The 51874-nt window shown below is 32.4% G+C and overlaps 4 protein-coding genes and 1 pseudogene across 8 annotated transcripts; 2 read left to right on the forward strand and 3 right to left on the reverse strand.

Moving 5' to 3' along the window:
* Nucleotides 1-2308: 2308 nt before the first annotated feature.
* Nucleotides 2309-7894, forward strand: LOC107613597 (small G protein family protein / RhoGAP family protein). 4 transcript variants are annotated; one of them, XM_088496690.1, is made up of 10 exons: nt 2310-2409; nt 2896-3017; nt 3239-3501; nt 4912-4974; nt 5058-5076; nt 5340-5438; nt 5553-5630; nt 5722-5966; nt 6208-6373; nt 7369-7894. In XM_088496690.1, the coding sequence occupies exons 2-10, from the start codon at nt 2957-2959 to the stop codon at nt 7512-7514; spliced, it is 1140 nt and encodes a 379-aa protein (XP_088352816.1). In that variant the 5' UTR covers nt 2310-2409; nt 2896-2956; the 3' UTR covers nt 7515-7894. The 4 variants fall into 4 exon arrangements, with proteins under 4 accessions (XP_088352818.1, XP_088352816.1, XP_088352817.1 ...); XM_088496689.1 differs by having other exon boundaries at nt 2383-2552; XM_088496692.1 differs by lacking the exon at nt 5058-5076 and having other exon boundaries at nt 2309-2409; nt 5321-5438.
* A 399-nt stretch (nt 7895-8293) lies between these two features.
* On the reverse strand, nt 8294-10930 carry LOC107611479 (transcription factor DUO1 pseudogene; annotated as a pseudogene).
* A 13149-nt stretch (nt 10931-24079) lies between these two features.
* LOC107613807 (RING-H2 finger protein ATL7) lies at nt 24080-27071 on the forward strand. The gene is made up of 5 exons (XM_016315965.3): nt 24080-24616; nt 24699-24781; nt 25144-25330; nt 25700-25886; nt 26787-27071. The coding sequence occupies exons 1-4, from the start codon at nt 24350-24352 to the stop codon at nt 25856-25858; spliced, it is 696 nt and encodes a 231-aa protein (XP_016171451.1). The 5' UTR covers nt 24080-24349; the 3' UTR covers nt 25859-25886; nt 26787-27071.
* Nucleotides 27072-27148: 77 nt separating this feature from the next.
* On the reverse strand, nt 27149-32230 carry LOC107613806 (tropomyosin). Of its 2 annotated transcripts, XM_016315963.3 has the most exons (12): nt 32024-32230; nt 31826-31912; nt 31471-31604; nt 30797-30855; nt 30670-30724; nt 29923-29970; nt 29521-29560; nt 28862-28902; nt 28688-28792; nt 28134-28181; nt 27664-27783; nt 27149-27479 (listed from the first exon to the last, which is right to left on the reverse strand). In XM_016315963.3, the coding sequence occupies exons 1-12, from the start codon at nt 32070-32072 to the stop codon at nt 27417-27419; spliced, it is 849 nt and encodes a 282-aa protein (XP_016171449.1). In that variant the 5' UTR covers nt 32073-32230; the 3' UTR covers nt 27149-27416. The 2 variants fall into 2 exon arrangements, with proteins under 2 accessions (XP_016171449.1, XP_088353684.1); XM_088497558.1 differs by lacking the exon at nt 28134-28181 and having other exon boundaries at nt 32024-32216.
* Nucleotides 32231-37553: 5323 nt separating this feature from the next.
* LOC148549916 (uncharacterized) lies at nt 37554-38548 on the reverse strand. The gene is made up of 4 exons (XM_088496200.1): nt 38505-38548; nt 38326-38421; nt 38137-38202; nt 37554-38052 (listed from the first exon to the last, which is right to left on the reverse strand). The coding sequence occupies exons 1-4, from the start codon at nt 38546-38548 to the stop codon at nt 37554-37556; spliced, it is 705 nt and encodes a 234-aa protein (XP_088352326.1).
* Between the last annotated feature and the right edge of the window lie 13326 nt (nt 38549-51874).

The raw sequence follows: 51874 nt of genomic DNA on the forward strand, positions 1-51874 counted from the left end.
GAAACAACCAAAGGTGTCTCTCTCATGCAACATCATCACATCACAGCGACACCCTTGGAGGCAATACAGATGCAAGCGGGCAACAAAAACAATAACAGTTACAGTTCTACGAAGATCAAAAAAAAATTTCAAATCAATAAAGGGAGTATTTTTAATCCCAGTACCCTACGCCGGCCCCAGAAAGAAAACAAAAAGACTTTTTTAGCAAAAGCAACGCGATAACAGTTAAAGTAGAGAATCAACACAACAAAGTATAACAACATCAATACTATTACACGAAGCAGCTCCATAAGAAAAACAAAACCATCGATAAAGTCAGCAAAAAACACTAACCTTACGGTTGATTCAAACCAGAGGAGGGCACGCCAAGCAGCAGAAACAACAGACGGTCCTCTCCAAAGAATTCTTCAAAGATGAAACTTTAGAGAGGTTGAAAAAAGGAATCACAAGAGCAAAAATGAACAAAGAAAGGAGCTTCTGTTCGCAAACGATAACCAAAGCTTTTTCAGAAATGAAGAAAGAGGAAAGAAGAAAGGCCACGACGCTTTTATAAGAAACAAAGGGTAACAGGTCTAATAACTCCTCTTTAAAGTCATGCACACAAATCAAGAAAACAGACGCGCCAAATTTGCCCCTCATTTAAAAGGGAGGCAACGTCCAAATTTTCAAAACACGTCGAGTACCTGACCTCCGGGAAGGTGGGAGAACCCGACGTCTAAAACGGAAGCCTCGGAATGCTTGAGCCCGACCTCTGTAGAGCCTAGGACTCCAGCAAGAGCACTGTTCAATGTTCATACCCTGGCCCAACTATCAGAGCCAAGCACAGTAAACAAAAGGCCCACCCAGAAAGGTGGCCTGCCTAAGCATATCCGACCTCTTTTAAGAGGTTGGGCATCAACAAAAGAGCCCAACTATACTTGCCTAAACAGGTAAATCCCTCCGAAAATCTCCCCAACTATCTTTATCTTCGCTAAAAAATAGATCATAACAAAATTCCAAGATAAAGGGAATGGTTATCCATCAGAAAAGATAGAATAACTACAACAAAGGTGGTTATCAAATCTACTATAAATACATTGACACCCGTCAGGTATGAGACACGTTATAACCCACTAAAAACCTGCCTAAAACCCTTGCTAACTTAAGCATCAGAGTCCCTTTAAGGTACCACCCCCTACCTCCTCACGAGGAACCCGGACAGGCAGCACCTCGACACCAAACAAGTCGGACGCTGCCACTCAAAGGGACATGGACCTCACGTTCAGACCCAAATCAATGTTTCAGGTAACTCTTAGAACAATTGTAATAATTCAGGTGATTATTTGATTAGCATAATTTTTTAGTACAAAAAATCTACATCCATTCACAAATTCAATAATTTACAAATTCAATAATCTACGTGTAGGTATTTTATAACTAACAAGTCTCTCAAATATTAATTTATTTATTTTATTATACAATTTAACAAATATATATAATATCTTATAAATGACCGATCAATATGAAGAAGTAACGGAGATACAAGTCAAGATTATGCCAACACAAATTTTCAAAATAGAATGATAAAAAATCGAATACAAAATAATATAAAGCAGTTGGAGGTGTTCGCGATGCGTTTGAATCGGTTTTGAATAAAAAATTCATCCGATCTGAACACTAATTTTACTTGCAGTGCGGTTTGGATTGGATATTTTTTTTAAAAAAAAGTCTGATATGATCCAATCAAATTTCAAGCAGTTTTGATTAGATTAGATTTGTGATTTTGTAAATTAAAAAAATTAAATATATATAAGAAGTCTAAACATCAAATTTTAAATAATAAACAATAACATAACAAGTCTCAACAATATTTAAAAAAAAACCAACAATAACATAACAATAGAAATAAAATTATAGATTAGTTAAATAAATAAATAAATCTCATTTTGAATATAAAATATTTATTAAATAATATAAAATATATAATAATTGAATATATTATAAATAAAATTGTAAATATAATAATAAAATAATAATATTATAGTACATTGTGCTATTTAAATTAGATCGATTTTGAAAAATAAATTTAAAATATGATCTAATCCATACCATTTACAAAAAATAAAATTCAATCAAATCTAAATTAGTACGATTTTAATCGATTTTTAATTTAAATTGAATTAAATAAATAATTTAATTTAGATCCATTTAAATTTAAACATTTTTATAAAATATCAATAAAAACTAACATTAATTTACAAAAATTTTAATTAATTTTTAAATAATATACTTATTAAAATTTATCATATCCTATCATTAATTCAGGATCCGCGGAAGTCACTCTAGCTCATGAAGTAAAAGAAAAAGTTTGTGTTAAGTAATAAGAGATTAAGAGTTGAAGACAAAAGGAGGTACCGTTATAGAAGCCAGGTATTTGGTTGTACCAACGACTTCGTCACAGCAGTCCCTTTCTTCTGTTCTCTCTTCTCTGTTTCCGTCTACTTTGAATTTTCACGTTTCATTACTTTCCTCTTCTTCTGCTTCTTCCTCCTAACCCAAATCAATTTAATTAGGTAACCACTAATCACTAATCAATCTTCCTTACTCTCCTTAATTATTAATTTACGATCTCTTTCTCTCGCTAATTCATATAGGGTTCTTCTCAATTCCTTTCTCGTAACGTGCTTGCGCTATTTTCAGTTTCCTTTATAAATTAGATTCTTTACCTAGAATTTATGTTCTCATCGGTTTATGAGTGATGGAAAAATTTACTTTTTTTTTTTTCTTTTCTTTTTCTCAAAAAAGAAATTTTTTTTTAATTATTTTGTACTTATTGAGTTCATTCTGTTTTTTAAGAACTTATGATTTTATCAATTAATTTTGACTTGTGAGATGTTTTTCTTGACTTGCGTACAGGACTAAGCGATCAAGTATCATCCGATTATTCTTTGTTCGGTGGCTTCTGACTTCTGAGTCAATGCCTTCTATCATCTCACCTCAGTGGCAAGATAAGGCCTCTGGTTTCTTTTCTTCCTCAGGTATCGTTTCTCTAAAACTTCACATTTGTGTTCCCTTTTGAGACCCCATTAAGAATGATAAATTACAAAGTTCACACGATTTTCCCACTTTCAGACTTTGAGGACCACTATAAGGATGGAATTGTAGGGTTTATTTATTTAATTGTTTTTTGAAAAGGAAAAGGGGGTGGAGGGGGGGGGGGGTTCTTTTTGGCCTTGTTGTAACTTAGTTTAATGTGCAGGGGTCAAGCTCAAAGAAGCAAGGGAATCAGCTGGAACATTTGTTGGTGAGGTCACAAAGGATACAAAGAGTAATGTTGCTGAAGTGGCGGGGCGAGTTGGAACTATGGTCAAAAGCCGGTGGGCACTTCTTCAGCAGCCATCGACAAAACATGCTGTACAGGATCGATTGATATCGGCTGCAGCTACAACTGGTTCGTTTCTAAGGAGAAGCATATCGGGAACAAAAGATAAGGTGGCTGTGGGAAAAACAAAGGTTGAAGAGGTAATGGACTTGACTAAATGATATTAGGGACTGTAATACATAATTTTTTTACATGTGCAAACGCAATGGCTGGGTACCATTGAAAGATTAATCATTTAAGCATTTTGTGGCCAAAACTAACACAACAAAAACTTTGAAAAGATGTTTCTTCCCTTGCTTAAAGTTCATGTCGAGTCTATTGCCATATAGGATAGGCAATAAAAGAAAAAAATTACAGGACAATGTACTTAAAAATGATAAATTTGATTCCATGATCCTTTCTGATGCTGAATACTTGGTAGATGTTAAATACAAGCATTGGTTCATGCTTCAGAACAATTTTGTAATAAACTACATTTGATATAGGAATACAGCTAAAGCCTCGAGTGTTGTAGCCAAACATGTTATAAGATGTAATAGGTTTTAATCCTTGAACATCATAGGCAACTAAGTAAGTGTTAAACCTTTCCAATGTGTTTGTAATACCCACAGAATATAAGGTTTGCTTGTTGTGATTACACTTCTGGTTGTGATTACACTCAGCACTTTTGAATCAAGTGATCTTTGTAGTATCACTGCCAACTTTTAATGTTGATGTTGGATCTCTTAATAAATAGAAGAAAGGATCTTGCCTTCTTGGAATAATTAAATATGTAATCAATTCATGACATTCTACCACTAAGTGGTGTGAAGACTATATACTGTATTTAGCTGTGCTAGACTAATATAATATTTTTAAACATGGAAAATTACCGTAACAATGTCAGTATTGTTTACTTATGGTGGTGTGCTTGAGATATTGAGTTATTTGAAACTATAACAGTCTTAATGTTGGTTTTATTTTTTTCAATTCCACCAAAAAAAATGTTGGTTTTTTTAATTAAGTAATTTATTAAGGGAAAATTTAGATATTTTGAGAGGTATTGGCAAGATTCTATCAAATAAAAGTTAAAAAAGGTAAGAGAGGTCATTTGCATGGTGTGCTGATCTACATAGTATAGTTTATCAAAGGTGCAGGGAATATTGAGTAACGTTGATTTCACACAGATTACTTATTTCAGGATTTCATTTGGATAATACATACGATGCTTTCATCCATTAAAGTAATACTCTGATGTTATTCTTTTGGTTTAAGAGATAGACACACACACACACACACAAGAAAAAAAAAGGGGGCCAGGGGGTTAAGGAGTGTGTTATATAATTCTGTTTGTTGGACATGGATAACTTATGGTTTGGTTATTGATAGCGCAATTTATTGTTGGTATACTGGTATTGTTATTAACCTTTTAAGAATTAGAAAAGTTCTATCTATTTATATCTGCTAGTCATACACCAGGTCATCTTCAGAGTATATTTTTTCCTGCTCCAATTCAATGGTTAGAATCTTTACTTTCTTTGTTTGGTTTTGCATCATGGTAATTATTTCAGGTGGCCAAAAAAACAGCACAAAAAAGCAAGACTATCTTGACAGACATTGAAAGATGGCAGAAGGTAAATGACCTTAGGCTAAATGTGGCCTATGATTTCTAGTATACACCATTTTCAAGTTTTCTTACGTTAATTTTCTTTTGCAGGGAGTTGCAAGTACTGATGGTAAGTTTCTGTACCCAAATAGCATACCAAGTGAGCGACTCTTTTCATGTGTCAGTCTTTTGCTGAATGTGAAGAGCTAATTCCATTGTTTGCAGTTCCCACAAGGCACTTGAGTTGTATTCTAGTTTTACACTACACAATAGCATTTTTTTTAATGCTAGATTGCTAGTTAACTATTAACTGTTAATATATAAGCGGTATTGCATGCTCGGTTTCTATGGTAGTAGACTTCTGCTTTATTTAGAAATTGTTGCATTCCCCAGTGTTTGGAGTTCCTATTGAGGTTACTGTACAGAGACAAGATAGCAGCAGGCCTGTTCCTCAGATATTGGTCAAATGTGCAGATTATCTTATAGTTTCAGGTAGCTGTTTCTAGAGTAAGGCTCTACATCTGTGCATAAGTCTATGTTTCATGAGTTCTATAATTTATCTTAATTTTTGTTTAATAGTGGTTTTATTTTTTTAATCTGATGTAGGATTGAATTCACCATCTCTCTTCAAATCTGATGGAGATAAAAAGGTTATCCGGCAGTTGGTTTCTCTGTACAACCTAGGTAGTTGATGCATTCATTCATACTTTCAGTAATGAGGATAGATTATAGTAGTGTTTGGGTGATGTTAATACCACTATGATTGTACGTACAGATTCAAATTCTTCAATCCCAGAAGGCACAAATCCAATTGATGTGGCAGCTCTTGCAAAATGTTACCTTGCCAGCCTTCCTGAGCCTCTTACCACTTTTGAGCTTTACGATGAAATAAAAGCTGCTCTATCCAATATATATTCCATGAGAAACATCCTCAAGAAGCTTCCCAGTGTAAACTACATGACTCTGGAGTTTGTAACAGCACTTTTGCTCCGGGTTAGCCAGAAGTCACTTCTCAATAAGGTAAGAGGCTTCTAATATGTGCATATGTGTTTGTTTAGTATAAGCAAAGATGCACGGAAAAATCTGGGTCTTGTACATTTACACTTTTCATTTTTTTATTGTTTCACAAGCTATGTTTGATGGAGTCTTGTGGGACATTTCCCTGATTATCTTATATACTTTGTCTCTCCTGTAATTAAATCTATGCATTTCTATTATTTTGTCATCTGTAGTTTTTGCTCAATATTTTTAACTTCTGCAGATGGATACTCGGACCCTTGCAATGGAAATGGCACCCGTTGTCATGTGGCAAGATGGACAGAGACCTGATTTTTATAAACAATACTGGAACCAAGTGTCTAAAAGCCCTTCCAAAAAAGGCTTGGATGAACCAGCTGGTTCATATGGTGCTTGGGACTTACTTGCTGGTAAGGAAATCGATGCCAAAACATGCAATTTTTTAGAAGATAACCCACATTGGCTGAATGTGTTATTCTTTTTGTCACTGGTAATGGTGAAAAGTATGACCATACGAGAATTTTCATGAAAGCATCGCTGCATCGTTTCTCAGCTTCTACCTAGTCTTTAGCAATAGGGATTCTGGTAGAGAATCCTGCTTAACCTTGAGAACAAAATCTTCTCTATGCAAATAATTTTCACTGAAAAATACTTTTGTATTCTTTTGTATTCTCCATGTTGGAAGAAAACAGATAAAAGCCCAAATAAGAATATTTGATTAGGATGATAAAGCAATAAACAAAAGCTAGAAGAAGACCAAAGAAACCCCCAAGAAACGGTTAAAAAACTAGATTAATTTAACTGGCGTTGATTTTGTTTTCTTGATTCAAATGGCCTTTCCATTAGATGTTTCTATAGAATACATTTATTTAACTGACTCAACCTAGTGGTAAAACTTTTCTATACTATGGTTATTTTTGTTTTTATAATTGTGAACAGTGAACATGTTTATAATATCTAGTGCTTTAAAAGCAGAAACAAAATTTCAAGGGATTATGGTTTATCTAATGGGCTTTAAAGCAACCCTACTGATGTGGAATTGTTCAACGAATCAGCGTCTGTGTAACACCGGGCCTGAAAAAGTGAAAATGCATTAGGAGGGAGAAACTGTTTTCTTTGTATTTTCTTGAGTGTGTTTGAGAAAATATCCTTTGATAGAATAATTTTTTAATAGAAGGTTGAATTAATAATTTAGATGCATGTCTATTACCTAACCTAACTGCTTTCAGCCTCTAAACACCTTTCTTAGGGATATGCTTAAACATTTAAAAATATTGCATTTGAATTTTCACTTGCGAATTTTTTTGAAGGGTGCAAAAGTCTAATTTCATAATTCATTAGTATTACATATATTGAACTAAAGTTGGCGATTGCCGTTTCTTTTTCTTGTTTTTTTGTGATACAGATGATGATGAAGCCATAGATGCATCCTCTCCTATTCCATTGGATGATGGTGCACCAGTTGACTTTGGTGCAATTGAGGTTGTTCAGTTGCTTATAGAACATCATAATGCAATTTTCACAGATGCAAATGAGACAGTCTGGAGATGAATGGTCTTCATTCAATTTGTTGACTTTGATATCATGAACTGGGAACAATTTTCTCCAATCTTTGTCAAGAAAGTCACTATACAGAAGCTATATTCTAAGTTTTTATCAGGTTGTGTGTGCAGTGAGCGTTTTGCCTGATAAAGAGAAAGGAGAAACTTTTTGGGAAAAAAGGAACAGAAGGATTTGTACAGCTATATCCTTCCTTTAGAGAATCAAAACTTGTTATTTTGGTGTTTTGCTGGGATTGATGGTATTTGATCTTTGTCTATATAGTATAACCATATTTATTTATGTCATTTTTGTACTATGTAAATCTTGTCTTGTCCCTGGATGCAACAAGTTTTCATGTTCAGAATTTTAGTATAACTTTCATGGGAGAATGTTGTTGACTTGGAGGAACATTGAAATCTCCTTTGTTCAAGTTCCTATAAAACAGAACAAGATGAAGAAAAAAATAATCCGGAGATAAAAAAGAAGTAATATTCTTAAAAGCATTTTTTGTCCTGAGGAACACCAACACCTTTCAATTTGTTATCTGTTTAACAATGTTGCTTGTTGATGAAATGAAAGTATCTGTATAAAATGTAACTAAATGTGGGAAATGCTCTGAAATGTGAAGTAACAATATCATGCACTGACAAATTGTAATGTAAAGACAAAAGCTATAGAATTCATCATTGACTGTTTTCTAAGATGATTAGTAAGTTGGAAACAGAAGCTGAGTAGTTTACTTTGCATTACAGATGCAGAATAACTAAAAGTTAGAAATTAAAACAGTTTTATTGGTCTGATGAAGTTGGAGTATGGTCAAAGTATTCAAAGATCTCAGTTGGGATGTCCTCAAAGAAGCACTTAGCACTTTCATTTTGAGGCTTTCCATCCATTCCAACAGTTGTTCCAATCTTGTTCTGAACACTTTTTTGCTCAAGCATATCAAAGAAGTAAGGGTCATCAATTGGTTCTGGAAACACTGGAAATTCCAGTTGTGGTTCATTTGGGATTTGAGGAAATGTGTACTCTGTTGTTGAAGACTCAAAAGAAGGTACCACATGGAGTGGGGTGGCCTCAAAAGCCTGAGAAGAAGTGTTGATGTCACTTTCCAAATTTTGGTGGTTTGGTTTTGTCAAATCTGGTAGGTTGACCATTTTGAACTCTTCAGTGTTTCCCATGTAGGGAGCAGTGTAATAAGGAAGGTAGTTTCCACAGGGGATATTTTCCTCTGGCTTATTGGAGCTGCATGAAATATCCTGAAAGAAATCATATAAATATATTGTATTTGCTATTCTTCATGTTTTTATTAGTGATACTAGCTAATTAATAGAAACTTCCATACATGTTGATTTGCATCTTAAATATTATTAGCATAAATGATATAATATCTAAGTTTAATATAAAAGTGGAAATTTAGTTAGCTTTTGCTACTTTTATAATTAGAATTGTAAAAGAAGCTATTAAGGAAAAGATAGAAAGAGATACATTTTTTAATAGAAAAAATTGGACATCAAATTTTGCAATTCCATTTATTTATAGTAAGAGAATAGATCATAGATATTGTGATTATCAATGTATAAAATCAAGAATTTTAAAAGAGCTCTCTCTCTCTCTCTCTCTCTCTCTCTCTCTCTCTCTCTCTCTCTCTCTCTCTCTCTCTCTCTCTCTCTCTCTCTCTCTATATATATATATATATATATATATTTTGATGTTTAGACATGAAGAGGATTCATATCCAAACGGATACAATTATTATGGTTATTTTATGGTAGAGTTTAATTCCTATGTATATTGATGTTTAATTAGGTGTTATCACATAGAAAAAAAAAATTAAGTAACAAGACTGGATTATATGTTAATATAAAAGATTCTATATTAATAATGAATAGAAATTAAACTTTGTTATTTTTTGGTAACATTTAAATAGTCTTTAACTTATGTCATGTGCCAGAAAGTCGCTTCTAGAAAAATCTAAAACTAAAACTACTCACAAATTAAAAATCTCACTATTAATTGTATAATTAATAACTATATTTTATAATAAATTAAATATTAAATAATTTACTTTCATATTATAACTTAGATAATCTACTGGCCGAAAAGTTTTTTTTTTTTCTGAAAAAGAAGTTACTTATCATCATCATTAATTATAAATTAGTTTTAATAGTTTTAATACACTTATATTAAATAAATAATTATATCAATGTATAAATTTATAATGTTTACCTAATATTTATAAAATGCAACTAAAAAAATAAGTAAAAATATTTATATTTTATTATATGAAAGTAAATATATCATTTTATATGATGATTATTTTTTCTCTTCTATTTGATTATTTTTCTATATATTCTTCCTATTTTCTCTTCTCATCTAAACATAGCATAAATGCAAGGGATACTCATCTACCTTACCTCTTCAAATTGTACTTGACTAAGAGGGACTTTTCCTTTGTTTTTGTTTTGCATCTTTGACGAAGTTATTGATGGCTTCCGCAACATCCTCTCTATCCTCTTTCTTCTACTGCTCCAGAAATTCTTTACATCGTTGTCTGTTCTTCCTTCCAAATATGTAGCAATTTTTGCCCATTTGTTCCCAAATTGCCCTTGTAACTCTATTACCAACTTCTCCTCTTCTTCCGTAAACTTGCACCCTCTGCCAATTACAATAATCATACACAACATCCAAACAGAAAAAACACATTGCTACAAAAATGGCAAGAACATGAAATTAAATGCTAAAAAGATAATAACTCAAAGTTATCTTATTTAACCTACCATTCATAGTTTTGTATATATAGAATCTGTAATTGACTAATTACATACTTGTTACATCTAAAATCACTCATTTATTTCAACAATAATTGAAGACAGAGTACCAAATAAGAAAATTTTAAACTACTTTATGCGGATTTTATTGTCTTTGAAACAATTTTTATATACATGTACATAGAATGTAATAGGAACATGCATGACATGTTATTTTCTAGGTTTAACTAAAGAAAAATCAAATGATACATACATATAACCAGAAACATCGTAGTAGCAACATGCATGAAGTTGAAACCTTCATTTCTAATTAGTTGTGTCTAAAACTATCAAACACACACACGAAAAAACCGTAATAGCGACCACCAATGTGTATCTCGAACTATACTGTAAATCAATAATGCACATTAATTACACCAAAAGAAAATCAATTAATTAAAGGTGAACTAATTAATTAACTCACATCTTCAAGTTTGGTCTAAGCTTGTTAACCCATCGAAGGCGACAAGATTTTCCAGTTCGAGGCAACAAGCCTTTGGATCGAATGGAGCTCCAATCCCTTGCACCATACTTGTTAACATGCTCCTGGAGCACCTCATCTTCCTCTCTGCTCCATGGTCCTTTCTTTATGTACCTTCTATCAAACCCTCTTTCCATCTACTTGTACTACTGATTCAATTTGCATCGAAAATGTTTCAGTTCCTTTTCTGTGTTCTCAACATTCAGTGTTCTCTGTTCTTTATGGTGCTATGGAGTTTTTGAATTGATTTCGATCATGCGCATGATGGTTGTGCTATTGTGTGGTGAGGTTCATGGGATGCGTGATGGAGTCTGTGATTTGATTGGGTGGGGGAAACTAACTGTTTTCTGATGTGTGACGTGGTGCTTTATTATTGGTTGTTTCTTTGAGAGTCATGTGGATGGGAGAGTAGAGGATTCTTGCTGCGACTTCTACACGGACGGTTTCGACGGTTAGTGGCAACATCCACCCCGCCATGTTTTTTTATTTTTTTCGAATTTAAATATTTTTAAACGTGTTTAATTACTTAGTAATATATTACTAAGTTGGAAATGATATTATTACAATAATTTTACATGTGGCATCTTTATTGTAGTGGTATTATATCGACAAAAATAATTATATTTTATATTAATTACGTAAATATTTATCTAAAATAATAAATATAATTAAATGATTGTGTGAAACGTTTTACATTATTGGTATATCAAAATTTTTTATTGATATATTATTAAGTTGGAAATTATATTATTAATTTGTATTGGGATTACAATATTTATTTTTTAATTTATTATTTCTATGTTTTCCATAGTTAAATATTTGCTATGAAACACGAATATTTTGTTGAGTTGTCGTATCGGTATGTCGAACACGATTTGGATACGACATTCATCGACACTCGTTCAGCACACGTGTCTTAATAAAAAATAAAAAAAATTCTTTTTCAAACATGCTTGAACATACTTAAATATCATCACGTTTTAGCATATTGAACCTTATTCTTAACATATGTTTTTAAAATGAGTTTAAAAATAATATATATTATTATTTATTAAAATAAAAAATATTTTAAATGTCTTATATAATTAAAAAAATATAAAAAATAATACAAAAATTATATTTTAAAATTAATAAAATATCAAAATATTATTATAATTAATATAAAAAAAATTTATATTTTTTATATATAATGTGTTTTCGTATAGGAAAAGTATATGGAACCAAAATGTGACCAGCCAAAAAGTAAACAAAACCGTTTAATTAAAATCACTTTTTGAATAATATGTTTGAAAACCGCTCGTGAGATCACGGAGCACAAACCAAAACCCGATTTTTCATGGAACCCAAACACATTTTGGCTGATTTTTGGCTCGTATGCTTTTGGTTCCCTAATTATTCTCTTTCGTATATTACAAAAATTTAAAATTCTCTTTCGTATATTACAAAAATTTAAAATTTATGTGTTGATGTGTCTTGTATCATATCTTATCATATGTCTGTACTTCAAAAAATACTTATAATCTCAAATATAATAAACATTTAAATTACTCTTTAAAAAAGTTTAGATAGAATATTTTGAATATTAGCAAATTTTTATTCTCTAAATACTACTCCTCTCATACATATTACTCCTGCCTGAAAATCATAATATCCACTTGATACGAAAGATAAGGATATATTTATTTAAAAATTTATAGGGATAAATGTCTTTACTACAATTTAAATTTTTTTTAAGTATTATATAAAGATAATATTTATTTATTTCTTTTAATAATTAAATTTGACCCATTATCAATTATTATACAATTAGTTGAGATTTGAAGAATATTGTTTTATTCATTGGTATTTTTTTTTAGAAGTTAGCTTTAATTTTGTCCATAGCAACTGTATTAGTTGAAAAAAAATTTTTAGTTATAAATATCATAAAGAGTTGACTTTGTAATCATATGGAAGATAAATTTTTAAATGATTATTTAGTAACATATAGAAAGATTTATGTTTAATTGTATTGGTAATAAAAAGATTATTCAATCTTTTTAAAGATGAAATTTAGGTAGAGAATAGAATTTTAAATTATATATTTTTATAAAAAATACTAAAAAATTATCAATTAGCCATCAATGTTTAATAATATGAGCTAAAATATGTTGTTAGATTATTAGACTAAAAGATTGATAGCTAAAAGTAATAGTAAAAAATAATAAATTCTGATAAATTTTTAATATTTTTTATTATTATTTAATTATTTTAATTTATTAGTTAAATAATTTAAAGATTAATCATATTTTAGAATGAGAAAATATAATTATAAAGTTATTGTGATATGTTTGTAGTTTGGCAACCATGTTAAGTGTATATAATTTTATTTTTTGTTCCACCTAATTTATTTTATTATTTTTTCATTTTTTTTATTCTTTTAAGGATGATTAAAAGCTAAGTAGGGAGTTGGTTGAAAATATTTATATATATACTATAGAAAAATTTTCAAGTGTGCCGTCATATTGGTGTTTCAGTTATATTGGTGTTTCAGTGATTTTTAATCGTTGATCTTAATTATAAAATATATATATAATATATATAATTAAGATCAACGATTAAAAATCACTGATACACCGGTATGACAGTACACTTAAAAATCTTCCTATACAATATGAAATTAGTTGAATGAAATAGTAAAATATCTATAAAATAATGAAACCTTTAAAATTATTTAAAAATGTTAATTTTTTATCATTAAAAAATTTAAATATTTTCTAAAATTACTTTCCTTCTTTAATTACCTCCTCTAAACATACTTTTAGAGATTTTTATATACTTTAAATGACAAATTTCAAATTTTACAATCACACAAAATATCAAAAATTATTTATTCATTTCATTATATACTTTTAATTTACGTTTTTATTCTATATTTTAAGTTTTATATTTTCTATTTTAAAATTTTAAAAACAAAAGAAAAATAGTAAAATTTTATTTTTTATTTTCATTATTTTTTTTCACTTTTTTTCTTTATAAATCTTAAAAATAAAAAATACTAAAAAAAAATAAATATAAACACAAACCAAAATTCTCATAACTTGCATGATCTTCATACTGTCTCCCAAACATCACCAGCTGTAACCAGCCAACCGTCAACCGTCAATTGCAGCTTCATCGCCCATCAACCTCCTTGTCTGCTGATATCTTCCGGGACAACTCATTCTCAGTTTTAAAGTTTTTTTTTTTTTTCATATGACGAAAGAATCAATAAACGCTCCACAAATAGTTCAAAAATGATCATCTCAATCGGCTCAACCATTTTATAGAGTGCATTTATTTACAAAAATAAGACACTGAAACAGGAACAAAGATATAAAATTATGATAGAAAAGATATGAACAGAAATAATGTGTTTAGTAACACTAAATTAATATATTTTATGTCTATCCTGATAAAAAGGACATAGAGATTCTAACTTATTTTTTATTTTTTTATTATTCTTGTAAAATAATTTTTTATAATTATATTTTTTATTATTATATTTTTTGTCTCAAATTTTTTGAATGAAAAAAATAAAAATAAATTAAATTTTCATAATTTGTTCTAATTTATCACCAAACAAAATACAAAAATATAAAATTTTGTGTCTTTATCCTTTATGTCTTGTTCTCAGTATCTTATCTTGTCGTGTTCTCAAAAATAAATACAGCCATAGAAATGTTTGGATGCTAATACTTTTTATCAATATTATTTAATATTTTAAATTAATATTTTATTTTTATATTATTAAAATTTAAAATTTAATATTTAATATTTAAAATATTAATTAAATATTGACTAAAAAAATAAATTTTATTTATCATACAGTATTTTTTATTTCATTATAATTGTGCCTATCTATTAACTAATATCATCTCTGGTTAGATCAGTATATTTCTTGTCCCCTACCCCAATTAATATCCCCAAAATTCTTTCTTCTTTTATTTAATTATTTATTTATATTATTCTTAATTTCTCTTCATATTTATCCTGACTTGTTTTATATTGAATGGACAAATTTTTATCAAGACCAGGGTTTGTCAGATATACTTTCACAGCTATATATAAGATTAATTTGAGACATTATTGGTCCTTTGGTCGTCCAAATAGGTAGACAAAATCACACAAATAGTTTGCTCTATTAATTTTATGTTGTGTGATAAGTCTTAATTCACAGTTGTTCATTTTTTATTTATGTTTAGATCAATTGTATTTTATTTTTATCTTGATATAATAACAACAACTATACATCGTCATGATATTATGATTTAATCATCCATATAAATTAATAAAAAATAAATTATCATTTCTAATCATAAAAATTTTAAAATATTAACAAATTTAATTATAAATGAATAAAATTAATTTTATATTTACAAAAGATAATTTTTATATGACAAAAATATATTTTATTCATATATAAATTGATCAATATTCTTAATTTTTATGGAAAAAAATAATAATTTTTATTTTATGTGGTATAAAATTAATTTTATTTATTCATAAATAAATTTATCAATATTTTAAATTTTTATAGATAAAAATAATAGTTTATTTTATAAACATTACTAGATTAAATTACCAATCTATCACTCTTTCGCGATTTTGTTACCAAATTACCACGCTTTCTAAGTTATTCATCCATATGACACTTTTTTATACATTGGTATTTTTCCTGTGTTATAGGAGGCTCTAAACAAAAATATATTTTTAATCAAACATGCAAAAACATCTAGTGTTTTCATTGTAAAATTACTAAACCAAATCATCCATCCAATATTAAATCTTCAATTTTAAACTCTAAATCAATCATATGAAATTGTTTTTTATACATCGGTATTTTTTCCATTATAAGAGGCTTTAAACCAATATATATATATATAATTCCAAAGATGCCAAATGTCAAATCTTAAATCTTAAACCCTAATATTTGAGAATGAAAGCAGTACCCGTTTAAAATTTTAATTTACTTGTGTATATTCCTATTTTTGTATATCAATTTAAATTTACTTAAATTTTAATATATTTAATTTTTTCAATTAAAAATAATAAATACATTCTAATAAACTTTTTTATGTACTTAACATTAACTATTATTTTATGTGATTAGTTTACAAAATTTATAATTAGCAAGGTTCTACCTTTTTATGCCTTATTAACTCTTAAATTTTGACCTCCTAAAAGTTAAAATATTTTTGTCTTGTCAATAAATCTGGTCTAGAATCACGAATTATCTTTTTTTTTTTCTTTTCATTTTTTGTAATTTGAAACAACAATTCATATATAACTAAATAAGACACATTTAACCACTTTATTTTAGAAAAGTCCCATGATGCAACAACAACAATGAAGCATTGTCCCATTAGATAGAGTCAGTTACATGGATCAAACAACGTTATTAAATTTTATCATGTATTATGTTTATAAAGAGACTGTTTACATGTAGATTTCGTTTGATCACTTCATAAATGATTTTCTTAGGTCTTTCTCTATCTTTCACCCCTTGTCCATCTTCCATCTCATTAACTGATCTCCTGATTGAGTACTCTATCGGTCTTCTTCTCACATGTTCAAATCACTTGAAACACGATTCTACCATTCTTTTACAATAGGTGCTACTCTCTCTCTCTCTCTCTCTCTCTCTCTCTCTCTCTCTCATCTCTTCGTTCTTTATTCTATCCAATCGCGTATGACCACTCATCTATCTTAACATCTTCATCTCTGCCACACTTAATTTATGTTTGTGCTTTCCTTTGGCCACTCAACACTGTATACTATAAAGCCAATGACATACCCAGAAAATTTTAGAAGTTGGGGCAAAAATATATATACTAAAATAAATTTTGTTCAACATTATTAATTATATGAAGATATAAAAATTAAAAGGAATTAGTGAACACTTTCATTCTTAAAATACTATTCATTATATATAATTTATAAAAAAATAACTGTTTATTTCTAAAACTTGAACTTAAAATATTTTAATTAAATTATAGATAATTTGTTATCCTAACTAATTTTTTTATACACATTTAATAATAAAAGACTAAATCAATTAGCACATTAGCACCTAACGATACACTAGTATTTATAATTTGAAATTAGAATTATATATAAATATTAAAAAAATTAAATCTGTATATGAAAAGTATGTTTATATAAAATAATAGAAACTTAATTTATAATTTTTTCTCTTTCTTTTTTTTTAAATAATTAAATTTGTTATATAATTTTTAATTTAATTTTGATATAATGTTGATGAAAAATTTTATGCATTTGTTTAATTATGTATTGCAATTAAAATATTTTTTCATTACTATTTTAAAAAATAAAAAATCTATTTTAAATTATTAAATTAATAAATTTATTTTAAAATTTTATATACAACATAAGTATATATAATAGAACAAAAAAAAGTAATATAGATGAATAAATTTAGAATAAATAAAATATATAAAGTCACGAAGAGAATAAAACATTAGATTAATACCTAAACTATAATTGTTTGAATTAAAATTTTCAATTGAAAATATCAAAAAGAGAAACAATGAAATTGAAAAATACATACATAGAATCATGGAGAGCTATATAAAAAAATAGAGAATTTAAAATTTACCCTTTAATGAAGAGAGGATAACAAAAAAAAAGTTGAAAATATAAAAATAAGAGGAGGGTTTAATGAAATAAAAGCGTGACAACACAAGAACTAAATTTGATAGGTTAAATAATAGTCAAAATAATAGAAAAATAAAAAAGTAAATTTAAAACTTTGGCCAATTGAATTTAATTTATTTGTAGTGGGGTCATTTAAAATTTGAAGTGGAGTCACATTATGTATAACTATTTTTTTTAAAAAAATTGAAAACACATTGGGGGCAAGTGCCCCCTCACTGTTGTGCCTAGGTCCGTGCCTGCATAAAGCATAGCCGGTTTGATAGCAGTGCAATAGAATTTACCTTTAAGTTTTAAAGATACTTTTTTGTCATATATAAAATTAGACGCACTCTACCATTTTGACTAACCTGCTTGGATCCAATGATTTACATCCTGTTTAATCTCTCCACTATCTTGTATGATGCACCCAAAATACTTAAAACTTTTAACTTTTTGTAGGATGTTTTCCCCAATCTTCACCTCTATATTAGGGTTTTTCCTTTAGCTGCCGAACTTACGTTCCGTCTTGCTACGGCTTATGCGCAGACTATACACTTCTAGAGCTTCTCTCCATAAATTCAACTTCTTATTTAGGTCTTCCCTTAACTCTCCTACAAGGACGATATCATCGAAAAAAAGCATGCACCATGACACAAGCTCTTGGATATGTTTTGTGAGTACTTCCAAGACTAATGTAAACATGTATGAACTTAAGGATGATCCCTAGTGTAATGATATACCAATAGGAAATTCCTCTATTACACCACCTTGAATTTTTATACTAGTTGTAACCCCATCATACATATCTTTAATTGCACGAATATATGTGATCATTACTCTCTTTCTTTCCAAAATCTTCCATAAGATCTTCTTTCACTACCAAAAATACGGAAGTTACCAACGGGAAGATACCCACGAACTAAAAAGAGTGGCAAATTTATATGATCGTGGTAATCACTTGCAACGTCTTGTATTTTCGTGGCCAAACTTTGTGAAATTTTTCGACGATTTTATTTGTTCGTGACTAACTTGAGATGAGTTCTCTTAATGACCACAGATTCAATGATTATCGTGGCAAAATCGAACGATTTTGACTTTTAAATTTTATGTTTAATTTGGTTTTGTCCTCCATCCCTCTCAAAATATTTTTATGCAATTTATACTTTTTCAAAATTTAAACCGTAACTTAAGGTAAATTCAATTTATTAGGTGCAGACTTTTTCAATTCTTCAATTGTTGAATTCTTCTCCCTCCTTTTGAGTGCTGCCATGAAAAATTAATAAAGTATGCTAATGGTTTAATTTTAGATGTTGTTGATGATGTGCAGTTTTCTCACTTCGTATGATCCTTGAATTTGGCCATATCTCTGAATCATGTGTTTTTTGTACTTAGTATTAGCTATGCACTGATTTGATTAATTTTTCTTTTTTGATTTAACCGTAGTTTTTTAACGTGGTTGTATTATTCATTACTTGTTACTAAATCAGATTGTAATGTAACCAAAAAGACTAAATTATATACATACAATTTCAATATTTATATTTTTTAGTTGTTACATTTTTTTGTGCGTGTTCTTTTTGGTCAAATGCAGTTTCAGTGTCCAATTTTACGGTATGCATTATTTAGAGACTTTGGTGATAGAATAAAATGATTCAATTAAAAATAAATGTTAAAATTATAAAAAGAGTACTTATAAAAAGAGTACATATTTATCTTTGATAAAATAGTTCTAACTAATTTTAAAAAGTAAAAGATACTAAATATGATTGATTGAAATAATAACTAATTTAATTATTCATTATTTAATTACTCACTATTAATTTATGGCAACATTAATAAACAGAATTTTAACTTTTAAAATTTAGAATATTAGTTTTATACCTATATTTTATTAATTTAATTTAAAAAATAAATTAAAATTATTTTTATGGGAGTTCATTTTTTAATTATGTACAAATTTTTTTTCCATTTAAAGGTATCAAATTCTTAAGTTTTAAGTTTATTTATTTTAATTTTTACTGATGCCATTTTTTTTTTAAATTCAACGAGTAAAAATTCTAAATTCTAATTAGTATGTGAAATTTTTTAAATATAGTTTAAAGTTGTAAATTTTACAATTTGATATTTTTTATTAAAATTAAATTTTACTCTAAATTAAAAAGTTATAGTTACTTCGCTAAACAAAATTTAAATTAACATCTATAATAAGATGAATAAAATTTTGAGCGGCAATATTAAGTGCAACTTTTATTAAGTAGTCCACTCACCCGATCTTAACAATAACTCCCTCCCACTATTCCCAAAATCTCTGTTTGTTAGCTCCTGCAATTGATTCAAGTTTGATAACATGCAGCCAACCTCTTTCGCTAATAACATTTTCTTCCATTTCTCCAGATTCGTAATTTCTTAACTCCTGCACGCATATCAATTCAGCTAACCTTCAAAGCAATTCGCTCAAGACGTTTCTGTTTAGGTTCTAGGTACGATCACACCGGACGTTTTGTGAAAGAGCAGGACCATGATTTACAGTTCAAGTACCGTCAGTTTGAGTCGCCAAAGAAGCAAGCAAAATCGGTAAACCCGAATCGCGAAGAAGATTTTCATGACATCATTTTGTTTTTTATATTTCTTTTAGTCAACAATGAAAGTTAATTTTGGACTTTTTTTTTTTTTATTTCAACATGCATTCTTTCTTTTGTTACTGGTTGTAGATAGATTCTAAATCACCAATTGGCATTTTGAAAGATGTTATGCAACTGACAATTGAAGGCCGCAAAGCAGCTGCAAATTACATCCGAGAAGTAAGTATTGTACTTTAATTTTTTTTATCATCTTCGAAGGAGTCAAATCATGACCTATTAATTTTTTAGCCTAATTCTTGATCTCTATGTTGCTTAATAGATTTTATTGGAGTATACAAAGCAATTGGAGTATCGACAGGGTGTATAATTCAGTGGTGTATAATTTAGTGGCCGAAGTTATGTGTATTTTTTACTATTTACCTGAAAATATTTTTGCATGTGGATTGTCTGTGTAACAAGAAATGGAGAGCTTGATAAATTCATTATTTTGGTACTTTCAAGATTTGTATCATTCTAGCAAAGTTTGATATTTATTTTGTAATAGTTTTATTTGAATATTTTTTTAACATTAAATCCATTAATCTAGGATATTTGCTTTTCAATACTAAGTATTTGTTAATTTTATATTTTTATACTATGGATAATACGTATAGGAATGTGATTAATTTTTTTAATATTATATGATGTAATTTTATATTAAAGAGCATTTTTATTATGATATTTTTTTTTTAATTTAACTTCTATCGTTAGCCACGGAAAAAAGTGTGACAAAAAAGTCTGGCCTGGTCAATTTTGTCATAGGTAAAGTATGTTTTATTTTGCCACGGAAAAAAGTGTGTCTAAACGTGCTAAAGTTGTGGCTAACAAAATGTCTCCACGGATGTTAAAATCGTGGCTATTGGAGTAAAAAGCATGGCTAACTAAAAACGCGTCGCCCTCTTTAGCCACGGATGTTCATTTGTTGCAAAAACATAATTGCCATAGTTTTTTTGGAGTTTAGCCACGGATTTTTTCGTGGCTAAACCCCTTCTTTTTGGTAGTGTTTGGCACCCTATCGTATGCTTTTTTTAAATCAATAATTAAACACTATATGTAGATCCCTTTTATTACTATAATATCTTTCCATCATCCTTCTTAACAGGTATGTAGCTTCAGTGGTGGATCTGTCTGACGTAAAACCAAATTGGTTCTCTGTTACTTGTGTCTCTTATCTCAACTTCTGTTCTATCACTCTTTCTCATAACTTAATGATATGGCTCATGAATTTAATCCCTCTATAGTTTCCACAACTCTTTATATTCTCCTTATTCTTGTAGATAGGTACTAAGGTGCGCTTTTCCCTTATTCTTGTAGATAGGTACTAAGGTGTTCTTTCTCCACTCATCTGGAATCTTCTTTGACCTTAAAGTCTCATTAAAAAGCTTGGTTAACCAAGAGATGCCTTTCTCTCCAAGACCCTTCCAAACTTCAATCAAAATATTATCGGGTCTTATTGTCCTGACATTTTTCATCCGCTTTAGAGCCTCTTGTACCTCGAAGTCTCGAATCCTTTGACAGTAGTCGAAGTTTTGATCTTCTTCCCTCGTGCATAACCGACCAAGGTTCGGAAGAGTCTTCTGTCCTTCATTAAATAACTTGTAGAAAGTATATCTTTTTACATTTCATTGATCTTCTCATCTTGAGCGAAAACATCTCCATCATTATCCTTTATACACTTAACCTGATCCAAGTCTCTCGTTCTTCTTTCACGACTCTTTACAATTCTATATATACCTTTTTCTTCTTCCTTCGGTCCTAAGGACTGGTAGAGACCCTTGTATGCTCTTGTTCTTACTTCACTTACAGCCACTTTTGTCTCTTTCTTAGCCGCCTTATATTTTTCTCAATTATCTACATTACGGCACAAAGACCACTCTTTAAAACACTCCTTTTTGGACTTTATCTTTTCTTATACACGCGCATTCTACCACTAAGACTTCTTGTCTCTTGGTCCTATCCCTCTAGATTCACTAAAATTTTCTTTTGCTGTTCTTCTAATAATTTCTACCATCTCCCTCCACATCTCCTTTGTACTTCCATCCCCTTCCCACTTTATTTCTTCTCCTACCTGTCTTAGGAAGCTTCTTTGTTCCTCACTTTTCATCCGCCACCACTACGTCCTTGGGTTCTTCGTATTATATCTTTTTCTCAACACGAAAATTCATGACGAGCATCCTATGTTGTGTTGTTAAACTCTCTTCCAGAATAATTTTACAATTAATGCAATATTTTCGGTCGACTCTCCTTAACAAGAAGTTGATTTGAGAGCTTGTCATGCCACTCCTATAGGTTATAAGATGTTCGTCTCTCTTTTTGAAACATGTATTTACGATGAGAAGGTCAAAAATTGAGGAAAAGTCCAAAATAGTTTTACCCTCGGTATTGATCATCACGAAACCATGGCTTCCGTGAATACTTTTATATCCAATCACTTATCTTCTAACATGGCCATTTAAATCAACTCCTAAGAAAATTTTATCTCCCAAAGATATGTATTGGACCAAACTCTTTAAATCCTCCCAAAATCTTATCTTATGTTGCTTGTCCGAACCCACTTTGTGGTGCATAGGCGCTAATCATATGAAAAGTACCTCCTTCTACCATAAGTTTGATATAGATGATTTGATTACTCACCCTCTTGACATTCACTACGTCCTTTTTACACTACTTATCCACGATAATACCCACCACATTCCTATTATTCATCTTTTCTGTATACCAAAGTTTGAACCCAAAGGTATCCAACTCCCTAACTTTCGCGCCGACTCATTTTGTTTCTTGTAGCACATGATGTTAATCTTTCTCCTTGTCATAGTATTCACTACCTCCATGAATTTTTCTGTTAGAGTACCTATATTCCATGTTTCAAATCTCAACCTTCTGTCGCTCCGACCTTTACCTTTACATTTTTCTTTGTGAACTATCTTATTTATCCTCGTCCGTTCACGAAAATGCAGAAACACTTACTCATTTAACACTCTACCCAAGCACCGATGTAGCGATTCTTGTTCATTTGATACTGTACGCGAGCCATACAACACGTTGCTTCCGGGCAACGACTTAGCTTCAGCGTAATAACGTCTTTAATCCATGTCATGAAAATTCTTAATATATAAAAGTAGGTACATAGGTTTACCCACATTACATCTAAGTTATTTCTCTTCTTCTACTTACGCCATGTCAACACTATCGCTTACTTGGCAAAATTTTAAAATCCACCACTCAAATCTTGCCAAATTAACTTTTATTTTCAAATAAAAAAAACTATTATTATTCAATTGAAACATCAAGTACTAATTAAATGCAATAAACATACATTAAAAGTGTCATAATAATAATAATTGTAAAAAATTTTAGTTACAAATATTCAAATTCTACAACTTATACATATTAAGACTTTTACTACTCTTCATTTCTTAATCTCTTATACTAATTGTCAAAAATTTCTTAAATTTAATATAACATTTTTATATGTTTTTCATTCTCATTTATTTATTTTTTTTAATTATTTACAAACAAAAAAACCGCAAGAAAAGACAGTGTAGCCATTAATGTAAATCGAAAAATGAAAAAAAATAAAAATGCAGTTTTGTATAACTCTAATATAAATAATCTGTCTTTTTTTAAAATAAATAAATTCAAAATCTATTTATAATATGTTCTCTAAAATATTTTTAATATAACATTTATTAAAATATATTATATAATATAAATAATCTATCTCTCCGTATATTGCACGGGTATCACTCTAATGTCATGAAAATTCGAAAAAAATTTTATGTGACAATTAAAGGCCTAACACAATCCTCTTTTTTTATCGGACATGGGATCCACTATGTACCACAGTATAACATAAGTGGAGTTAGAAGAGTCCCATAATATATAAAAAAAAATATTTTATATATTTTATTGAAGAAAAAACCCGGGCTTAAATATGTGAAAAGTTACTGCACATGAATTTCCTTTGTAGACATGACATGAGGAACCATTATTACATCGGCCGTGTTATAAGTTGCACACATTAATGTACTTGTCAGTATCACCACCAAACGTATCCTTCTCCATTTTATTTATTTATTTATTTATTTTTTCTATTTACGGTTCATTTTGCTATCCAAAGTGAGTGAGCAGCATCAAGAATTCTTCATTTGATTGACCTAAGCTTCTGACTCAAATGCAAATTAAATGGATTCATTCATTGATTCCAGTTAGTTATTAACAGTTGAAGAAGCAGTTAACAGTTGTATCTACTATGGTTTGGTGATGTCTCAAGGCTATTACTCAGAGTCATACCCTTCTTCTTCTTCTTCTTCTTCTGATTCTGGATCTGATATTTCAGATGCTGCTGCTGCTTCAGCTGAACTGAAGCTCTATCGAGCATTCATTTTCTCGGCACCAATATTCTTCACTTTCATTCTTCTCTTCCTCTTTTATGTCTTCTATCTTCGACCCAGAAGGGTTGATTGGTCCTCCCTTAGGATGAGACCCTTTGCTTTTGCTCATGACTCCAACACCAGCACCATCTCCACGGTAATAATATCATACATTATTGTTGTATTTGGTACAAGTAAAATGGGTACTCACCTTTTGCATATATTGTTTTTTGAGGCAGTGGGATATTGGGTTGAAGAAAGAATTGAGAGAGATGCTGCCTATTATTGTGTACAAGGAAAGCTTCTCTGTCAAAGATACCCAGTGAGTAATTTTCTATGCAAATCATATCTTTATTTTTATTTTCTATTGTAAAAAAAAAAAAGCAATAAAGCAAGGGATCCTGCTTGAGGGTCACTAATTCCAAGTTATCTTACTTGTAGTAGAAACTAGAAAGTAGAAACAATACTTTAGTATAGGACAATGTTGCAAGGAAATCCTATATGATCCACCATTTTGGGTAATGTAACCAAGATACTTAAATCTCACAACTTGATTATATCTACTTTTAATACCAATTTCTTGTCTAAACATTAGGGCTTCATTCTGTTTTGTGTTTGCTTGAACTGAAACCGAATTTATCTTTAGCTTTTCTGATCAATGAGATGTTGTGTTTTCTGTTGCAGATGCTCAGTGTGCCTTTTGGACTACCAAGCAGAGGATAAGCTTCAACAGATACCTGCATGTGGCCATACATTTCACATGAGCTGCATTGATCTTTGGCTGTCCAGCCACAGCACCTGCCCTCTCTGCCGCTTGTCCCTATTAACATCGGCTAAATCTTCAACAGAGCCATCTCACAGACAGGTTGATGTAAGTGTTTCAGTAATCCTAAGAGGTCTTGGTCCAAAACTACTTTCTCACATGTATAATGATATTTTATTTTTTATATTACTTAGCTGATAATGATGTTTATATTTCTCTAATGGAATAAATGAGAAAGAAATATGGCACTTGGATGAAACTTTATAACATGTTCATGTGAGACCATATTAACTGAATTTTCATTCAAATCCACAGATTTATAACATGTTCAAGACATAACGTATCATTTGATTGTCAACATTTATGATTAGACTCCATTTAGATGTTGACAATTAAGACCTGGTGCTTCTTATTGTGAAAAAAAAAAAAGGAAAGTGAGTGTTGATATGGATACTGACAATGGAAACACTTGGACAGGGGCCACAGAGCAATGAGGAAACACAGACCATAGAATCATCAGAGTTGAGAGCTACTAGTCATGTAGAAACCACTGTTTCCCAGAATGTCTCAGGAGAGGTTGCAATTGCCGCTCACTGCATCGATGTTGAAGGACAACATGGACAAAACAATCAGTAGAAGGATGAAGATATCAGAGATTCCTAAGGTAATTTTTTGCCTTCTAGTTACTACATTTGAGGTCCAAGCTTCTAGGTTTGGTGGAGGATCAACGCATATACATACACATATACATCAACATCACTATCATGCTTTAGCTTTTGTCAGTCTCAGAATTTATGCATCAGTTATGAATCAGCATTTAAAAATAAAAATCAAAATCAAAATAATTCATGTTAATTGTGGTAAAATTTGATTATCATAATGCAGCATCGGAATCAATCATAGATGATCAATAAGATATATATCAAAGTATCAAATTGCTTAAATGGTTTGTTGTAGCAATTTAAAGTCATTCAACTGTAAGTTTAAAACTTTTGAGGAGTTGGTTATTAGAATGGTATCAGTATCACAACCTCTATAGTCAAACTAAAGGAGTTTGGTTCTTTCAACCCTCATGAAAAGTTTCTCCAAATAAAAGATTTTGTATAATCTATACATCGTAATATCGTATTCATATAACTCTTGCATAAGATGCTTAAAGAGATAGAAAACCAATCATGAAACTCCACTTAGCTTAAGCTTTGTAAAATGGTTTAGCTAACAAGTGCCTAAATTAAACGTAGCCACTTGCCACTCATGAAAAATTTTAAAACTTTCCACATAATAAATACATTGAAATCATATCCTTTTGATCTATTTCTACTTTGATAACCTTAACAAGTCTCCTTATGACACTGCTTGACAAAAAAAAAATTGTAGATATAAAAAAAGGCTGCAATTTGATTTCTCTACCATAATTCTTTCTTCTCTTTATATCAATATTATTTTTGTCTCTGTCTCATTTAGGTCAGTGATAGTTATTCATTATGATTTATCATTTAAACTTCATTCTATGCATCTATATCAAGTTGATTGTCACTTCTCTTATCAAATCCTTGGAATCCAGATCAATGGCCCTTCAAACTTAGCAATCTACATGCTAGTGACAGCGTATTGCCGTATTCCTTCCAACTTATCTATCGGCATGTGTACAGCATCCTCCGATAAGTAATGTATTCACACAGTGACACAGCTTTGAGAGCAAATTTGAATTGGCACAATTATTGTAACTTATTGAATACTGAATGAATATTGAAAATATTCTTTCGAAATGAGAATTGTATATCTTAAAAGATGAGCTTGGATTCGTTTATCTTGATTCAAGAAAACAGTCCTAAACTCATTTAGGGAATGTTTGGTCAAATATAACTTATGGTTAAGTGTATTATTAATCACCTAAGCAAACAAGAAGCTAAGCTGTGATCATAATTGTGGACAATCCAATGATGAAGCAGCTTAAGTTGAATGAAGTATGAGTAATAATATTACACCGGTTCTCACATCCATTACATGAAACACCAGTATATTTATTTACCTCTAGAATGATCATATTCTAAGATACTCGGTTCCAATTAACCAAACAACATCTACTGCAGAACTTAAATGTTTGCTCTTTTTTAATGGTATAATATTATTTGATCAAGATCAATATGAACGGAATATGCGGTGTCTTGATATCGGTGTTCTCTCTGGAAAATTACATGTTCACTGCCACAGTAAATTCCTCCCCGCAGGCACATTTTACCACATGATGGATCTCCTGTAAAATCAGAGGAATATATGAATGCAGGGGAAAGTATACTTAGGGAATTTTATTTTATGCAAGATAATGACAAGTTTAACTAAATATTGCTAAGGATAGGCTAGAACTATTTCATTGCGAATTGCAGGATTACAAATTGTTGAGGGGGTGAAAAAGGTTACATTGCATGTACATATTTTACCTTGACTTTGTCAACTTGTTTCCCCAGAGACTGCAAGTACTCAATTTCTCCAGCTTTGTCAGACATAAGTGCGTTATATTCTTCTTGAAGAACCGTTATATCTGCAGCTTTTAGCTCTAGCTAGTGGAGCTCAATCATTGTGAAGAAAACTTTGAATGAGAGATTTTACAAAATCACTGATTAAAAGCCGTGAAATTATTGACAATCCCACTAAAAAGGAGTAAAGAAAGAGACATTGCTATGATGCACAAGATAATTCAATGGGAGAGACTTTAATATACTTAACATCAACGATTTTTGCTAAATCACATCATTGGATTATCTTGATACATCATAAACTTGACGCATTTAAGACATACGACATTTCCTAAAAAGAATATACAATATGTAATTTTTTCCACCCTCAACCATCTGAAGAAGGGGGAAAAATAATTACAGGTCTCAATAACTCTAGCGGAATAACAGCCAACCTTAAAATCATTTGTCTTGCATTTCAGATCCTCAATAGCGAGTTTTATCTGAGGTGAAATAGAATATCAATCAAAAGCTCCCAATATGATTTTCTCAAGAGCATTAGGGTATGAAAGAAATCCCTATATACTATATAGCTAGCTATAGCTAAATGAGTTACATGTATGCAGCAGCCGCATATAAGACTTTGCACTCAATTTTGATGCTTGGGACCATTTTAGATGGCACTGTTTAAGATATATTGTTTTTCAAAACCATTCATGGCTATTTGAAGTAACTAGAAGGGGATGAATGGTAAACCCTATATATATATATATAGAGAGAGAGAGAGAGAGAGAGAGAGAGAGAGAGAGAGAGAGAGAGAAGTTATATAAGGAGAGGCTATTTTAGAACCGATTTTAAAACTTACAGGGAACAATGCAAAATTAAATCAGACTGATAACATGATATGAAAAACGAAAATGTTATAGAGCAAAAAATAAGTAGAGAACAGGACATAAACTTGAGTGACTAATATCTACTTCACAGCCTAAAAGGAAGCATAATCACTGACCTTGTTGTTCTCCATAAGCATCTTGGATTTTAGATTAAGAATTTCATCAAGCCTTCCTTTAGCTGAATCCAGTTTGATGATTATGCTCTTCCTTGCATCACTCCCCTGTCATACACAGATAAATTACCAAATTCCACCTCCGTGCAGCATTTATCAATGAAAAAAGTAGTCTACCGGGTTGTCCATGATACAGTTACCATCGGCTGCAGCCTTCCCTGCATGTTTATGAAAAGAAAGCTTGGATATCAAATTTATTTATCAATTAAAAAAAAAAAGAAAAAGGATGTTCATGGCCTGTAATCCAATGATATTTCCCCTTTTCTAAAACTAATATAAAATGAACAGATCGACTTTTAGTTCAGAGTTTCAGTCTAGACAAAATAAAGTTCCCTACTCAATACCAAAATACTGATTCTGTTAGGGCAGCAGATAGAGGTAGGTAGTTGTGTGCTGGTTTGAGTTTAAACTGAGCTAACCCCTACTTTTTCCTACTGAACCATAGCATCTTGTGGCACCAATCACAATGATCACACTAAGTGATAGACACAACAGATTCATATACTTTATCAACAAGGCAATTTTCATTAACAGCATGTTACAACTGGTATATCAGAGATTCACAGTAGCCATTCTCATGCAAAGCCAAAACAATAATACTGGTTAAATGATACTCTTGTTTTCCTTCTAATTATACGGGGCACAAATCTACAATGTCAAGTAATTCTTGTAATGACTTTTTATTATATCACCAAAGGTCAAATATCAAACTGGAATTGTAAATGACCAGTCCTTTTGTTCATGCTAGTTAAAATTGTCAGAAGCATGAGTCATGCCTTTGGTTTTACTTTTCTGTAAATCAACTTTTTCCTTGATCTGCATAAGACAAAAATGATTAGCAGAAACTAACAGGGAAAGTTAATAAACAGATAGCGCCTGACAATAAGAGGAAGTGTTATCCTCCTCCCCCCCTCAACAAATATATATATATATAGAGAGAGAGAGAGAGAGCGTTTAATTTTCATACACTGACAGTGTAAAATATTTTACACAGTCGTACAATCACAACCGTTCTCTTTGATGACCATTCACGCGGTCAATAGAAAAGGTAGTTATTTTTGCTAACGTGGCGTTATGTGATTGGATGCACGTGTAAAAGAGTTTTATACTGACAGTGCATCAAAATTAAATTCTATATATATATGTACGAGATAACATTAAATGAGAAATCATACTACCTCATGCTCTTTCAATTTTCTACTAGTCATCTTAGTTCTGTGCCACTCCTGCCAAAGATTTCTCTATTCAGTAATTTTTTTCAACAAACTAAAAGAAAGAACTAACATGAAGTATGACATGGAGAGTCTTCCATCACATGATAGGACCAATGGGACAAAGACGGAAAATAGATTCACCGAGTCCAATAAAAAGTTCGTTAAAGAAGTGGCTTCATTACACTCACACTCCACAATGCCTCCAATGGTAGTTTCCTCACTATGGTATGCACTTGACACACTACATGTTTTCAAAGAATCTTAGACGCATATGTTAAGAAGTATCTCTAAACTTTTCTTCAGCCCAGTAGCCAACCACTACCAACACCCAAATAGCACATTTATATACTAGCAGATTGGCTTCTAGTTCAAGTGTAAACATATTTATAAAACTTATTATTTCCCTACCCCTTTGATGCCAACAGCTGCTCTGGCAATCGTTCAAACATATTATTGAATGCATTGAGCCTGGTGCCCCAAAGGTCATGAGTCGTGTTGAAAGATAAAAGGACCACATAGCCACCCTAAGTTGTGTGAATAAATCACTCAAGATACACAGTCCTCTGATATCCTATTTATATTCCTAAGTACAAGGTGAAGTACAATATCACAGGAATTAAAGTGAATAAAAAATTAATTAAGTAAGCAATTATATGCTGACACATATTTGTAGGCATCATTTACGAATAAAGCAGACTAATCAGATCAAACCTGTTGCTTCTGCAATTTGGCACTCATGTCCTCCTCAACCTTGGTATAGTAGGCTCTGTTGGAGAAAAGAAATTTAGATGGATAACCATCATATGTATAAGAACATTCATTTAGCATCTTTAGTTACCTCTTCTCTGAAAGTTTGGCAGATAACCCAACTTTCTCTTGATGAATAAGTTCCAGGGTCTGTTGGTAGAGTGTCATGAACATGAGCAAAACAGCATAACATATCAGAACTTTATTTTATTTTTCATTTCTCTCTTTTATTTTTTCATTACTATTGAAGTACTAGCCAAAACAAGGGAGAAAAAAAAATGCTCCGAAGTATTAAAAACCACTACTATATCTCCATATAGTTTTGAGAGTTTTTCCACAAAAATTTTCTCTTTTTTAAAAAAGAAAAGAAAAGAAACATATCGCTACAGATACAAATCTCTAAGTATTACATTTGAGTTTCATATAACAACTTCACCTTTATGACTTTAAACATAGAGAGACACACATAAGTTTGTGCATAACTATGGATAGTATCACATTAATAAAAAGAAAACAAGTTTCAGTCCACTAGATCATGAATATAATTTACAACAAAGAACAATGACTAATTCAGTTAGTAAATTAATTGGTTAACGTACCAAACTTCTCATTTCACTCATTTTTGCAATGAAACCTTTCGAAAGAAAATTACTCTCCGAATTGCACATCAAATAGCTAGTGCGTTTAATACCACATGAAAAGCCTCCACCTCTACACACGAATTGGTAAGATAGCCAACAACACAGAAAAGGCCACATCCTTTACCTGTGTAAGCTTGGAGATATCAGATTCCGAAGAGGCAATCTTTTTCTGATTCTCCAATATCTTAGAGCATAGCTCACCCATCACTTTCTTCATTTGTTCAGTATCTTCCTTCGTTCTTTTAACTTCCGATTTCACTACATAAACATTTACATTATATGAAACTGCTTCACAGGAGCGTGTCACACAGTTCATATTTTATCAAGTTGAAGTAAATTTCTTGAAGCGAGAAATTCATAAACAGTCCTAAAGTTTCGGTTAAAAACTATATAGAATGTAATAATAACTTCTTGAAGCTTTGAATTTAGAGAAAAATTCGGTGAAACAATAACATTGAGAGAGTTTGAAGAAGAGAGACCTGATTCGATATCTTTTTCCATCGTGCGAACGTTGGTGAGTTGCGTTTCCTCTTCTACTGAGATCTTAGCCGCTTGATCCTCCACATCTGAAAATTCAACTTCGGATTTGATCTATGTTCCAATTCAAAATTTTGAAGAAAACTAAAAAGAAAAGCAGCAGCAGAAATTGTTGAAAATATGGATTAGTAATCAGATACCGTTCATTTGAGAGCGCAAAGTCTTCATGCACAGTAAGTACTCCTCCATCTCCTTCACAACCAGAGAGAATGATCGATTCGGAGAACGATTTTGGCGGTGAAATCAAGTTTTGAACGGTTATGGCAGTTGAACTGACTCATGCAAAGCGCAAAATTCAGGAATTTGTGGAGGGAAAGGGTTTCTAATACATAATATTTCTGATCTCTAAAATAAATCAAATAATAATAAATAATTAAATACAACTCTCCAAAAGTTTTCTCAAAATAAACATTTGTGTCATTTTTTATTTTTTTCCTATTACATTTTAAGATCTTTGAATTTAATTTCGATGTAATTTTTATATTTTTGTCTAATTAAATTTAGGGAAAAACTCTGCATACAAGCCATTAGGGCTTGTATGCTTTACAAGCTCATTAAACAATAAAATCAAAATACGCGCTGCTCCACGTACGTTGATTACACGCGCTATATAAGATCCCGTGTATATCTAACTACCAAATTTAAAATATTTGTTTCCTTCTTCGTTTTCGTTATTTTGAGATTTGGTTGATCTTCTTCTCGCGCGTCTTCCCTCGTTCTTCTCCATCGTTCTTTTCCTCTCGCTCTCTCACTGGTATGTTCTTCGTTTATGTTACTTTTCTCTCTCTGTAACTCGATCTTCGTTTTCTATTTTGATTTGTTGTTTTCTGAAATCAAAGTTTGAACTCGTTTTGAAGATAATGGATCATTCCACCTCAGATTCTCAGCTGAATCCAGGCGAAGTGGATTATGAATTTGGATCTAACGAAGTTCCTGAGGTTTGATTTACATAATGAATTTTCTTTCAGTAATTTGTATATCATTGTGTAGTTGAAAAATTGCTAAACATTGACTGTGAAACTAACACGTTAACATGAATCTGTCGATTCAATGTATTAGTTGTGATTAATTACCTGGAATTTATAGCAGACGTTCGGGTGTAGATCAAGTCTTTTTTTGGGTGTATTTTTGCTAGAAGTGTGGGTGTATTTACACTTTACTGGTTTTTTGTTATTTTAATTGAGTTGTTGTTGTTCAGGTGTATTATATCAGACATGATTGGGTGTGTTTTTAGTTTTTGACATGGTGTATTCTGCAGCTTGTGTATTTACAGCTTATGGCTTTAAAGGTCATTGTGTAGTTGAGTTGTTGTGGCTCGGGTGTATCATACTAGGCATGATTGGGTGTATTTGAATCATATCTATGGGTGTATTTACAGTTTCTGACACGGTGTATTGTGCAGCCTCTCTCGGTTGTTGATGACGAGCTTGTTCCGAAGGTTGGAATGACCTTTACCACCCTTGAAGATGCTGGAAAATTTTACAGGAACTATGCCAAGGCTGCAGGTTTCTCTACAAGAGTTCGGTGCACAAACAGGAAGGGAAACGAGATTAAGAATCAACTGATTACATGTAGCAGAGAGGGAAAATGGAAATCTAAAATACCTCCGACCGAGAAGACCAATCCTACAGCCGGTCTAAACTGTCCTGCAAGAATTTATATACACACATTGAAGGATGTCGGTGCTTGGATTATTTCAAAGGTTGTGCTCGATCATTCACACCCCTGCTGTCCAAGCAAAGCAGAGATGCTCAAACAGCACAGGGAACTAAGCATGTCCATTCGTCGTACAATAGAGAATAACGAGGAGGCCGGTATCAGACCAAGCAAAACCTACCAATCATTTGTTGTGGCTGCCGGGGGTCATCGCGAGTTAAATTTTATCGAAAAGGACGTGAAGAATTACATTACGAGGGAAGTGCGGAATGTTTCCGAACAAGAAGATGCAAAGGAATTCAGGAAATATTTGTTAAGAATGAAAGAGAAGAATCCAAATTTCTTTTTTGAGCTCCAACTCGAAGAGGATCAATCGATTAAGCTCGCTTTTTGGGCCGATGCAAGAAGCAGAGCCGCCTTTGAGTATTTCGGAGACGTCATTTCATTCGACACCACCTACAATACAAACAGGTAAACAAACTGCCCCTGTTTATGATGCTAAATTATTTTATTTTTATGAATCCGCATCAGAGGTGTATATTGGCTGTTTCATTGGGTGTATGCGAAGCATTTGTTAAGGTGTAACTAATGATTTTGCATTCTGGACCATGGTAATTTGTTTCAGGTATAACTTGGTCTGTGGTTCTTTTGTCGGGGTGAATCACCACGGTCAGTCAACACTTCTCGGATGCTCTTTGATGAAGAACGAAGAAATGGAATCATTCAAATGGTTATTTCAATGCTGGCTTCGTTGCATGGGAGGAAACGCTCCGAAAGGGTTTCTCACTAATCAGTGCGCATAAATGAAAAGGGCTTTAGAGGCCTGTATGCCAACGACAATTCACCGTTGGTGTATTTGGCACATCATGAAGAAGATTCCAAGCAAATTAAACGGGTACAAGGGACATGCCGATATCGAACAAGAAATGAGCCAAGTTGTTTGGAACTCTCACAGCAAAGACTCATTCGATAGGAATTGGAACGATTTTCTGCTGAATTTTGGTCTTGCGGACAACAAGTGGCTTTCAGGTAATGTCTTTTTAAAATCTGCAGCAGAGGTGTAAATTGCATGTTCCTTCGGGTGTATTTAGAGTCTGTGTTTGGGTGTATTATGCAGATCTGTACGAAGACTGTCACATATGGGTTCCTATCTAACTGGATCACCACTTCTGGGCAGGGATGAGAAGCACACAAAGGAGCAAGAGCATGCATTCATTTTTTAACAAGTATATCACCCGGAATAGCTCGCTTATTCAGTTCGTCAAACAATACGATAATTGCCTCGGAAGCAGGGAGCAAGCAGAGAGAGAATCAGATGCTGCAGATTTTCATATGCTCATACCGTGTGCAACCAAATCCTCCATTGAAGCTCAGTTTCAAGATGCGTACACTCACGCAAAGTTTAGGGAAGTCCAAGCGCAATTCAGAGGAAAGGCGAATTGCATCACCAGATTAAAGAATTCCGCTCTAGGCTATTCAGTATACGACGTCGGAGAACAAGTTTCCAGCTCAATATTCAACAAGTTCGTGGTTACTTACGACTCAGTTGCAGCCGAGGTAAAATGCGAATGCTTATTATTCGAGTCGAGAGGGATACTGTGCCGTCACGCACTAAGCGTGTTAAGCTTCGAACAAGCAAGCCAAGTGTCACCTAGATACATACTGGAAAGATGGAGCAAGAAGGTAAAGAGGCGTCACACACACATCAAGAGCAGCCACGACGAGCCACTAATGGAGCCAAGAAGCAAGAGGTTCGACCAATTGGTTTTTCGTTCGCAAAATATTTGCGAATTTGCCTCCGAATCGGAGGAGCTGACTGCAATTCTGCACCGTGCGTACGATAACGTCATGGCCGAGATGAAAGCATTAAAAGCCAAAAGGAAGGGGACATCTTTATCCCACGAAGACGCCAACTTGGAATCCGTTAATGAGCTTCAAAGCCCGCCAAGGATTCGAACAAGAGGACGTCCAAAAAACAGGCTAGGTTCAAAGCTGGAGAAACAGATCGCAAATGGCACAAAGAAGAAGAAGACGAAAGTTTTAAGCGAGGTAAAAGTAATGTTCTTTAAATTTGTGGCGATTGAGTTTATTTTTCTCGTTAATAGGTTAGCTAATGTGTGAGTGTTATATTCAGATAAACCTGTTTGATGCTGCATCAGCGGCGCATTCAAATTCCAGCCAATATCAAGGACACGTTATGAATTATCAGTTCAGGGTACCAGCAGCAGGGGATAACTCTTTGGGTGTATAGTTTTATAGAATATGGGTGTAAAAGCACCGTTCTTTTGGGTGTATTTTTGTTCATTGACAATTTACATATAGACACATATATAGATTCATATAGAACAAAAGCTCTAAAAATTCGCAGGTTATGGGTGAATATTTGATTTGATGTTTTTCTTCATATTTTAGTAAATGTAATTCATACATTTTGAATACAGCACAGACAGTTTGGGTGTATATTTTATGCAATGTTGGGTGTATTATTAGACCTACGTTGGGTGTAACAGTTTATAATTTGCGTTTATATATGCCTTGATTTTTTCCTTCATATTTTACCACCTGTAATACAGCTTTTGAATACATCACAGACAGTTTACCAGCACAGATAGTTTAACTATGGGAAAAAATATACATGGAATAGAAGTTGTTGATAAATGGCAAATATTTACATCATTTGTTCAATTTACAAACTACCCAGCAGTTGGATTATGCAGTTTCTATATCAGCAGAATCAATCTGACAAAACGGACTCAATAATACAGAGGATGGTTTCGACAGCCTTATAGCACTACTCTCCCTAATTGCCCGATCTCTTTCTTTATTCATCTCACTGAATAGTATCTGGGAAGCATACTCCACTCTATAGTGGTCCACCTCCTCCTAAAATTAAAAAGGATATTCTGTTTAAACAGCAATATTAATTCAGTAAAGTAATACAGAGTTATATAGTTCTAAAGACAGTTACCTGTGGCCAATTATCCCATTCATACTTCCCCTTTTTGATGTTTTCCGGCTCAATTAACTCCATCCACTTCATAACATAGATAGCGCAGTCATAGCTGAAAACGAAGAAAATAAATTACAAATCTCATTTACGAAAGTTTAATGTTCAGACTCACAAATTTATACCTTGTTTTTTGGCCTGATATTTTAACATATGATTATTTAATTTTCTTCTCGTTCTCCCCTTTCTGCAGAGGTTCCCCGCCGGCATATGTTATCAATCTTGAAAATACATATCCTTTAAATAGCAAAACAAATCAGTAATACACTCGAATAAATGAACAAGATACACCCAACTGAATGGACAATATACACCCAACACAACTAACGAAATAGACCTAAATATTAAAGTAAAGAAGACAGAGGCAACTTACAGTGAATTTATTAACCTGCTTACTCTCATCGCTTGGAGCTCTTTTGTGTAGCGGGTCAAGTATATGACATTTCCGCTTTGTTGTATTTATTAGCCATAACCACCAATGCCCCATGTGGCAAATAGGAGCAAAAATCTGAAGGATTCCCACATTTCAACAGTGCGTTATTTTATTTGGCATATAAGTAAATAAGTGTACTAACAAATTTAGCAAACAAAAACTTACATATGGATGGGAAGTTAATTTTTTTCTATCTATGAAGGGAATGAAACTCGGGTAGGCTTCCACCCTGAATTTCTTTTCTGTTTTCGGTGATACGAATTCCCCCTTTGGGTGATCCGAAAGTGCCATGCACTGCAAGAATTGCGAAAAAAGAAATGAAATACTAAACTTACACCCAATGGAACGTAAAAAATACAGCCAAATCAATACAGAAAATACACCCAAAGTTCGTAAAAGTAACACTTACCACAATATCGGGGGGGGGGGGGAGACAGTATATTTGTTCTTGAAACCTCTTTTCATTTTTCTGGTTGAGGATGAGGCAGATGGCAGATACAATCTAGAAATATATGCCGAAATCAATTTTACATTAATAAGCATTGCAATTGACTTTGGTGTAAAAACATTAATGTTATTCTAATATTACCTGAGATTCTATATCACTTTTTGCCTGGGGGGATACAAGGTGCATTCTCATCAAAATGTATTTTCCTTGGCCAATCAGAGTGCACATTTCCTCATACTCGTTAGTATTGCCATCTGCATCTTCCTTCAGTCTCGTCCCCCAGATGTAGCACTTTTGTTTCATATCATCCGTAATCTGATATAATCCCCCAGGAGTTCGAAACTTTGCAGAACTTTCTCCCCCAGTCTCCCTCTGAATTTGTGGACTTTTGTTCTTCCCCTTCGCCGCACTGCTTGCTATTTTTTGGACCAAATTGTCCAATTCTTCTATCAAATTTGCAGATTCAGGAGATTTTGCCCTTTCTGTCTCCTGCGTTGACGCCCCCTCCTGGCTCGAATCAGTCAATCCAAGGCTGAATGATGGCACCCCTGGATCTGTTTTAGGAACATAGGGTACTGTCCGTGCCATCATCAACATGGCAGCAGCGTCTTCTGCGTCTGGATGACTGCGTCATCATGTATAAGAATAAGAATAAGAATAAGAATATACGGATGATAAGCAAAGATTGATTTTAGTCTGATGAACTTACATTTTAGTTGGAGCTGGGGGAACCGTGGGTGTGGTCTCTTGAAGTTGTTTGGGGGTTTCAGGAGTGCTGCACAGTTACAAAAAATTAATCACGGCGTAAAAAAAACTAATCAGGAACAATATACACCCAAACTGTTAGCTAATATACACCCAAACTCTAAACAAATATACACTCAATACTATTTCTTACGTTTCTGTAGTCCCTTCAATCTGTAGCATAGGGGTTGGTTCAAAATCTGTCTCAGTGGTTGTTTGGGATGCCGGCACAAAAACCTGAATCGGGACTCTAAACAAGAAGAAAAAGGAAAGGTTAACAATGCCTTTGAAAATAATAAGGTTATAAGGTTGAAATATTATTGGAAAACTCACATTGCAAGCGCTTCCAACGGTGTCTGTTCCCTCACAACCATCATATTCGAATCAGACGGACTCAACCTAAAATACACCCAAAGAAATTCAAGAAATACACCCGAACAATTCAAAAAGAAGACAGGCTTTGTTTTTCTGAGAACTTACATACTTGCAGTTTTTGCTTTTTTTTTCCTGCCTTTTTTTTCTTGAATAAAATAATAAAGGGCTTTTTTTTTCTAAAAAAAATATATACAGAATTAGAAGTAGAAGGGTAATAGAAGAACAAAAGTAACGGTTATTTGAAAGAGAAATTACATGCTCTGTGACAGCTGGTTTACACTACTCTGTTCTGTGCGTCCTTGAGAGGAAGGAGCATCACTTCCCAAGTTCACAGCCGGTATTCTAAAACAGATTTGATGTTATTCAGACAAAATAAGATACAGGTATAAAATACACTCAAATGAAAGTACAAGATACAACCAACCAAATGGACAATATACACCCAACACAACAAACGAAATATCCCAACTTAATAAACAACATACACCCAACTTGATCTACACAATACACCGAAATGGTTCCACAAAATACACCCAAATCATGATAACAAGATTTTATTAAATAATAAAGCTTCTTACGTTTCAGACGACACATAGCGACCTTCTGTCGATCGCAGGTCAGCTTGGTTCTCCCTGCAAAACAAGAAACAATTATTAGCATACAAAACACACCAAAATATGAAATAGACAGCCCAGCAAGACATACCCCTCTGCAGCAGATTTATCAACATTTTGCCCTAGCCATTCATCTAGTTCGTCATTTGATATTTCATATGTCTCACTACATTCATAAAAGAAGACGTTAACAAAAATAATTACGATGATAGACGGTAATATAGCTTACGAGGTACTGTACCCGTCAAAGTATTGATCTTCTTTAGGAGGTGAATCCTCCACAACAACTTTTTTCTTTTTTGGTTGTGTTCTGGGTGGAAAAAAAAGAGTACCAATCAGAAATAAGAAATTAATTTTATCACAGAATAGTCGTCTAATCTAATTATATGCAAAGAAGTGCTTACTTTTTTGGTGTTGTTTTTGTTTTTTTCTTCTCCTTCTCCTTCTCTGCAGGTGATGATTCTTCGCTCCTATAAGTTAATAATAGACACTTCAGTTAATATACGAAATCTTTATAATAAAGCCAAAAGAAAGGAGTAATAATTTCAGGACATTACTCATCACTTGGTTCAGATTCAGATTCTGAATCAGAATCTGACTCCTCTTGCCTCTGCTTTCTTTTTCTGGAGTCCATTCTGGAAGGCAAACAATCATTATTTAGAACATACTAAAAATACACCCAAACGAATTCACAATATACACCCAACTGAATATACAATATACATCCAACGCAGCAAACGAACACACCCAGCTTAATAAACTACACACACCCAACGTGATCAACAAAATACACCCAACTCGAAAAAGAAATTACACCCAAGTATGGTACTTACTTTTTCCCCTTTTTGCTGGGGTGTTTTCTTCCTGAATCCTCTGAGTCTTCTTGAGTCTCAGACTCAGAGGTAGAAGTGTCAATGTCAGTAGCTGTTTCTGTCTCCGAAGACGATGTTGGACTCGCCTTCCTTTTTTTTTTTGTTTTTTTGATTTTTTGTTTTTTTCTTTTTTTTCTTTTTTTTTCATTTTTTCTCTTGCTCTTGTCTCCGCCATCTTCACAATCCCCTGAAACATTAGATATTTTAGCTAGCAGCATTCAGGTAAATAAAATACAAGCAACATATTATGTTTACTTACCAAAATTTCCTCTCTTTCTGCAGTCATTCTTTCCACCAACTGCTCCTTAGTCCAGTTGGCAATCCAAGGCTTTGGTGGTCTTTCAGCCCTCTTCTTGCCTTTGTTTTCAGAAAGGTGAAAGTATATTATCATCAGGGCAAAGAGGCAGCCATCAATTGCCTTCTTCTTCTTCTCCTGGTAGTCTGTGATGCCCTTGATCAAGAAGGTCAAAACATGCCCCCCCAGTTTCTCTCCGATATGCCGTCCATCTTAAAAATTGGGGCCAGGTGCACGGGTGATATTTTGTTTATCGTCGTTGGCAAAAGGAACGCCATCTGTATGTAGAGGATGAATATCTTCTTGAACATCAGGCGTTCCTCTTCGTTGCCAACGCCGATTTCCATCATTTCATCGGTAAGACTTTTGAGGGTCTTACCCTGGAATCTTCTATAAATTATTTTGTCATCATCAGAAAGTTGCTTATACTCAACTTTCTCAGGAAACAGATTTCCTACAAAAAGGAAAACAACAAAGTATCAAAGTCTTTTCAAATACACCCAAGCATCAACCTTAAATACACCCAAGCATCAACTTAATATACACCTATAATTTTGAGCTAGTTACCTGTTGCATTGATGCCAAGCGCATCACCTATTGTTTTTGGTGTTATTTGGAAAGAACCATATCCTGTGTTCAGTCTGTTCTCCCCAAGTTTGAAGTTGTTTGTCAGTTCCCTTAAGAGTTGGTGATCCACCCTGAGTGGTGGGATGTGCATCAACCCACCGAATCCGAGATCCCTCACAATTGCCTTCTTCTCCTCAGTCATGTTTTTGAACTTATCACTCAGGAGATGTGTGGCACACTTAAGGTCTTTTGTTTTGTTTCTTGCTGCCATTTTCTCTGAAACGAAAAATACACCCAAAGACATCAGTACGATACACTCATATATATGAGTCAGATACACCCATTGATAACAGTAAGATACACCCATAGATATGATTCAGATACACTCATTGATAACAGTGAGATACACCCATAGATATGATTCAGATAAATCCATTTATATCAGTCAGGTATCACTCAAATATGCTTCAATATCAAATTAATTGAGATCTCAGTAAGATACACGCATATATGAGTCAGATACACCCATTGATAACAGTAAGATACACCCATATGTAAGAATCAGATACACCCGTTGATAACAGTGAGATACTCCCATAGATATTATTCAGATACAGTATGCATATATATCAGTCAGATATCAGTCAAACATGCTTCAATATCAAGCCACATTACAAGTTCAAGCAGTATACACCCCCCCAATCTACGGAATAAACCCCCAAAAATCAACAACAATAGCAGGAGAACTTAGAACAAGAACGTTGAACGACGTAGAACTTAGAAGAACGACGTAGAACTTAGAACAGTGTAACCAAGAAGCAAGAAGTAAACCCTAGAAGAACGACGTAGAAGAAAAGTAAAATATACAGGAATCTTAACGAACTTACGTTGAGTATTGTTGCTTTGCTTCAGATTCTTCACGGAGAGTTTGATCGTGTTTTGATGGAGGTTTCGAAGAACGATTTGTATGTTTTGAACTTTTATTTTCGCTCGAAAATGGAAGGGTTTCCTTGTTTTCGAAGCGTTTTGAGAAGTGGAAGAAGTGGAAGAAGTGGAAGAGTTTTCCATACGTAACGGTTGTAGTGTTGAGCGCGTGATTTTGACGCGCCATGTTGTCTCTCTTTATGCGCGTGGCTTCTATTTGGGCTGGGCCAACTTGTAAGCTTGTAAGCTTGTATGTGTAGCCCAGCCCTTAAATTTATTTATCAAAATAACTACTCAAGGAGCATATATAAAAAAAAAGTTATGGAAATTAAACTCCTATATAATTTTTAAAGAAAATGGACAATGCATAAAAATTGAATTATTAGACTACAATTTTTAAGGAAATGTTTGAAAAACAACAATTACTCTAATTTTAATTAGACTATGCTAGGACACACTCAAAATTATTAGAATTTAGAAACCCAACTTTTATTCTTATTTTTTAATGCATATTTTAAGGGTAAAAAGTAAATTCCTAAAAATTTCGAGTGTGCATTTAAAATTATCCTTTCCGTTATAACTCTATATAATTCGTCCTAGATGCAAGCGGATTATGTGAAAAATGTTGTGAAATAAATAAATAATGAAGAAAAATAAATATAAAATAAAAAATATAAATAAAAGATTTTAATATTAATATTTGTCAATATAATTATTTTAATATAATAGAGATGATTCATATATTTATTTAATATATATAATAACGTAAAGAGAGAGAAGAGTATTAGCAGTGTATAAAGAAAGAGAATAGTATTACAGTAAAGAGAAAAAAAGATGAATGTTTGTTATTGCTGTATTGTTTTTGAGTTTTTTTCCACTGTTTATATACGTATGAAGGTCACTCTTTTTAAACTATATTAAATACAATCACTCTTGATAAACTGAGTCTCATGAAAAATTGACATCCACCTCAGTTATTCTTATCATAACACTCTTCTTTAGATGACCATTTAGGATTATACCTCGTTAAAACCTTACTAAAGAAAAACTCAATGAAAAAAAATTTAGTGAAGGAAAAAGAGTACAAACTTCTTTGTGATAGGGACTGCCTCGTTAAAAACCTTGTCAAGAAAAACCAATGGAAAAAAGCCTGACCAAAGAAAAAAGAGTACAGTCTCCCCCTCTTGTCGACATTATTTAATATCTTGGAATCGACGCATCCCAATCTGACATACCAATCTTTCAAAGGAGGATTTTGGAAGTGACTTTGTAAATAAATCTGCCAGATTATCATTTGAGCGGATCTATTGGACATCAATTGTCCCTTGATTTTGAAGATCATGAGTGAAGAAAAATTTGGGAGAAATATGCTTTGTTCTATCACTTTTGATATATCCACCTTTAAGTTGAGCAATGCATACTGTATTGTCTTCAAACAAGACAGTTGGAGCTATCTTATGATCAATTAGTCCACATGATGACAGAATATATTGGATTAAACTCCTGAGCCAAAAACACTCGCAACTTGCTTCATGTATCGCTAGTATTTCAGCATTATTAGAGGATGTTGCTACAATCGTCTGTTTCATGGACCTCCATGATATAGTTGTACCACCATATATGAACAAGTATCCTGTTTGAGATCTCCATTTGTGTGGATCAGACAAGTATCGTGCATTTGCATAGCCAATTAGTTGTGACTTGGATCCATATGAATAAAACAATCTCATATCAATTGTTCCATGAAAATATCGAAAGATTTGTTTGATTCTATTCTAATGTCTTCTGGTTGGAGAAGAACTATACCTTGCTAGTAAATTCACAGCAAATGATATACTGGGTCATGTATTATTAGCAAGATACATTAGTGCCCCAATGACACTAAGATATGGTACTTCAGGACCAATGATATCTTCATTTTCTTCTTTAGGACGGAATTGATATTTTTTCACATCCAAAGACCTTATGATCATTAGGGTACTTAATGGATGTGACTTATCCATATAAAATCTCTTCAATATCTTTTATGTGTATGCTGTTTGATAATAAAGATCACATTTTTTGTATGCTCGATCTGCAGGACGAGACAAAATTTAGTCTTTCCAAGATCTTTCATCTCAAACTCTTCTTTTAAAGCTTTTATAATTGTTGGAATCTTTTCAAGAGTTCCAATGATATTTAAATCATCAATGTACACAGCAATTATAATGAATTCAGATGCAGATTTCTTTATGAAAATGCATGATCAGATATCATCATTCTTAAATCCGTTTTTGGCCAGATACTCAGTAAGACGATTATACCACATTCCTCCAGATTGCTTTAGACCATATAAAAATCTTTGCAATTTGACTAAGTATAACCCCTGTGAATATTCATTGGATGATTTATATATATTTAATCCTTCAAGGACTTTCATATAGATATCACGATCTAATGATCCATATAAGTAGGTTGTTACCACATCCATTAAATGCATATGTAGTTTATGGTATGCGGATAAACTGATCAAATAACGCAATGTTATTGCATACACTACAGGGGAATATGTTTCTTCATAATCTATACCGGGCCTTTGTAAAAAATCTTGTGCCACAAGTCGAGCTTTGTAGCGTGCTTCATTTTCTCATTTCGTTTTCTCACAAATACCCATCTGTATCCAACAGGTTTTATATCTTCTAGTGTACGGACTATAGGTCCAAAAACTTCATATTTTGCAAGTGATTTTAACTCATCCTTCATAACTTCTTCCCATTTTGGCCAATCATTCCTTTGTCGACATTCTTCGACTGTTCTTGGCTCAAGATCCTTACTTTCTTGCATGATATTTAATGCTACATTATATGCAAATATTTCATTGACAATTGTCTTATTCCAGTTTCATTTTTCTCCTATAAAGACATCATTTATCGAGATCTCGTCATTTTCAAAATTTCCAGGTACTTGAACATCTTCTGGCGTCAAAACTATATCAGAATTTTGAACAATTGTTGGTGTTTTTACTATGTCTTTATCTTTTTCAACAGGAATAGTATTTACCTCTTTTTTTTTTTAAGGATTTTTGTCTTTGGAATTGACAGACTTACCATGCTTCTTATGTGAATTTATTTTGGTGGTCATTTGTTTGACTAAGACATCAATTCAAATTGGAGCATTTTCAGCTGGTATATATGATTTAGTTATCCTTTTCGTATCAGAAAATGTATCAGACAATTCATTTGCTATTCTTTACACATGTATAATCTTTTGAACTTCTAGTTCACATTGGATCTAAATGCATCAAGGATAATGCATTCCAATTAAGTTCCTTTTCAGGAAGCTTATTCTCTCCCTCTAATATTAGAAATTTTAATTCATCAAAATGACAATCTGCAAATCGGGTTTTAAATACATTTTCAGTTTGTATCTCAAGATACCTCACTATAGAGGGAGAATCATATCCAACATATATCCCCAGTTTTCTTTGGGATTCCATTTTGGTGCGAGAAGGTGGTGCAATGGAAAGATATATCGCACACCCAAATATTCTTAAATGAAAAATATTTGACTACTGGCTAAAAGCTAATTGCATAGGAGAGAGCTTATGGTAATTTGTTGGCCTCAAACGAATAAGTGCCGCAGTATGTAGAATTGCATGCTCCAAACTAGGGGTGTTCGCGGTGCGGTTTGGTTCGGTTTTTGAATGAAAAGCCATCCGATCCGATCGTTTAATTAAGCTGCGGTTCGGTTTGGTTCGGTTTTTTTTTCAAGGTCATCCGAACCAAACCAAACCAATTAAAATCGGTTTGGTTTGGTTCGGTTTGTTCGGTTTTTTCAATCAAATAAAAAAAATTCTACCATACTATTATGCAATGTCATAAGATTGAAATCAACAAGCCAAAATACACAATAGCTAACAAAGTCTTGATCTAATGAAATATAACGACAATAGAATTCAAATACGACAATTAAAGAAGTTTAATAGCTCAACAGTCAACACAACTAAAAATAAAAATAAATTATCATTAAACTGATAACAATTAGCAAAGTTATGGTGTCTTCTCCAACAAAATAACTAAAACTTCATAATGCAAACCAACCTGAAATAATAAAAAAAAACAATTACATAATAAGAACAACAAGAACAACAACAACAACAATAATAATAATAATAATAATAATAATAATAATATAAGGAGAACAATTCATACCATAAACTTAACAAGATTAGACGAGCAAATAAACACTAAACAGAATTTGCAAATTGAACTTGGCAATGAACAAATTAAACCAGCAAGGCAGCAATAAACACTAAACAGAATTTGCAAATTGAACTTGGCAATGAACAAATTAAACCAGCAAGGCAGCAAGGCAGCAATAAACACTAAACAGAATTTGCAAATTGAACTTGGCAAATTGAAAAATTAAACCAGCAAGGCAGCAATAAACACTAAACAGAATTTGCAAATTGAACTTGGCAAATGGCAATGAACAAATTAAACCAGCAAGGCAGCAATAAACACTAAACAGAATTTGCAAATTGAACTTGGCAAATGGCAATGAACAAATTAAACCAGCAAGGCAGCAATAAACACTAAACAGAATTTGCAAATTGAACTTGGCAATGAACAAATTAAACCAGCAAGGCAGCAAGGCAGCAATAAACACTAAATAGAATTTGCAAATTGAACTTGGCAATGAACAAATTAAACCAGCAAGGCAGCAATAAACACTAAACAGAATTTGCAAATTGAACTTGGCAAATTGAAAAATTAAACCAGCAAGGCAGCAAGGCAGCAATAAACACTAAACAGAATTTGCAAATTGAACTTGGCAAATGGCAATGAACAAATTAAACCAGCAAGGCAGCAATAAACACTAAACAGAATTTGCAAATTGAACTTGGCAATGAACAAATTAAACCAGCAAGGCAGCAAGGCAGCAATAAACACTAAATAGAATTTGCAAATTGAACTTGGCAATGAACAAATTAAACCAGCAAGGCAGCAATAAACACTAAACAGAATTTGCAAATTGAACTTGGCAAATTGAAAAATTAAACCAGCAAGGCAGCAAGGCAGCAATAAACACTAAACAGAATTTGCAAATTGAACTTGGCAAATGGCAATGAACAAATTAAACCAGCAAGGCAGCAATAAACACTAAACAGAATTTGCAAATTGAACTTGGCAATGAACAAATTAAACCAGCAAGGCAGCAAGGCAGCAATAAACACTAAATAGAATTTGCAAATTGAACTTGGCAATGAACAAATTAAACCAGCAAGGCAGCAATAAACACTAAACAGAATTTGCAAATTGAACTTGGCAATGAACAAATTAAACCAGCAAGGCAGCAATAAACACTAAACAGAATTTACAAATTGAACTTGGCAATGAACAAATTAAACCAGCAAGGCAGCAATAAACACTAAACAGAATTTGCAAATTGAACTTGGCAATGAACAAATTAAACCAGCAAGGCAGCAATAAACACTAAATAGAATTTGCAAATTGAACTTGGCAATGAACAAATTAAACCAGCAAGGCAGCAATAAACACTAAACAGAATTTGCAAATTGAACTTGGCAAATTAAAAAATTAAACCAGCAAGGCAGCAATAAACACTAAACAGAATTTGCAAATTGAACTTGGCAAATTAAACACTAAACAGAACAAAACTTGATAATCTCAAATTAAACCAGCAAGGCAGCAATAAACACTAAACAGAATTTGCAAATTGAACTTGGCAAATTAAAAAATTGAACTTGCCAAATTAAACCCTAAACAGAACAAAACTTGATAATCTCAAATTAAACCAGCAATGAACCAAACAAGCAATGAACCCAGAAACCAGAATTTTCAAATTGAACAAAGTCACAAACTGAACAAACTGAACATTGAACAATAACCATTAACCAGCAAGCACCAAGCAGCAATACCAACAACAAGGCAAGAATGCATCAGTAAAGTTTACCTGAATAGATGGCTCGGGCTCCATATGCACATGAATCGGTGGCTGGGTGGGAGGCTTTCTGGGTGCAGGCGGCGAGGTCGGAGGTGGTGAGGTGACCCTACAGAACCCAGAAACGCTGCTGGGTGGAGGCTTTCTGGGTGGAGGCGGTGACGTCGGAGGTGGTGAGGTCGGAGGTCCTGTAGGTGGGTGGGTGACTGGGTCTTCGTGTTCGCGGTGGGTGGGTGACTGCTACCTTCGACTTCGAGTATCAAGGAGACAAGGACAATGAGTGAAGAAGGTTGGTGACTGCTGGCCGTTTGGGTGCGTGGGTGCGTGGGTGGTGGCTCCGATCTGGGGTTTAGGCGGCGGGGTTAGGTTTCCATGGGGGGAGCCGGGGAAGGGAGGGACTCGCGCAGCTGTGCCTGTAAGTGTAACGCGTTTGGGGGGGTGGGGGTATGGGGTAGTTTTAATTTTAGGGTTTTCTGAAGAACCGGTTCGGTTCGGTTCGGTTCGGTTAGGGTTTTGGTGGCAAGAACCGAAAACCGAACCGAACCGCAAAAAAACCGCAAAACATCATTTTTTCGGTTTTTTCGATTTTCGGTTAATTCGGTTTTCGGTTTTTTCGGTTCGGTCTATCGGTTTAGTTCGGTCCGGATCGGTTTTGAACACCCCTACTCCAAACAAAGGTTGGGAGATTTATTCTCATAATAAGGGTCTAACAATTAATTGGAGATGTTTAATAAGTGATTTTATTAACCCATTTTATGTGTGAACATGAGCTACTGGATATTCAACGCTTATTCCGTTAGCCATACAATAATCATCAAAGGCTTGTGAAGCAGTATTATCAAGACGAATTGCTTTGATTGTATTTTCTAAAAACTGTATTTTTAATTGAATAATTTGAGCAAGTAATCTCCCAAACGCCAGGTTGCGAGAAGACAATAAGCACACATGTGACCATCTCGAAGATGCATCTATTAGGACTATAAAATATCTAAAATATCCACATGGTAGATGAATAGGTCCACATATATCGCCTTGAATACTTTTTAGGAATTCAGGGGACTCAAATCCAATTTTTACTGGAGATGGCCTTAAAATTAGCTTTCCTTGAGAACATGCAGCACAACAAAATTCATTAGATTTAAGAATCTTCTAGTTCTTTAGTGAATGTCCATGGGAATTTTCAATAATTCTCTGCATCATGGTTGTTCTCGGATGACCCAATCGATCATGCCAAGTTATGAATTCATTTGGGTTAGTAAACTTCTGGTTTACAATGGCATGTGATTCAATTACACTAATTTTAGTATAATATAACCCAAATGAAAGTCAAGATAACTTTTCTAATATAACCTTTTTATTTGAATCGTAAGCTGTGATACATAAGTATTCATGATTTTTCTTATTCATTGTTTCAATATGATATCCATTTCAACGAATATTTTCAAAACTCAACAAGTTTCTTAGAGATTTGGTAGACAATAGTGCATTATTTATTATGAAATTTGTTCCTCTAGAAAACATAATTATAGCTCTTCCGGAGCCTTCTATCACATTACCTGAGCCAATAATAGTATTAACATATTTTTTTTGGCACAAAATGAGTAAAATATATATTACTTTTAAGAATGGTTTGGGAACTTGCACTATCCGCAAGGCAAATATCTTCCCTATATGTTCTTGTCATTTTTTTCAAAGACAAGTAATAATAATAAAATAAGTAAAAATATATGCGCAGTAAAATTATTTTCTTGATTGAAATTGTTTTTCTAAGAAGTATTGTATATAGTATTATATACTAAAAATTTTATTATTATTATTATTTTAGAACTTGAAACATTTAGTAATTTTGAAATGCATAAATATAAATATTTTATTAAACATTATTTATATACATCACACCTGAAATTCAAATACATAGGGAATAAAACTTAAAAAAATTTTTTACATTATTTATTTACATAAGTACCGAACTCAAATATCAAAATTTTCCATCATTGATCAGATGACCAATATTTCCTTCAGGATCCTCAAAGGAGTCAGATACTTCATAATGAGTGGTGTAATTTTCAGCAACATTCTTTGAAACAAAATTTGTCTCATTTTCTTTGTCATCTTTTTTCAAAGATACTTGATAAAGATCGACAATGTGTCTTGGGGTATGACAGGTACGCGACCAATGACCCTTTCCACCACAACGAAAATATTTATCCTTTGTTGATTTATTTTGACAATTATTTCTTTCTTTATCCCACTTCTAGTGAGATCCTTCCTTGTGAACATAATTTTTCTTCTTACCATAATTTTTCTTGTTACCAAAACCTTATCATTTACCTCTTCTGGAGTAATGATTTACTGCATTTACTTCAGAAAATGGGGCAGCGCCAACTGAGCGCGCTTCATGATTTTTTAAAAGTAACTCATTGTTGTGTTCAGCAACAAAAAGGCAAGAAATTAACTCAAAATATTTTTAAATTCTTTTTCTCGATCCTGCTGTTATAGGAGCACATTCGAGGCATGAAAGGTCGAGAAATTTTCTCTAACATGTCATTATCAGTTATCTTTTTTCCACATAATTTCATTCGTGAGGTAATTCGGAACATTACTGAATTATATTCATTTATGGATTTAAAATCATGTAGACGTAAGTGCGTTTACTCATATCGAGATTGAGGAAGTATCACTATCTTTTGATGATTATACTTTTTTTCAAGGTTTTTTCACAGATCTGTAGGATTTTTTAGTGTGAGATATTTATTTTACAATCCATCACCAAAATGACGACGAAAAAAGATCATGGCTTTGTCTTTATCCTTTTGGGATGCAATATTTTTAGCCTTAATGGTATCTTCTAGATTCATCGAATCAAGATGGATTTCGGCATCTAGTATCTATGATAAGTAGTTGTTTCCAGATATACCAAGAGTATTAAATTCAAGATGAGAGAGTTTCGACATAATGAAAATTTATTACCTGAATCTTCCTAAATTTTGATCAGAGTTCGTGCTGATAACGTGTTGTGAAATAAATAAATAATGAAGAGAAAATAGATATAAAATAATGAAATATAAATAGAAAAATCTAGTATTAATATTCGTCAATATAATTATTTCAATATAATAGAGATGATTCATATATTTATTTAATATATGTAATAACGTAAAAAGAGAGAAGAGTATTATTAGTGTATAAAAAAAGATAAGAGTATTATAGTAAAGAAAAAGAAAGAGGAATATTTATTATTGGTGTATTATTTCTGAGCTTTCTTTCACTATTTATATACATACGAAGGACACTCTTTTTAACTATATTAAATGCAATCACTCTTGATAAACTGAGTTTAAATCTCATAAAAAATAGACATCTATCTCGTTTATTTTTATTACAACAAAAAATATTTTTATTTCAATACTTCAGCTAAAAGAATATAATGTTCTATGGGAAAAAAATTGAAAAAAGTATCATTTTAGAAGGGAAAAAAATATATATGGTCATTGTAATTATTTGAAACAATAAGATCGCAGACTACGAAATATTTACAGAAATTTTTAGTTTAATAATCTCTATTCATTCTGGTTTCTAAACGAAAACTTCTGTTGGAATATTACTCTCCCAAAAATGTCAAGAAAATCCTTATATTTCTCACATCATTCAAAAAAAAATTATCTGATATGCCATGTACTTTTTTGGACGCAAATTAATTTTATTATGAAGGCAACGTTAGTGTAGAACGCGGATATGGAGAGGAGGGAAGTTTTATCGGGCTGTGGTGTTAGGGACACAGTAATTGGATCCTGCGAGTTGTTGATAGGAACTTAGACTCTCCGATTTCTTGTAAATTAAAAAAAATTTCTCATAAGCACAAATCGGACCCAGGGACTAGTATAACCAAATAAAAAAAACCCAACAAAGAAAACGGACCATCCGTTTTGGTGAGGACATATCGCACGGTCCGATTTGTTCTAGGTGAATTTCGTATACTACACGCAAAACAGACCCTCCGATTTGCTTACAAAATTTTCAAAACAAAGAATTCGGAGGATCCGATTTCTTCCTACCAAAACTAAGCCAAAAGCTGTCCCACATTTCGGTGTAGCACCCCATCATTCCATAACC

This window comes from Arachis ipaensis, chromosome B8 (genome assembly GCF_059453495.1).
Source record: "Arachis ipaensis isolate K30076 ecotype BB chromosome B8, ASM5945349v1, whole genome shotgun sequence".
NCBI lineage: Eukaryota > Viridiplantae > Streptophyta > Magnoliopsida > Fabales > Fabaceae > Arachis > Arachis ipaensis.

Excerpts from the sequence above, each read along its gene's own strand:
- LOC107613806 (XM_016315963.3), bottom strand. The coding sequence starts at position 32,072 with ATGGAGGAGTACTTACTGTGCATGAAGACTTTGCGCTCTCAAATGAAC. Across the intron at positions 31,913-32,023 it reads TTTGCGCTCTCAAATGAACG|ATGTGGAGGATCAAGCGGCT; the intron begins GTATCTGATTAC and ends TTGAATTTTCAG. Across the intron at positions 30,725-30,796 it reads GCCAAACTTTCAGAGAAGAG|AGCCTACTATACCAAGGTTG; the intron begins GTAACTAAAGAT and ends TTTCTCCAACAG.
- LOC107613807 (XM_016315965.3), top strand. The coding sequence starts at position 24,350 with ATGTCTCAAGGCTATTACTCAGAGTCATACCCTTCTTCTTCTTCTTCT. Across the intron at positions 24,782-25,143 it reads TTCTCTGTCAAAGATACCCA|ATGCTCAGTGTGCCTTTTGG; the intron begins GTGAGTAATTTT and ends TTTCTGTTGCAG. Across the intron at positions 25,331-25,699 it reads CATCTCACAGACAGGTTGAT|GGGCCACAGAGCAATGAGGA; the intron begins GTAAGTGTTTCA and ends ACACTTGGACAG.
- LOC107613597 (XM_088496692.1), top strand. The coding sequence starts at position 2,957 with ATGCCTTCTATCATCTCACCTCAGTGGCAAGATAAGGCCTCTGGTTTC. Across the intron at positions 4,975-5,320 it reads ACATTGAAAGATGGCAGAAG|AAATTGTTGCATTCCCCAGT; the intron begins GTAAATGACCTT and ends TGCTTTATTTAG. Across the intron at positions 5,439-5,552 it reads AGATTATCTTATAGTTTCAG|GATTGAATTCACCATCTCTC; the intron begins GTAGCTGTTTCT and ends AATCTGATGTAG.
- LOC148549916 (XM_088496200.1), bottom strand. The coding sequence starts at position 38,548 with ATGATGGTTGTGAGGGAACAGACACCGTTGGAAGCGCTTGCAAT. Across the intron at positions 38,203-38,325 it reads ATTGAAGGGACTACAGAAAC|CACTCCTGAAACCCCCAAAC; the intron begins GTAAGAAATAGT and ends GTAACTGTGCAG. Across the intron at positions 38,053-38,136 it reads CCCCCAGCTCCAACTAAAAT|TCATCCAGACGCAGAAGACG; the intron begins GTAAGTTCATCA and ends ATGATGACGCAG.